Raw genomic sequence first — 61,596 nt, 5'->3', positions numbered from 1 at the left:
GGCTCAGTGAAGGGTCTGGTGAGCAAGAGGGAAGGAGAAGCATGTGCTCCTGGGAGACAGGAGAGGTGCAGACCTTTCAGTAGGGAAATGACGGGCTCGGGTGCCCGTGAATCTGCAGCCCAAGCGCCAAGCAGCCCATCCTAAAATCCCCAAGTATCACCACTTGGGCATTCTTTAGGACTGTTAATGATGGCGTGGAAATGCCTCCCACCTTGTGGCATTCATTTTAGGTGGTGTCTAGGCACAGCTGTAATGGTTGTGTAATGATGGCCTTTTTATATCATTGAGCCAGTGAAATTCAATTTTTATGGCAAGTCAAATGCCACAAATGTCACAAACAGCTTTCACATTTTAAACAACGTGTTTTTAATACTGTTTCTTATTTTTCAACTTGCCTATCCAAGTAAAAACCTATTTCTTGCTAAACTCGCCTACCTTGGAGAATTGTGGTAAGAACAATTGTATCAATATAGCAACCAAATTTACAATCGCTTTCAAACTTTTCTATCTTGTGTTAATATCGGTAATGCTTCTACTCAGTCAGCCACAGCAAAAGGACTCAAGTTATAAAAAGCTACGCGCTGCTGCTCAGCGGTTATCTCCTTGGTAGATGAGATTTGAAGGCAATGAAAAGCCTTGGTGATACATATGATCTTCCAGCTGATCCTGATTAAGGATTTGGCTAAAAAGGCCAAACAGAGGTGGCCCAGCCCCTTGCCAGTAAAGAGGGCCTGTGTGTCCTGGGATTTGGAACCACAATGGGATATTGACAACGTATGTATCAGCAAACAGGAAAGGGCAGGAGTGTATAAAAAAATAAAATCAGTGTTATTTAGAACAAATAGTTGTAGACTCAGTGGGGTATTAACAAATTGGAGGGAGGAGAAAGGCCACCACTAACCTAGCAGAGGTGTATGAAAACCAAAAGTTTTTAGAACTTTAAGTCAGAAACAAGGTACTAGTTGTGGGGACTGAAATGGGACGTTGCGGTTTAATGTAAGGCTAGATTACAAACTTTGACTTGGTTGTTAGAAAATGCCTAAGCTACCTTCTTCTGATGTACTGGAATCATCATCTGCGGATAAGGTTGCTGACGCCTGCTTATTGAACTGGTAAATGTGCAAAAATGTTATTAAGTAAGAAAGAATAGCTGTATAGAGTTCATATAAATTAGGACTCAAGCGTTTGTGGTGTCGGTGGAGATGACGAGGGCCAGGCAGGCGGCTGCAGGGCCTGCTGCCGTCCCTCCCCTCCTTTCCCCTCACGGGAGGCCTTCACCGCTCACCACAAAACCGGGACCCACCGGGTCCGACGCGATACGTTCCCAGAGCCTCCTCCCGATGTTCGCCTCAGGAAGGCGGCGGGGAATATGCCCGGCGAGGCCCCGCTCCTCCCTCAGCGGGACGCAGGCGCGGTGTCCCGGTTGCCATGGCGGCGGCGGCGGCGGGGGGAAGCCGCGGGGGCCGCCGGGAGCGCGGGCCGGGCCGCGCCGCCTGCGCTGTGGTGAGTGAGGGGCGGGCGGCGGCCGTTAACCGCCGGTAACCGCCGCACTCTCCCTCAGGTGCCATGAGCAGCGGCGCCCGCACCCGCCGCAGGAGGAGGAGGGTCGCTCGCCTCAGCTCGCCGTCCTCCGCCAGCTCGGAGGGCGAGGAGCCCCTCAGCCCCTCCGGCAGCTCCCCGCTCTCCCCGAGCGAGGAGGAGGAGGAGCAGGAGCGGGCGGCGGGCTCCCGGAGCCGGCGAGGCCGTAGGTAACCCCTGGGTCTGGGCCCGGGTTGGAGCAGGGAGCTCGGGGCCGCCCCTTGCGTGAGGAGCCGGGCGCCTCTACTCGCCTCCCTCCGCTGGAGGCCTCTATTGGGGACGGAAGATCGTTTCACATAAATACAAACCGGTTTGCATAGATAAGCGCTTTAGGCACCTCGCTCCCTTTTTATGATCTCTTGGGAAGTGGCAGGTTATGGCAGTCTTTTCTACGGGCAGTTGAGTATTTTCATGGGTTTTGTAAAAATTCTATAAACTGTTGAGCAGGGCCTCCGTGTCTTTGCAAGCTGAAAAGGTGCAGCCATTCCTGTCATCCTTTTAAATGTTCTCAAACACTAAAGGGCTGTTTTGCCTATTGTATATAGCTGTATCCAGAGTCAGTTTTCGTGTGTGTGCATTGCTCAGTTCTTGTTTCCTTAATTTCATTCCCTTTTAATTATATGCAAACATAATAGGTCCTCTTTCCCTCGGGATCTCCTCTGCTTGACAGGAGAATAAATAATCCTTATTCCTCCCTTTAAAATAGAAGGGGGAAGAGCAGGGAGTGCCTTTCGCCTTCTGTAATACAACCTTTGCAATGGAAACTACAGATCTGTGCAGTAGCTGATGGTGGATGTAGTTAGCAAGGCTGAATGGAGATAAAAGTGCCAGTGGGGTAAGGGAAGGACAGCTGAGCTCCACGGGGCTCAAACTGCCATGGAGAGCAGGGAAGGGATATGGACCACGCTGGTCCTACAAGCATTTATTGAGAAAGGCGCTGAAAGTCCAGCAAAAGTATTCAAACGTAGTCAGAAATGGAAGCTATGGAGTGAAAAGGGTGTATTAGCCTGTTTAGGGTCCCTCATGTTTCAGGTCTTTCGTTACCTCTTCTTTTATTCCTTCCCAATAAGCAATTTTGTTCACATACCTTGAAGTTCTGTAGCGCTCAGTTCAAACTACTACATGTCTTTGCAGCTTGAGATGCTACTTGAAACGGCTCACAATTTTGGGTCCTGTTGCTGCAGTATTCCCTAGCAGTGGTAAGATGCAACTGAAGACGACCTCTCTTAGGGCCTGAGTTAGAACAATCTCATTAAACTCTGCATGCATTAATTTATGCTTCACTCATGCAGACACTGCATCTGAATAAATGCTGCTGCCGTGTTGTAATAAGTGTCTGCCGAATGTTCATATAGCAGCTTCCGTGTATAACTGCCAAGATCTCAAATGTATAATAATAAAAAACACTTCTTACGCAGCCACTATCCCCGCCGCGTATGCACACACTCTCTCAAAGAGTCTTTTTGTTGTTGTTGTCCTCTTAAAACTACACAGAAAATTAGCCGGAGGCAGACATTTAACGTGGGAAATACAATATTTACAAAAGAGAAGAGCTGAAAACAAGGCCTTGTGAAATGGTGTTAGGCATTTTCATACTTTCATTATGGATCAGTGTTATGTTTGATGGCGTGACTTAAGTGAATATACGATAAATGATAATCACAGTGTTTTCTGTTAATCAGACTTCAGTTCCAATGCCAAGTGTACCTAATTCAACATACTTATTTAAAAACAAATGTGCTTTTGAGAATGTAGTCTTTTAAGAAGCCTGTTATTGTAATTATTCCAAGGAAGGTCATAGCTGTGAACATGCTAGCATTTCAGAAAATGGTCTCATGAAATTCAAGGTCTGTGTGTCTCAAAATACATCATCAGTGTGCCAGGGAGAGTGTGACCAGTGGCTGGGATGCACGCTCAGAAGGGCTGCGTTCCTGTCTGCGCTCGGTGCAGTCTGAGAGTTTTAGACACAGTACTTGCAGAAGAGGGGAAATGTTTCTCCTAACAGCTCTCCGTATTCAGCTTGTGTTTCCTCTGTTTAAACTTCATTTTTTGTTATTTTTCACTTCTATACAGTGTTTTTAATTTATCACTGCGAATTATTTTTTTGAGAAGTTAACAGCTTGAACTTCATAATTACCGATAGAAGAAAACACACAGTAAATATTATTTTCCTTAATTCGTTCCTTCCACGAGTACTTTTTCTCAGGTTGGTCTAATATGTCAGCATTATTCTAGTATAAAGTGCCATAATGCAAATCACGCAGAGCAAAAGAATGTATTGAGGAAGTATCCCTCCCAAAATGTCAAGTCTGGACAAAGTTGTGTTGGTTTCCTCAATTTGAACGCATAATGCTTTTATCCTTATCTTTAATAAACTTTCAGAGAGTTATTTTCTAACAAAATGTGCTATTATGCATTCTTAAGTTGCATCCCTTATTATACGTACCTGTTTAAAAACTGACTTAAATTTTTGCTCTGTGTTAGTGCTGTAGCATAGAAGCCCTCGGGTGCAGCAGGATGTGTTGGACAACGCTGGGCTTGGGCGTGCTTGGCCTGTGCTGCTTTTGTCCACGTGTTCTCTGTGTCAGGGTGTCCTCTCGGTTCTGTTGTATTACGTCTCTCCTGCAGCATGGTATAAAGAGGGCTGGGGGCTGATTCTGTGTGGGGAAAACAACCCTTTTCCAGTTTAGTTTCAGCGTGAATCGATTCCCCTGGACATGTCATGACTTGACCAGCAAACGGTCATGTTCGCGTACACACATGTGGGTAACAACAATGGAGAAGAGTAGGACAAAACTCCTGAGCACTGACATTGTCTCCAAATGCTTTGTATCACAGAAATACATTCTAAAGGTTACTGGGACATAAAATGTTTTGTAACAGTATTCCTGTTCCCTGTGAACATGTAATACTTTTATATGGATGCTTAAAAGATTATTTCTTTTAAGAATTCTTTTAAAGAATTTTTTTCTTTGTTTGGATGCCTCTTCTATAGCTTGGTTTCAGCAAACGGAATTACTGTAGTGAAGTGTGTATTTCCAGAGCCCATACACCCATATAAAATAGTAAAGTGAAGTCTAGTTTCACTGTTTTATTGTTAAGAAAAAATTCTGTATAGGATAGAAGAAATTTTGTAAAGAAATCTATTGGCATGTTTTCAATTTTCGTTGACTTAGAGCCTAATATATTGTCTTACTTATGAGGTAGTACATGTATAGAATCTTATAAAAGATATTTCTGGCCTGGGGCTAGGATTGCTGCATTATTCATGAGTAAAGAAGTTATGAGTGAGTTATGCAAGGTATCCTATTAAAAGTTTAATACAACCTTTTATAATATCATCAAGTATTGTATGCAAGCCATATTCCTTAAGTATGTTTCCTGTGAAAGCTTTTTAGGGTGGAAAACTTTACCTATTGGCGTGAATGGGTTTAGTGTGTTGAGGTTCCTTGATATCATGAATCCAGTTCTGTAGGACTTGAAAGAAGAAAAAAAGTATTCTTGATAATCCTTTGCTCATGCTAAAGGCCACTTGATACATGGAGCCTCTCTGTGACCAAGGACAGGATGTTAACGTTAAATCTCTGATTTCCCTTGGTTTCCATATGTGAGAAAGAAGGTGACACTTTGATGTTTCTGATATTAGTTTTTGTTTAGTTCGTAGAAGGTAATGCCTGAATCTGTTCCACAGTTTGGAACCAGGGAGGAAGCGGGGGGTGGGGAATCACTAACAAGCTATTATTTAATAAGTAGAACGTAGAGGGGATGTTCAGAGGTGCACTATAAATGCCATGACATTTATCCAGAGATTACTCATCAAGTAGAAAAATAATGTCGTCATTGTCACAGCATACCCTAAATGTCATTTTTCTAGGTGGTAGCACTGCTTAATTTTTCAATCAAATATATTACAGATAATATTCTTTTACATTTCTCATTTTTAATTCAGGAAGGCTGAAGACTCTGAAATAGCAGGGGGAAAAAAAGAGTCACCTTTGAAAGATAATCTTTCACCATGGGAAGAATGGTTCATTGGCAAAGAGAAGGAGCTACGTGCCCGCTTACAAGCTAGAGCTGCAGAGGTGAATACATCCCATTAGCTTGACGTTAAGTCTAATAGAAGATAGCAAGCGCCAAAATACAGTATTTTTTTTTCTTTTGATTGCAGAAACACAAGCAGTTTTGTCCATTATTTTTTGGTGTATTGGGCCTCCACAGTGTTTGTGTTTGACAGTGCTGAAATGATTCATGCTACATGCATCCTCTTTTGCTAAATGTTATGTTTCATTGAAATGGTGCTGTATAATATTTTGCTTATCCAACTGTCATCCATCAAACCATAATGGTTTGAGTTTAAAGGGTTAAAACATATTTATATAATTGGTACCTTGATTTTCATCATGGGTACATAGCCTGCACGTAGGTAGTAAACACGACAGGGCGTGTGCTGGGTGCAAGTATGCCAAGCTGCCTGGTTAGATATGAGGGACAGTGTTGTTACCGTCTCAGTGTGTAATTATACAACAGTCTGGAGTCCTTTCCCAGGATAGGTTTTCCTGTCCCAGCATTTTTTTCCCTCCTTCCATCTTTTGCTCCCTTGTAAATGAACAGTTCTCGAATGCTGGGGCAGAATTAAGTGAGAGCGCTGTATCTGTCCTTGATTAATATGTTTGTAGTTGAAGTTGATTAAATGATACTGTTGTTTAAAATCAAATTGGAGGTATTGGGTAGTGGCTAGAAAAATGGCATCAAAGTTAGATCATTTCTCACTTTAGCTGCTGATTTAATATTTGACCATGAGCAATGTCCTAACCTTTCTGTGATTCACTTTATCTGTAAAGTGAATATAACATATGGCTGGTTTATGCGGGCTACCTCATGCTGTTTATAAAACATGCACCACTGGAAGGTTCTGGAACAGTCTTCTAGAGGTCAGCATAACACCAAAATAGTTTGTTAAACTTGAGGAATATGTTCTGATCCATTAATATTCACCACACATTTCATGACTTCCTCTTTAGATTCCAGTTTGGTAATTGTCTCTCCCTGTTTTGATTTTTAAGTACAAAAAATGAGCCAAAGTAATTTCTGGTGTCGTGTAGAAAATGTGGTTTGTGTCTGGACTTCTCATGTGGTTTTGATGAGGAACCAAAGCAATTTACTGTGTATCACACAATAGCATTTATACAGTACTAAATGTAATCTAGAAGATGTCTCTCAAATATATATTAGGAGCAGTCATAGGACAAGCATTACTTAAAACTGTGTAGAAATCGGTGGAATAGGTAAATAGGTTTTGAAAACATTAGATGTTAAACTGCAACGTAGGCAACTCAAGTAGCTTATATGAGGGGAAAAAACACAATCAACCTTTTTGTAAGATGCCAGAAGAGAACCAAGTATGTGATTGTGATTTAAAAATGGATTACTACATTTGCATATAAGAAGTATTCTAAACTGATATCCTAAGAAACAACTGTAAAGTCCCAGATCTTTTGCTGACAGCAGCACCAAGTCTGCCCTGAATGTGGGAAATGTGGATAAACATTTGGAGTGGACAGCGGATGGGGGTCTTCTAAGGTACTTACAGTGCCATCACCTTTTACAGAAACCAGGATCCTTGCAATACAGATGTCTCAGAACTCAAAGGAGGTGTTAGTTGCTGTAACTTTGCCTCAATACAGCAACAACTATATTTTCAAACTGTGTTGTGTTTTCTTTGAACTCTCTGTAGGCTCCTATTTTTTTGTGATGCCTTACTAAATTCAGTGTAGGGACCAAAAAATCAGTTTGGTGGAAGTAATTCCGTCTATGTTTGAAGGTATGAGTTTTCATTGAAAAATAGCACTCTGTGCTAATATTACTGTTAGAGAAGCTAGGCATCTCAAATTGTGGTCTTAGTCATGTTTTTTCTTTATCGATTAATTTGCTTGGAGAGATATAAGTGATTGCATGTATACTGTATGTCCTATAAAGGTAAAATACTTCAGAATGTCTTCTCTCATCTTCAAAAGAAAGCTCTTGTTTCAAAGTTCGCTAAAATCTGGAATAATTTTGGCTTTAAATAAACTTTCGCTTAAGCCCTAAGGTTCTTTTAGTTCTGGTACTAAACATCACAGGTGGGTAATATTTCATTTAGCTTTTGATGCCTTCCTGAATGCAGCAGAGTACACCATGTAAATTTTAAGAATTGTAGAAAAATACTGCTGCAAATTAAGATTCTACTGACTGAAAGGGCTTTTAAATAAGCTGAGGAGTGATTTGTTATGTTGAATTGTTTCCAAAGCCTAATTAAAATACATATTTCCAGTTCATATGCTAAAAATTATACATTTGCATTGATTATATTTCATAATATTTCTGTGTTCACTGTCATCTCTCTTTTTGAAAATCTTAATGAAGGAAAAATTTCAAAATCTAATGCTTACATTGCTTTAACTTCAGCACTATTTCCATTATTGAGTGTACTGATGTAGATGGTCACCACAGATTTAAGATGTATACTTTTTCTTTAATTAGGAAATGAATAAACAGCTTGAGAAGATGAAGCAGAAGCAAGAATGTGAAAGGAGGAAAAGGATAGCTGAAGAGAAGCACAAGGAATGGGTCCAAAAAAAAAGAGAAGAGGTAAATATTGCTTTGGTTGCAAATATTTAGCACATACCATGCTTAAGTAAACCTATGTAAAATTTACTTAGACTGTTTGGACAACCATGTTTTTAGTTTGTTGAATGAATGGTTTTTTCAGTTGAAAATTATGAAACCATGCCAGCACAGTTAAATATTTTTCCAAGACTGATTTCTTTTTTTTTTTTCCATAAGATATAGAGAGATTTGCTTTCTGAGTAGCCAGACAACTGACAATTGGCCTACATCTTGTGCAGTAGCCTTCTGCTAATTATAGCTGGGGTTCTGGTCTTCAGTATACCCTACTCTTTCTGACTTCCTAGGTTCAGTGCCCAAACATTTTGGGTAGAGTGTACATCTTAACTGTCTGCAGTGTCTTGTACCCCAAGTAGAGCCAGAAGAAGGAATTAGTTAAGTACCATTGTGGACAGGCAAATAGTATGGTAGAATTTAGAGGGATAATTGAGGTGTGAGGCCAGATTCAGGAAATTCTCAGTAGACCACAGTTAGCAGTTGGGAATTCCTTCATCCAAAAAGCCATTTCTGAGTGGGATCAAAAAATTTTTGAAGTTTTTGAGAGGGAAGCCTAAGTCAAGGGTCAGAAGCAGACAGAATCCTGATCTCAATGGGGCGCTGTACAGCTCTGTGTCACACGAAGCAAGCATGTGTACTGGGTGCAAAAATGGGAATGTTTAGGAGGCTTGGGCTTGTTCAGCCCCTGGTAGTTTGTGGGCATACGCGTTCATTGTTTTACAGTCTGTAGTTGCTTACCGTCCTGTACTTCTGATTCTGATTGAAATCAGATGAAAACTGATTAAAAATGTCACAATGGCACTAGCTGGGCTAGGTATCCAGACCTCATACATTTGTCTTCACCATTTCAGAATTCCTTCTTCAGATTCAGTCTAGAACCACTAGAATAACCTGTGTTTGGATCTAACCTAATTACTCTCAGTCTCAATGCTGACTGGAAGATTGGCATAAACCCGCCTCAAAACCAGTCCTGCTCTAGGCATTTATTATGGTGTAGAAAGGGTCCTCCCTTATTAAAGTACACAGCAAAAAGCAGAAGATTTATTGTTCAGCACAAACAATGCCATTTTCCTCTTCTAAAATGCAAATTAAATTATAGGTGTCTGTAACTATTCATTGGCATGAAAGAGTTTGGGCTGCCTGTTAAAATTGTTCACAGTTCAAAACAGTGAAAGTTCTCATTCTCTCTCCTCCTCCCTCTGTCCTCCCTGCCCCCCCTGCCTTCAGCTTCTGTAAACTTCTGTCTGTTTGGGTCTTCCAAAGATCTTTGTCTTTGTGGATTTACTGATTAACAACTTCTTTTCTGTTGTCAATGGGAATGGGAGGTCTCTTTTATGGTAATCACAGCAGCCCAGAGGACAGGGGAAAAAACATATTTGTGTCTGGACTTTATCATATTTTGGAAGGATAAGGTCATCCTTAGGCCATGTCCCAAGCTTTTACCAAAAGTAATCTGATTTTCCTTTAAATCAGATGATTCATTGGCTAGTCTTTTCTGTAAACCACACTCAAATCAAGAACAAACTGAACTTAAAAGCCTAGCTGTCTTTAGGATATTAACATTTGTGCTGCATAGACCTTGCCACTTCAAGTTTGTACAAGATTATCTGTGGATCTGGACGCAGACTGAAGGATAAATATGTCAATTCAGTAACTAAGTAAGAAGGTGTTTAAAACTGAGTGAAGATTTCAGATGAAGTTTAGGGTTAGATTTGTGAGCACTGACATTTGCTATGACGTCTCATATTTGTGAAAACCCACTTCATTTCCTCCTAGAAGCATCAAAAGGTGCTCCTTGAGGCAAAACTCAGAGTACTCTTCACTGAAATATGTATTAAGTGCTTACCTTTTTCACATCCGGTTACTGATTCTGAGCCCCTGTGTGTAGGCTGCAGAAAATGCTTTACTTGAGAGGAGGCAGTACTTTCAGGGATGTTACCTCTGTGATCTCCACAAGTCTGTATCCTTTCCCATTGCTCAATACTGGACTGATGAAGGGCGTTAAGGGATGGTTGAGCGTACATGAAACTTCTTCCTTCATCTTGAGCATCCAGCACCAGGAGACACTGCTGGAAAAATCTTCATACCGTGAATGTGAGGTACATGTATATCAGAAGTAGAATGGTTGTATATGTATATAGAAGAATTCTGCTGCTGTTCTGTATGCCAAGCCAGTTTTCTAGCATTTTGTTGCATAGCAATGTCAGTTGTGATGCTGTGACTGTTAAATAAAGTCCTTAAGGGTCAGGTTAGGAAGAAAAGCTTGAACACTATTTTTGTTCATGGCAGTTTCATTTTTTTATTGTTTAATATATATGTAAAACTACATGCTGTGAAGTTTTTTTTTATGCTTCCAATCATTTTGCATAAACTATTTTTGAAAATAAAGGAATCATAACCATTTAATATTCTTCTGTGTAAATAGCTTTTGTGATTTTAAAGGTTGTAAATGAACTAGAAGTAATATATTGAAATACAAGCTATCAAAGAACATCCTAAGCTGTGAAATATGCTTATGCAAATATGGCAAAATTTTGCAGCTCATTAGGAATTAAAAGCTTTATAAAACCAACTGTCAGGCACTATCCTGGTTCTACTAATGTCTTTACAATTTTCAGTAAGATACAAGATCTCTGCTGGACAAAATTAGTCTTACTTTCTCTCTCTCCTAATGTTGAGTCATTTGTGGGCAAACAGTAACTTGTCTATTTGATTTGTTTTGTTTTAGTTGTAACAGAGCTCTATTTTTAACAAGTCACAGGAATATCAATCAAAATATTTTAACTCTAAAATATCTCCAAACATGCTTTTGATTCCAGAAGAAAATCAATTGAACCCAATGTGATTTTTCTGTTTGTACATATAAATATTTATATTGTATATTGTTGTGGGTTAGCCCCGGTAGTCAGCTGAGCCCCGTGCAGCCACTCACCCGCTCCCCCGCAGTGGGATGGGGGAGAGAATTGGAAGGTTAAAAGTGAGAAAACTTGTGAGCTGAGATAAAGACAGTTCAATAGGTAAAGTAAAAGCTGCCTGCACAAGCAAAGCAAAATAAGGAATTAATTCACTACTTCCCACCGGCAGACAGGTGTTTAGCCTTTTCCAGGAAAGCAATTTCCCATAACGGTTACTTGGGAAGACAGACTCCCCAACTCCTAATGTCTCCCCGCTCCCTCTTTCTTCCCCCAGCTTTTATTGCTGCGCAGTGCGTCGTATGGCAGGGGTTATCCCTTTGGTCAGTGGGGGCCAGCTCTCCCGGCTGTGTCCCCTCCCAGCTTCTTGTGCAGCCCTCACCCACTTGGTGTCAGGGCAGAGTGAGAAGCAGAAAAGGCCTTGAAGCTCTGTGAGCGCTGCTCGGCAATAACTAAACCACTGTTGTGTTATCAACGCTATTTTGGTTACAAATGCAAAGGAGAGCACCGCAGGAGCTGCTATGAAGAAAATTAACTCCATCCCAACCAAAAAGCAGTACATATATGTAATACGTATATTTGCAACAATAACTGAAATCTCAAAAACAGAATGCTTGAATGGAAGAATAACTGTAATTCTGAAGCTCATGTTGTTAACATCCTTTTCTTATAAAGCATATAATACTTTATGCTATATTAATTAATATATGCTATATTAATGTGATATCTAGCAAAGCTGTAAGCATACTTTACATTGGAAAAACTATTCTAATACCAATGTTAATTTGACTGGAGCATTTCAAATACTTTCTGCATTGTTGAATAGAGAATAAGGCATTACTTTTTATTTTTTCCTAAAAGTATGAGCAAAGCATGCGTCAGTCATAGGACTTTGCTCAACTTTTTTTTGTTGTTCGTTTTTTCTTTCAGTAAGCCCCTGTTACTTACCAAAAAATATAATTTTAATGGAAAACAGGTACAGGATGGGGAAATTCGGTTTTGATGCTTTTTCATTGAAAATTTTGTTCCTATTTACTTTGTTATTGGCTGATACCTTTTATAAGAAGCAAAAAGCAGTAAGAAATATGAAAGCCTAGAACCAACACACTGTAAGATAATGAATGACGTTGTTCTTGGAGCAGACTTCCCTTTCTTGGTGTGCCGCATGGGGCTTTCGAGAGAGATGGGGAGGGACTCTTAACGAGGGAGTGCAGCGATAGGGTGAGGGGTAATGGTTTTAAACTGAAAGAGGGGAGATTTAGATTAGATATCAGGAAGAAATTCTTTCCTGTGAGGGTGGTGAGCCCCTGGCCCAGGTTGCCCAGAGAAGCTGTGGCTGCCCCATTCCTGGAGGTGTTCAAGGCCAGGCTGGATGGGGCCTTGAGTGACCTGGTCTGGTGGGAGGTGTCCCTGCCCAGGGCAGGGGGGTTGGAACTGGGTGATCTTCAAGGTCCCTTCCAGCCCAAACCATTCTATGATTCCTCCAGAAGAAAGACTTAGACTCCAACTCTCACTCCAAAGACTTTGTTTAATGCATATTTTATCCCACCATTGCTAATATAGAACACAGATTGTTTGGCAGCTTGAGCACGACTTTCAAGTTAAAAAGTCATGCTCACTCATGCTCTCTTTCTTTCATCCAACAAATTGTTAATTATTTTGTGAGGAGTGGTACTGCTTCAGCAGAAGGGGTGGAGAATCCTGTCATCCCAGCCTGCAGTCTGGTAGATGGAGTCTTCTCCCCACAGTGGGACATTTTAGTTTGAATCCCCTCAGGCAGAGAGGTAATGAAATCCGGATCTTCCCTGTCCTAGGTTAATGTTCTAACAGCTGAACTATTGTTCTGAGTCAAAGCTGTGGTTGCAGCTATGTTTTGTGTAGAGCCTGATGTGCTATGGTTTTTGCTGACAGTTTAGACTTGAAAGAGATGCTGAGATGTTCACCTTTTTCAAGACCAAACCCTTTCAAGAAATGTATTTATGAGGGAAGCTTAAATATCTAGCACAAATACCTTCCAACTTTGAGAACCAACATCATTTAAGGATTAAAATTTTACATTTAGATGCCCAAGTCTGTCTTTACATATCTACAACACAGTGTTGACGTGTCTTTACGCAAAACTCTTCTGTGAGGTCATGCACGGACAGTGCCCTGGGTATAATTTTTGGTTGTACCTGAATCTCAATTGTGTCCAGAGTTACCTTTAGATTTCTGTAAGTAGAATGAACTGATTTCTCATGGTTAGTGTTAGAATGAGTTTTAGATAGACTTGTGGAGGAGGAGTTCAAGGTGGCAGATGATTTAAAATATGAGTGCTCGTGTATTTCAGCAGCATTTGGGAGTCTGCGTTCTTCTGAAGAGCCCAAGAGTGTTCAGGGACCAAGTACACTAAGATTTTCTGCTTTGTCACATATATTGAGTATCTACACGAAAAGAACACAATTGGGGAGGAAGATCCATGTATGTAACTATTTTACAATTCTTCAGTTCCTAGACTGCAGCGGGGTCTGCGTTGACTTTGTGTGAGCTTGAGCAGTAAATCCTCGTAAACCTGCCTGTCAGTAAACAACTGCATCTCAATGTTGATTCACTGACCTTTTTTCTAGCCTCTTCTTCTTTTCACATGCCAATTCTGCAGAGATTAAAGAAGTAGCTCTGTGGGCTAGGCCTTGGTGACTGAGCTGTGTAATAGGGCTAAATTGAAAAGATAATAACAATTGGCCAAAAACCCCAGATTTCTGAGGCTGTTAAATGCAATTGATGTTCAGGATTATTAGGAGGATAAGTGAGGAAATCTGGATGTATGTTCTGATGTTGGCAATGTGGACTTTTGCTATATTTCTCCATCAGTCAGCGTAAAACAATGCTAGAATATGGTAGCTAAGATGTTAGAGCGAACAGCTGTGAAATAGAACCATCAGTTATCTGTGAAAAGAAAAATGTCACATTGTGCAGACCAGAAAATGGTGATTGCTGGGAGAAGTATCTTAAAGATATAAACCACAACAGTAATTTCTGGAAATATTTCTATTTGGTGACACTCTACATAGAAAATGCAGAACAGAAAGCAGCTCTGCATTTTACCCTTTCCAGCTTCTCATTTAATAATTGATATGAAAATGCAGAAATACATATTTTGTTAATTTTCTTCCAGGTGGATATTATATCTCTGTTTCGATGGGAATTGGGCTGTGTTCTGCCTGGAAAATTATTTAATATTTCTACCTTCTGTCAGGAAGAAAGCGGGATCCTTCTTCAAATTTTGAATTCCTTTGACGATTCTTCTTGTAGACGTAGGTCTGATTTTTCTTGAAAAGTTTGTAGTTCTGCTGCTGAGACATTGGTTGGGTAGTGACTCAGTGAGACACATGCTGCCTACTGAGTCACCATCGCTGCTCTGTGGGACGGCTGGAGTTGTTTTGGGTGGGGGATTTCCAAGTACTGACCTAGCCCAGGCTTCATTAGGTTCCGAGGCTTGATAGGATCACAGCCCAGAGCAGTGATCCCGCAGGGCAGATTTGTATCCTTTCTCCTTAATAATGTGCTTGGGTGGGGTGGCGGGAGAACAAGCCTTTCTTGCAATGAGTAATTGGATGTTTTACAATCAATACCTTAATTTATGTAATACCTGTAATCATATTTTAAAGTGTATGTAAATTTACTAGTGGTTTAGTGAATAGATCATGTCTGTTTTGAACACAAGATCAAAGAGAATTCTTAAAACCCAATCTGACAACACCAAGCATAAACAAATTATATCATTTCCCTCCCCCCATATGTACATGGAAGGAGAGTGAAAGGAGAATTGCAGAGCATGTACATTAATATGCACGTTCCTAGCATTTTTGATAGACTTGTATAAGGGAGAGTAATGAGGATGGGGGGAAGCTGGGAAGGCCAGGGTGACAGGAGCTTGACATGAAACGGGTTATGAAAGCAGCTGGGAATGTGGTGTACACTAACTTTATGAACGAAAAGCTGTTCTGTGCGTGAGAGAAAGAGGAAGCGTTTCTGATTTGTCTGCAGAATAATTTCTAGGCAGCTGCAAAGTCTGTAATTCTGCAGGGACTCTCCCCATCTTAAGGATGTCTCACTGGAAGTAAAACTTAGTAATAGTTGTGGCTTTCCTGGTAGTGTGCATGGCATGTTATTGTTTACATAGGACCTAATTTAACTTTGGGTTGGTCTGAATAGTAGCTAAACTCATCTGAAGTATTGTGATTAAAGATACATAATTTAAGAAGCTTCCCTGCCATTTAATTGCAGTCTTTAAAAAGATTTTTAGTCTTATTTTCTGCTTCTAATTGTTGTCCCTTATTGAACAATTCCACTAGGTGTGGAAGGGGCCCATTTTTTCATTTTTGTCCTATATTTATTTTCTTGATTTTCTGTATGGTAAGATCCTTAGCTAAAGACTGTAGCTTTGAAAGATCCCTAGTTTTGTAACTTACTTTCATGTACAATACAGATAAGCCAGCAAACAACAAAACATTTGAAATCTTTGTAAGGCTTCTTCACTAATGGTTTCAACTCACTGTTTTAGCATATATCTCTCTTCTACGTTAATGCTTTTTATGTGTACCAGACTACCATTGTCTGGAAACAGGAGCTGTCGAGAGATGCAGGTGGGGAATATTTGGTAATGACGGGACCGAGGAACCCCGAATAAAAGAGTTTAAGATGAATTTGAGACAAGGAAGGAGAAGAAGCTTAGACAATTGGTTATTTGTTTTTCAGGCAGGTGGTACTTAGGATCTGCATAATTTGCCAAAAAATAGATTCTTTTTCCTTTTTAACATATTTAAGCATGGAAGGGTTTGTTTCATGTTAAGAAAGATCTTGTTTCCATTCTTCACTAGAATAAAAACATTTCAGAATATCAACTCTTTTTTTTTCCAGAATTAAATTCTTTTGTTGTTGTAAATAATAATTTTGTCACATGAACAGACCTTACAAACAGTGTTGTGAAATCATATTGATAAGACTTCCATTATTTTGTAGTTCTATGGAGTTTTACATTGCAGAATACACGTTGAAATTGGAGTGTATTCCTATCTGACCACTTTCCCTACACTGCAGAACGGATTCAGCTGATGTTTGCTAGAATGTATTAGAAGTGAAATTAAAAAAAAAACCAAACAACAAAAACAAACCAAGGAGAAAATATAGATAATAGTTAATTATTTTGTGAAATTTTGAGCAGTTTGTACACAAATAACTTTTTATCTTCATATTAGAGTAATGGACAAGAGTATAACAAAACAGCGGTACTGAAAGAGTATCATCATGGTTTAGGTGAAGAAACATCCACCTCAAGAGATTATGGTAAATACAGTTAATTAGGCATAGCTTGTAAAAGGGGGGGAAAAAACCCACAGCTAATGCATAATTTAGCTGACGATGTTAAAATCGTAGTAATGCTTCTAGTGTTGGCAAACACAGAACGGGGCACGCTAGCTCAAGCAATTCTGTAAACTGGCTGCGTCTGATAAGAAGTCTGCAGTTTAGTATTATGACATGCTCAGAAAAAAATGAGTGCCTGGAGTAAGCTAAGGTTATGCTTAGAATGTTTTCTTTACTGAGACAATTTCATGTGGTCTGGATGAGGGTTCATTTAGTATCCGGTACTGCGTCTTACCAAAAAAACGGCAAATATTTTAACCTGAAAGTAATGCATTTTCTCTTCACTGGCCCTGGTTTTGCACCTTGTCATCTCATCCAATAAATGACAGAAATGAATTAGTGTTTTGCAAGGCAATATAAGCTAAAGTTTTTATTCTGTATCATGCTACTATATTGGATTACTGGTAAATTTTGGTATGGAGGGCAAGGATTGAACTAGTTTAGACCAGACTGAGAGAATTGTGCTGGTCCCCAGCTCCAGTATTATGGCTTCTGCTTCTTTAGGCATAACTGGATTTTCCAAAAGTGCAATAAATCTGGAAAAAAGGCAGGGGAGGGGCCCGTGGCAGGGAGCAGGGCGGAGCTTTATCTTTCTGACTTTTTTTGTGCTTATAAGAGGTAAAACAGGAAGGGAAGCGTATTCCTACTGTTCTTGTGTGTTTTTCCTCTTTTCCATAAAGAAGACAGACCCAGTTTATTATACTTTGCAGTTGTAGTTGTAGGCCTTCAGCATCCATACTGCCAACTGTAGTAATTCTGAGTCAGCATAAATTCCTGCTAAACTACACATCTCCTTTGTTCAAGAGGAGCATGCAGGGGAGCATACAAGAAAAAGATTTCTTAGAAGAAAAACAGCATTTTTATTCAGCAGTTCTTTTCTATGAAGTGAAAACTGTTTGATCTCAAGTCTTCTGCCTCTCCTCCAAGTCACGTGCACAGCTTGTCTGATAAAGATTTTTGCCTCTCTGGGTGTATGCAGGTCCTTCACAGCTAAGCAGAAGTAGTCCTGAATCAGCAGAATGCCAGACGTTTCATAAAGGTTACAGGGAAGCAAAGTGAAGAGCTATTGTTAGTCTTCAAATGAAAATACCTCCCTCTCTCCAGATCAAGGAAAGGCCATCAATATGTGCTTGTTAGCTTATAGTCCCCAAAATATTGTTGTGTACTGTTAGATACACACACACCCCAAAAAGACGTAGAAGTGAATGACACCTCTGTGTAGTGTATCTTCCAAATTACATAGGTTAGCAATTTCAATTCGCACTCAATTACCACTTTTTGTCTACCCTAGAATGTGTTTTCCTGTCTTCCCTTTCATCGTTTGAAGAGAAGTATGTAGATTGATTCACAGAAGAATTCCATATGCGAATAAACTAAAGAATATAAAAAACATAGAGAATATAACAAAACATGAAGTGGATTCTCACGTGAACTTCTTGTTTTCCTATCAAATTATGCTTAAATGTGTTGAACAATCTGCATATCTCAGTGACTCTTCGAAGGGGAGAGTTTTCTTGACTTCCATGTGGAACTGGAGCTTGCTCTGTATTCACTGAAAAGTAAAACTAGCACACCGTTGTCAAGAATTGCAACATACATCTATTTCCCAGAAATATTGAGAAGTATCTGAAAGTTTTTTAAAAAATTACTGAAGAAATAAAACAGAGTAGTAAACATAATAGCATAAGGAGTGATGAAAGTAAATTTTTATCATGTTTTCTGACAAGTTTATGTGTTTAAAACTATTTTGTCTGGAACCTAGCAATGAACGGGATCTGTTTGCAAAGAGCTTGCAATGTGATATTTTTTTTCAGGGTTATGATAATTGTATTTGTAATTATGTAATAAAGTTAACTATCCCTTGAAAGAATTGCCCATTGAAATATACTGAAAAGTTTCTATTGTGTTTCTCTGATCTGTTTCATGTAGGAAAGAAGGGAAAGGGAACGAAAGCTGAGTAAAGAAATGGCAGAAAAAGCCACACGGGAACTAGAAAAAATGCAGTTACAAGAAAAGGCCGAAGTAAAGTATAAAGAATGGTTAAAGAAGAAGAGAGCTGAAGAGGCAGAAAAGAAGAAGAAAGAGAAGGTATTAATCAACTAATTGTTTATTTGGATGGGGTTACCTAACCTGTAACTTATATTAAATACATTGGTCGATTAAATTGATTAGAATTTATCAAATGGCAATGTTGTACATGAAAAGAAACTTTCAGAAGTTGTAATGTCAGTGCATTGAAGACATTGAGGTATGGTCAGCAAAGGAAGATGCATATTCATGCATTTTTGTTAACAGCCTTTGCAAACCCACTGCAATTGCGATGTGATAAGGGAAAGAGAAATACAAACCACACAGTGTACCTTTGTGACTCAGTCTGTTGCAGGGTGACCCAGACAGAAAACAGGGGAGCATTATGCACATTTTTCTCCCAGCACCACTATTATATTACTATTATACTTGCACATATTTGTAATTAAAAACATTTTTATTAAAATCTGTCTGTACCAATCTGATGCTAGGAGTTCTAATTTTAATGTTATTTCATCTTAATTAATCACCTCTGTATTTTTATAGTAAGCTTCAAAAGACCTCTTACATATTGTAAGCTTCCTAAAGTATGGGCTTTGAGGTCCTCTGCTTCACTAGAACAAATGCTCTAATAAGGCTACGCTTGCAGGAATCATCCAGAATTCCTTTGAAATAGCACATATTGGCAATGATGATGCCTGAAAACTATGCAATGTGTGACCAGATGTCTTACCTGTGAAGCTGATGGTTGTATTTTAATTTAATAAACATTACAGTATAATTTTTCACTATAATATGTAGTATTATAGGAGTACTACACTACTGCTGTAGCTAAGTGTGGGGGAGGATTGTGGTGAGAAGAATTTATCTATATTCCCCCTGTAATTACAGCAGTTGTTCTTAAAGTAAAGAACACATTTGTAAGAATTTCATAAGTACGTATAATAATTTTTCTGGATTAACTTTAAAATACCATAAGCTGTACCAGATCAATTTGCAGGCCTTAATGACCTTAATTTTGCAGTCTTTCAAAATTTCCCATATAATTAAAACATGCTTAAATATTCTGTACTGGTGGGTTTTTGTTCCTGCTTAACAGACTGATTCCATGTCTCTGCTGAGCCTCTAAGGTCCACAAGAACCTTGAAACCAAGAAAATAAAAGTCATCAGACAGATTTAAACCACATGCATTCTTTAGTTTCTGAGAGCTTTTTCTCAGAGAAACACTGGATTAGTGCGAAGGTTGATTTTTTTTTTTAATTTTTTTTTCAGACTTAAAAAAAAATGCAACTTTTCTATTGTAATGTATTTGTATTTAAAAACATATTTGAAATGCATTCATCAGTCCGGGAATCTGCAAAAGACTTATTTACCATTTTGTACATATTGTACAGGGCTTTGTCTATAGCTATCTTTTTTATTTTTAGGAAAAAGAAAAAGAAAGGGAAGCTGAGCTACAGGAGAAGAAAGCAAGATCGGAGAAGATTTTTAAGGAATGGCTACATAATGCTAGAAATAAACCACGCCCTGTTTTGAATGGTTATGGCTTCCCACGTGGGAAGTCTGCAGGTTTGTACTTCTACCACACATATGTAGTGACTTGGGTTCGTGGTTCCTTCCCTCTAATCCTTTAATGTAAAACGTAACCTGTTTAAGATTTTCATCCAGTATCTAATTTTGGCACATGGGAACGAATATCTCCTTTGGTATAAGTCAGAGAAGCTTTTACTCTGAGACCCTTTGTGCGTGTTTTGTAGCCCTTCGTGTTTTTTGGGAGGAAAATTGTATTATTTGAGAGAATAATGTAGCATACCAAATTATAATTGATTTTGATCTCATTTTCCTTACCAGGCATGGGAATCACTGGAGCAAGTTAGTGATTCCTGTGAAGCAAATCAGTTACATTAGCATGCTTGTAAAGTTAGTATTTGTGTCGCAGAAGGTGTGTGCCACCTTATGGCACCTGAATCCCCTTTAGAAAAGAGGTGGTTTTTTGAGATGTGAAGATTAAGAAGAGGCTGACAGAAGTCCTGCCTGAAAAAGGAGACATGGGAATCAACCTGAGCTAAGGTTTCCTTTTCATGTAGCTTTACAACTGCATTACACCTTACTGGCTTCTGTAATCCTATTCCCTTTTGGTTTTAAAGGGAAGTGTTAAAGAGAATGCTGTTGACAGTGTGGTGTTTTGGGAGTCTTATTTTATTTTTGTATTTTTTTGTCATCTCACATGGTACAAAAACAGAAGAGCAGTAAGAAAAAGTATTGCATTTTATGTTCGAGTGCTTAATTAAATTTTCTTTAAAAACATATGTATATACTTTTGCCTTTATTTTTTCATAGAATTAAAATCATTGCTATTATTTGAATTCACAACAGAAAATATTTTAGGACCTAAATTCTGAAGGTTTAAGAAAATGTGGAAAGCACGGGAACGCCCTTTGCTCTTTAGCTTACAACTGTTTATAGATGGTGATCCATTTTGCTTTTTGTGTTTTGTTTTGGACCTTCGTTACTTCCCCACAGCTGCAATCACTTGTTTAAGTGGTTTTTGAAAAATATTTCTCTACTTAGTTGTGTTCATGCATTAGAATGTATTGCAGACTTTGTGTTACTCAACCGCATGATGTATGCACTGAAATTTCACTACAGGCAAATGACTGATAGGGTAACGTGTTCCTTCTGTTGCATTTTAGATTTTCTTATATTGCTTTATGGGCCCTAGGTTATTAATTGCAGGTTATTAATATGTGGATAGTTAGTGTATTTTTCTTCTCAATAAAATGAAGAATAACAGTTAAGCAAAGACTGAAAAATATGTGAGCTTTGCATATGTGGTGACAGGAAGATTTATTTATAAATGCTTTGAAATAATGCAGAGTAGCCGATTCATTGACATTTACACCTTTGAAGTATACAAAGGATAGAGCATTCTGAATGTTACACAGCATTTGACCTGATTGGTATTTTAAATAGAGATTAAGAATATGCCAGTTATTGGTAAAAAAAAAAAATGGAAGTTTTATTACTTTGAATCATTTAAATTATGTGATGTGCCTATGCTGTCTTCCTCTGAAGACGGTGTTGTGTCTCTGTTAGTTCAGATGATTATTATAAATGTTTGCATTGTAGAGCTTGTGTAAATATTCCTTTTTAGTTATGTGTATTTTCTAAATGTTTTAGGGTATGCTGATGGAAATTCATATCCAGCTCCAGCATATTGTAACCCCATTCCTTGGAAACCTGTACTTGTGCCTCCTCCAAAGGAAGACAATGTTCTTACCGTGAAGAAGAGTAAGAGACCTGTATCTTGTCAGTCACATGCATCTTTGCCTATGGTAATTTATAAGCCCAAGAGCAACCCTTGTGTTGGATCCTGGTGCAGAAAGTAGCTATAATACAGAAACCAAAACTATTCTTATGATCTTCAGTGAACTGGGCCATAAATATGAAGTTATACGTAGTTACCTGTCCAAAACAAGCTGCCTTGTTTTTTTAGAATTTTTTTGAATAGGTTTTGTATTTACAGCCAACCGACCAATCAGCTTTTTTATATGGCTTTTTATATGTTGCATTTTGGTTTAAAAAAAGAAAAAAGGTCATATTTAGCCAACTGTAACGGTACTGTACCTTGATACCAATAAAACACACAGGACTGTTTCTTCCTTTCCTCCTCTTTTGTTGTTGAAGGAGTTCTTTTGTGTATGCGATTATTCTTTTGGGCAGGAGTGTTGCTGGGTTATTTTAAAAATGCTAATTAAACAGACTTTACAACAATTCTTGGCTTAGCGTGGAAGGAATTCAAGACCTGCATGCAGTTGCAGGGCTATGTCATTGGAGTCATGGAGATGTAGTGGGATATCTTACATCACTGGAGTGCTTCAATGGGTGGATGCAGGCCCTTTAGGAAGCACAGGCTGGGATGGTGAGAAGGGGAGAGCAGGAAGAACACATGAAGTTTTGGGTGAGGACTGGAGATTAGCCAGCTGAGACCTAATGAGCTAAGATTAAAAAGGGGGACCAAGGCGGGCAATGTTGTGATGGGCATCAACTACAGACCACCTGATCGGGAAGAAGCGCGCAACATTCTTCAGGCAGTTGGAAGAAGCCTTATGCTTGCGGGCCCTGGTCTCACAGGGAGACTTGAACCACCCTGAAATATGCTGGAAGGGCAACACAGCAGAGTGCGAGCAGGCAAGGGAGTTTCTGGAGAGCATCGGTAACTCCTTGACACAGCTGGTAGAGGAGCTGACAAGGGGGAAGGCTTGTTGCTGGACCTGATACGTACAAACAAAGGAGAACTGGTCAGAAACATGAAGGCTGGGGGCAGCTTTGCCTGCAGTGACCATGGGGCAGTGAAATTCAGGATCCTGAGTGGAGGGAACAAATAGGAGGATGACAATCCTGAACTTCAGGAGAGCAGATTTTGTCCTGTTCAGGAACTCGCTTGGAAAAATCCCATGGAATATGGTCATGGAGAGGAGAGGGTTCTGGGACGGGTGGTGATTTTCAAGGATGGTCCATCCCATTGAGCAGGAAGTCAAGCAGGAGCGACAGAAAGCCTGCATAGATGAACAAGGAACCCCTGACTGAAATACAAAAAGGAAACATACAAGAGGGGGCAGCGGGAACAAGTGACCCTGGTGGCATATAGAAACACTGTCCAAGTGTGCAGGGATGGGATGAGAAAAGCCATAGCCTATCTGGAGCTGAAACTAGCGAGAGATGTGAAGGGGCAACAAGAAGGGCTTCTGTAGGTGTATCATCAGCAAAAGGGAAGTTAGGACAAATGTGGGCCCACTGCCACATGGGGCAGGGGCTTGGTGACAATGGACACAGAAAAGGCCAACATACTCAATGCTTTCTTCACTTTTTTTTTTTTTTTTTTCTTTTTTCCCCCTGGCAATCTACTGATTGACCTCAGCAATCACAGATCCCAGAGTCCAGTGGGAAAATCTGGAGCAAGGAAGACAACCTTGGTGGAGGAGGATCTCACCTCAGTCACCTAGAAAGGTGATGGATGTGGCAAAACTGGCCATCAGCCTCCTGGGATACATGAGAAAGAGCTTTGGCCACCACATCTTTCCCCAGCACCAGTTGAGACCGCATCTGCAATGCTGTGCCCAGTCATGGGCATCCCAGTAAAACAGTGACATGGACGTACTGAAGCAAGCTCAGTGAAGGGCCACAAAAATGATTAAGGGATTGGAGCATCTGACAGAGGAAGAGAAGCTGAGAGAGCTGGGACACTTAAGCGTGGAGGAGAGAAAGCTCAGGAGAGATCTTAGGAACCTCTGTAAATACCTGATGGGCGGAGAGAGAAAGGCAGAGCAAACCCTCCTCAGTAGTGCCCAGTGACAGGAGAAGAGGCAAGGGGCACAAACTAGAATACAGGAAATTCCATTTAAACATGAGACAGAATTTTTTAAAGTGAGAGTGATCAAACCCTGGAACAGGTTGCCCAGAGATGTGGAGTCTCCATCCTTGGAGATACTCAAAAACCAACTGGCCACAGCCCTGAGCAACCTGCTCTAGTTGGCCCTGGTTTGAACCAGGGAGTTAGGACTAGACGATATCCAGAAGTCCCTTCCGACCTCAACAATTCTGTGATTAATAGTGAAAAGGAGAAAGCAGAAAGAGATAAGACCTTTTTTTCCTGTTAAAATAGTTGTAGCACTTTAAGAAATATATTGTTATCCTTTAAAAATTACAGAATATTTAAAAGTACATTATGTACTATAAAATTTAATTGGTAAAAAGCCCACTAAGGCACATTCTGGCATCTAAGCATTCTAATATATTGATTTCTGCTTCTGATCTTAATAATCAATTTACATTTCTTCACAGCAAATCGTGAAAAATACTAAACTATCAGTGTCAAGTTTATACTTAAAACATTACTTCTACCCTAACTTTGAGTGAATCAGTTTATACAATCTGCCTTTGGCGGTTCTTTCTAGATAATGCCAAATGCTAAAAAGACTGCAACGTCTTACAGGAGTTAATGGATTATTTGGTTTGTGTTTGTCAGTAATTTATGATATGAATTAGTGTGAAGTCTCACAGACTTTCACAAAGTTCTTCACATTCACCTAGCGTTAAAGCAGCGCAAAGGGCATTATGCAATCGTGTTTCATTTTTCATTTTATGCTTTAAAATCATGAACATAAAACTATTCTTCATCAGAACGAAAAGAAAGAAAACATGCTTTAAAGAGCAATGTATGAATCTTCTGTGAGTCAATTCTGTCATTTTATTGTAGTAGTGGCTAAAAATAACTGAAATTAGGACTGCTGTGTACTACAGATGTAAATGCAAGTGGAAGCCCGTTTTAATACTTGAAAGTGCGTCACTTAAGCTGACAAAATAGACACAAGCTAGTACGAGTGTACGAGTATGTTCCTTGGTTTATCGCATACGGTGGGTGCACAGGCTGATCTGATGCATTTCACTTCTGTCGCTAAGATAGCTGGGCTCCACAGTCTCCGGGAGGGGTCTGTTCTTGTTACTTCTCCAACAGTGTGTAACTCAAGGGCCAGACATTTATGAATATGTAATTTATAACGTGGGTTATTGTTACATTAGTTAATGAATGTCTGTTGAGAGTACCTGACTTTCTGCAGTCTAATATTTGGCCATACATAGTAAAAGCCGTTAATTTTTAATGCTGGATTTATTTAATAGTTTATTTTCTTATTTATTCTAATATGTAAATAAAGACACTTAAGGCAGCTCTCATGAAAGACAATAAAAACTCCCAGCAAGGCCACTACCGTGACTTACTAGAATGTTCTCTTAATGCTGTTTCTAGGTTATTTCCATATTCTAAAGTCTGTAAGGCTTTTGGTTATTGCGGGTTGGTTTTTTTTTAAAGGCAGAAAATAATTTTAACGATTCATGCACTATTCTCTTCTGTCTGTTTATTTTGATATTAACTTTACACATTTAGGAGAAGTCTGGACTCCGTAAAATACGTGGAGTGTTGAACTGTGTTTCTGTTAAGTAGGAGAACATGGGCTTCCGAGAAGGAGTCTGCACATTAACCTCAGGATGTAGAACTTTGTGCCTGGCTTTTTCTATAAGGACCTCCGCGACGGATTGGTATGAAACTAGTGGATTAATGGATTAGATGTTAATCTCTCCAGCTGACCTTGCCATGTGGAGATGTCTTACGAGAGTCAGAAGTCTGACAATTATGCAAGCTACCAGAAGCTCATTAGTGTTTAGATGAAGGGACAGCATTTTACTGTAATGTAAATGATTACTTTTGGAATAGTTTACAGAGGTTTCTTGGGACTCTGATTTAGTTGAAGAGCCATATACTGTCATGTTAGTATTTTCTCTAATAGTTTTTCTGAAATAGCATGTGGCCACCAGTAAGGTGTGTTGACCTAATTACCTGAGTGTGTATTTATGACTTGGTATTTGTTTTAGCGTTTATTTGCTTGTAGTGACATAAAATGGCCTATTGTATGAAGACAGGCATTGATAGCATTTATGTTAACAGAATATGAAAGAATCTACGGCTTGATTCTGCTGTAGCACATCATTGGCAAGATTTCTGTTGGCTTGAACAGTGACAAATGGCAATTTAACAGAGGTTCCAATGCTAACCCAAATAGAGTTGTCCTTCAGGATTGAATGCCTGCACCCAAGGGGAAGGGCTAAATAAATCTTAAATGTGTGTTTGGTTCAGAAATGGGAATATAGCAGTAAATGCTGAAGTCTAGTAGTTTTCTTTCAGATGCCTCAGCCAGAGTAATCAAACTGAGTACTTACTGGAATTCTAGTTTAGAGATTTTAGAAAATACTAAGAAATATCTAAAGCCATTATCCTTTTTTTCTCCCAACCAAAGATAGTGTTATTTTTCCTCCACCAAATTTTCTGTGGAAAGCTTTATCCTGTCTTTGGAATCAGAGCAATGTTTCATTTGGAGACAGCCAGCTTTAAGTGGACTTACAACCCCTAAAATAGCAGCTTTAAGATGAGGCCCTTGCTGTAGCTTATCTATAGCATTATAAATGCAGTTCTGTCCTAACTAAATTACGAGTAAGGTTAAAGCAAGATAGCTCGTGAGTGTACATATTGGCTCCAATTCAATCAACATAACGGTTTCGCTGAGCAAAGAAGAGAAATATTGTTTGGATTCTTTCCAACAGGATATCAATCACTCAATGAAATGCTCTGGCCTTGCAGCGTAATTTAAGATCGTGTGCTACAGAAAGCTATAATTTCATGCTGTTGCGGCAAATAATTAATTTACACTATTACTTCTCAGATGGTAGAAAGATAAAATCTTAACACTTTGTTGTAACTTAAGCAGCATTCTGTAGTCTCTTATTAAGTTCTCTCCCGGATTTCTCTGCTTGTGAAATTTCACAGTAGATCAGGTTGCTGAATCTCAAATTACTCACCAGAAACAACCTAAGATCTTGCATCTCGATGTCTATGCTGCTAAAACAGTACGAGACTCAACCTCAGCTTGTTATCATCCCCTTGTTTTTGCAGAACTTCTGGTTGTAAGAATTCGCAGACCACTTCAAAATCCTGGCTGCTGCATCCTTGTAGGATTCGCAGCCTTTCCTCCTCTCCGTCTGTCAGTCACAAACGGAGCGCCACGCTCAGCCTTGCTGTGAAGGATTACGTCTCGTGTGAGCCTTTACTGGTTTTGAAAATTACTGTGTAGGCGCTCCATAAAGTAGCATGACAGCAATGGACAGTGGATCTTCACGCAGGTGTTTCAGAGTTGAAAGTCTACAAGCAGTGAAGTAGATCAAAAGAAGTCATAGAAGAGCATATGATGAGTAAGAAGTCGCTATTATTGCAAGCAGCCTTGCCTTCTTAGGACATTGTCCGGTTAATGCAATATAATGCAGCTTCACTGTTGGAAGTTTTGTTACTGGTTCTGGTGTGCCAAGCCAAGACTTCACCTGAACCCAATAGTTGCATCATATTCTAATAACGTCCTTGCCACTGTCACATCTCAATGTAAAATTAATTTCTTAATTTACCATTTTCAAAACTAGATTGAAGAGCAGCCATTAGTCCCGATATAATTTTCACTGGGAGATTTTTGTGAGTAAATATGGAAGATATCACACGTTATTGCTGCGGTCGAAAGCTGAGTGTTCCAGACTGCTCTCCCCTGGCCAATGTCATGAGCTGTGTTTAAACTCAGTGACGGGATCTGAGCACCCTGATCTAGTAAAGTGTATAAACACTTGATTAGCTTGAAATGTGTTAGGGAGATCATTGATAAAGCAGGGCTAAAGCGGTCGCGCTCTCCTGGATTTGAGGACCTAAAGCCTATTCAGTTAGCATAGCCCGTGTTTCATACATGAGGTTATTTCCATGTTTTCACATGTGGAACTCATTTTGTAATGACCTATTAGACAATTCCCTAAAGCTGTAGTTAAGTGAGAGTAACTTTTTGCAAAATGTGAAGGCCTATTCTTAATATGTGGACTTAAATGTTTCCTCGGTCTAATTTAGTGACTCGATCAGGGATTGCAAATATTTAATTCACAGATTTAATTCACAAATTTGAATTTACAGAAAATTGTCAGGGTGGGGGATTTGAAAAGTGAGATACTTGCAGGTCTTGATACCAAAATCTCTTGAACTATGGTGTTGCCAGGTGCAAGGGTAGATTCAATTATGTTAATGATATTGTTACAAAGGACTCAGACTTTGGTTTCTTTTACTGCAGTCACAACTGAAATGATTTCAGTGTTATTAGCTCTAAACAATGATAAGTGGTTAATGCAGTTAGATAAAGATCATAACAGGTGCTTTTGTGTATAGGTTCTGTGGAAGACGAGTCTCTGACCTTTACAGGTAATTTGTTTAAACAATGCAAGGTTATGTGTTTTGGGATTAAGGCAACAAGTTAATAAGTAATCCAGCAATGCCAAAATGGTAATAGATGCTAGAATGTTTTCTCCGTAACTGCAGTCTGACTAAAACCAAAAAACCCTGCAAGTTTTATTATGTAAAGACACCATATGCAGTTGTACTGCTATGAAATCCATAATGTAAAAGTCCTTTTTGTTAAGATGTTGATCAGGGTAAGAAGAAAGCTCTTCAATTTCCCCTTTACATTGACACATGTGCATCCATCTTTAAATAACAGTTACCGAAAGCTATGTAGAATATTTATCAATACCCGGGAGGAAAGCGAGATGACTGTGGTATGCCTGAGTTCAAAGAGCCCTTCAAAGATGCCGATACAAATCCACGCTTCAGCCTTCGCTAACAAAATTGTGATCAAGTTATAGAGGATGGGTCCCAGGAATTCCTGTGTTGTTCTTGCTAAGCGAGTGCAGTAGTTGAAAGGGCCAACACCGATGGCTTTATTTCCGCCGTTCAGAAGGGATTTCTCTCTCTGTGAGGATGGCTGTTCCAGTTGAGCGAAGCTCACAGCGTGTTGAGTTGGGCAATGACAAGTCTATAAAAGGACGTGAAATTTGCAAAACACAATTTCCATACTAGATAGAACGGCCAGGGATACAGGGAACAAAGATGAAAGGCAGGTGGCAACTGAGGCTGCAGCTGGGGGTGGGCAGAATACGGTACCGATGTTACATTATTTATTTCACGTGATGTAGAAATGTACGCAATGTTGAATGGGAACAAGTGAGTTACGGTGCTCATCCAGCACTTTTTTGTATGCCGCCCTATGCACGGTTTGTCAGAGGTATATCAAAATCCTCCCAAGCCAAGTGTGAGTGACAACAGCTTGAAGTACCTTCATCAGTAGAATCGAGACAGTGTGATATTTATTAAGCGAAGTGCCAAAACTGCTGCGGGGATATAGGGTGGAACATGAAGGCTTTTGGCTGGCACTTGTTTACAGTGTTCCAGGCTATTGCGACTGACACAAACCATACGAAACTTCCTCGTTTCCTTGTGTGTACTTCAACCTCAAATGGCTTTCCAGAACTTAGTACTGTTTCGTATCCAAATTCTTGTACTCCTCAGGAAGGAAAATGGGAGGGTAAGTCTGTTTAACTGTTCCAAGATTCTTGGCGTAGGGGAAGCGAGTAATATGACCCAAATGAATTTAGCAAGGAAAGTATTCTCTTACGGGTTTAATCTGCTAGTAATACAAAATGTTACAGGAACTATAATTTGAAGAAACTCTAGGATCCAGGTGCTGCTGATGGTTTTTTCTTTTTTCTTTTTTTTTTTCCTTGTTTTTTAGGCCAAAGTTGTTATTGAACTATTTGTAAAATCCGTGCTTCGTGGAACTGTTTTCCCTTCCGTATTGGTTAAGCTGAACAGCTTTGAAAATTGGTAAGATTACATAAAATCTCCTGAATGCAGTGGATGTGCTGGTCGTGTTTCATGAGATTCCAACACAAACAAATCTTTGAAAAAAAACTCCCTACTTTTTTGTTATTTCAGGTGGTCTGGGTGTGTTGCTCATACATAAAATTGTTAGGGTTCTTCTAAGACTGCTTCAGAGGTATAATATTTCAGGATTAAAACGCTGAAACAGGAGTAAGGCAACTAAGCTTCAGCATTATGCCTTTTAAAACTATTGAAAAGTGGCATTGCACCTTCCAACTTGCCCGTAAGCCTTTGATACTTTTAAAGCGTAATCTTCTTGTAAAGCAGTTCAGATGTTTGCTAGTCACTTAAAATATTGATCTACTTCATGTCTAGTTCAGTGTTTTGAATGGTGATTTATCGTTAATTTACTGTCCTTGCCAGTAAATTTATAGAATTTGACCTTCCTTAGACATTGCTGTTGAAACTGTTGTGGTTTTTTATAGAAAAACTTACAAGTAATAATGATTGCAGAGCCACTGGCCTAGAAAATAAGATATGTGCGTTTCAGTCTCTGATCCATGAACTTTTACGTGTATATGCAAAGTAAATACTTCCAGCAGAAGGGATTAAACATCTCCAGGTAATATGTTCTCATTTGGCCACTAGGTCACTCATCTGAATACCCATGGGAGAGATGCATGGAAATCACTGGTAAGTGTTGACTATTGGGAAATAAAGTGTTTTGATTTTTTTTCCAGAAGTTTTGTAAAAAAAATCTGTCTTCCTCATTTGATAAAAATTGCATCATGTCAAAAGTTTAATGGTGGGTGAACAATATTTTAAGCTTTTAATCTTGATAGGGACAGTTTTAGCTTGGGTTTGGATGCAGTTTGAATGATATTTTGGGGAAAGGATTGAGGTGGGAAAATGTAGTTCCTCTACTGATGCTAAAACCCTAATTATTTTTACAACTGTGTCCCTTAGCATCTAAGTTACAGTTAAGGTTTTGCTGGACACAGCTGGTTTGCAGGACACATAGGCATGGATGGTGACTTATATTTGCGCACTGCAACTGATGTTTCCTGGTGTGGTCAGGAGAGAGGCTAGCTAGGAAGAGAAATCGGATTAATTAGCATTTGACTTTATTTGTAATACAACTATCGCAATACTGTGCTACGCTTTCCTTTTAATTTTGCAGATGTTCAATCGTAAGTTATGCTTAGGTCCTATATAAAAAGAGTTTGCAATCTAGACTTTCTAGACCAAATCACGGGTAAACAAAAGACACACCTCACAAGTTGATACGATCTACAAAGTGCATCCAGGGGTTTGTTTGTTTTCTTCTTCCTTCTAATGCTATGAAGCATTTTCATTCTGTTTTATCTTGGGACTTTTTCAAGGGTAGAAACGTGTGAAATTATATTTTTATTTGCATAAAGATTTCAAATGCACTTCTCTTGGAGTCTTAATATATGTAATACGTGTATTTTTATATATATGAAAAGCATTTGGCTAAGTTTTAGTGTTGCTTCAATTTCTTAACACAAAAGGGAAGTAAAATGAATAATCATAAGCTTTTGAATCATGATCTCAGAAATAATTCTTGTCTAGCTGCGTATAGTTTGTAGAGTTACACAGTATGCTCTTTAATTAACATTGAGACAATATATAGTGGGTAAAGAATGCTGTCTTGTGATGAAATCAAAGAACTTGATTTAAAACTCCCGAGTTATGTATCTAACTCTGTCGCTGCCTCTTTGTTAGATCTAAGACAAGCCAAGTAACTTCTCTCTGACAAAGTTAGAGCATGTCTGAAAGCTACTAGCTTTCATAAATTAGCACTTTTGATTGCCAGGTAAAAAGACAGGTATGAAACAGGGTGTAGGAGACTCGGTTACACCGAATAGCCGGGTGATAAGGGAGACTTTGAATTGTCTGGCTTTTTTGTAATGGCTAGCAAGTACAGTGTTACGTTCACTGCGCTGATCTTCCACTGCTATAAAAGGCACTGCCTCAAACAGATGCAATTAAATATTATCTAGAAACCAGATCACTACATGTTTTCCGCGACTTCGTTTTAATTTTGTTTCTATCTTTGCTGCCACGTTGTTGTTCTTGATCGTGAGTTAAAAGGCATGCTCTGCTGGGCAGCTGAATGCACTTTGGCAATGTGAACTTTTTAAAAAGCTAAAAGATATAATAAAAGCTTACTGGTAGAGCATAAACCAAGCTCAAAGAATGTCTGGAACTAACAGTGTAAGCCAGAAGTGCTTGCCCTTTTGAAAAAAATGAAAAGAAAAGAAAAGAAAAAAAGGGAAAAAAAGGAAAAAAAAAAAGCTTTGGCAATAAAGGAAATTATAACCAATTGTAATGGTTATAACGCTGCACAAATAAGTACTACGTACAGAGCAACTATTACTTAGTAAAAGTTTTGCTCTCTCTTACCAGTTATAGAACATGGTAACTTTTCTACACTTTAAGTCCACCCTGAATCCCTTTGGTAGTTTTTTAGGGGAAGAAAAAACAAAAACCACAAGGCAAAAAAAGAAACAACCGCTCAACCAATCCCATATGAAACCTTGACTCACTGCAGCCTGAGGCACGGTTTAGAATCCAGCTTTTTGGAAAGACGAGTTCTTCCTGTTGCTGGAGAAGGGAGGGGAGGGATGAAAGTCTGTGTCATGGATTTCAAATGCAACTTGATTCACAACATCGAGGACTGGTCGCAGTGCTGTGCACTTTCAAGAGTGGTTTTAAGGGCTTGTTTTTTCCTTAGGTGATGAACTGTTGATATGCCTCAAACTGGGTGAATTTTGAGAAACTCATCATCAGCTTAAATCCGATTTGCCTTTCCTAAAATTTGTCCCAAATAAGTGGAGACAAAGGAAAAGCAAAAGTCACTTGGGGTCAGTTTCATCTCACCTAACTTTTGGCACCTACATTGTAAACTACTCCCACTATCTTCTTTAAATCAATGAGTAGATATTGGCATGCTCCGGGTACAGCAGCGCTCTTTGAGAAAGGGAAACAGAATCATAGATTCTGTTTCCCTTTCTCAAAGAGCGCTGCTGTACCCGGAGCATGCCAATGCCTTTGAGAAGGGGAAATAAAACTCTAGAAGCGTGTGTTTCTTCCCATTGTATATAACTACTACCTTGGAGAATATCTACCAATGCAGGTCACTGCTGCGCGGTCAGGTTTACCCTACCTGGGCCATTTCTGTTCACGGCTTTTGTAGCGTTAGCTGTGTCTCAAGATAAACAGTGTCGATATTGTCGCTGTCACAGCTTTATTCTGTGCCTTGTATTTGTTATTTTTTCATTAAAATCTTGGATTGAATGATAATCTCACTTTCATTGAAAAAAAACCAAATCCTCAAAATACTGTGAAAACAGAGAAAGCTTAGTGTTGTGATTTGCAGGCTGATGTCCCAATAGTTTACTGAGAATCAACTCATGCTTTTTGCACTTTTTGATGAGCAACACTGCTGTCAATCCAAACTAAATTTCTATTTCTTTGGGTTCCAGTTCCTCCCAGACATGAGTTGCGCCTGCCCATCAGATTTTAGCTGTTACTGTGTCTCATAGCTAACTTCATTTGCACTGTCAGATGGAGAAAACCAAAAAGCAGGTCTTAGAAGTATAGAGACGTAATTTGCCTATACGGTTGTGTAGGTTTCTGGTAGGACAGAAGAGTTGCCACCATTCTGTATATCCTCAGTCCTTATGGAGTTTCCAGCATCGCTTTGGGCAGGACCCAAATGGATCACAAATAAATGAGCAGTATGGGTTGTGCGTCTGGTGCCTAGCAGCATTACGTGTTGCAAGAAAAGCAACGTAACAAAGAAAAGGAGAAAATAATGCTCCTATTTACTCTGTAAAATTGAACATGCCGCAAATTGTTTAGTTTTGTGAAGAAACCCGTGTGAGACTTCTGAAGCTTGTGCGATTGTTGCAATGACGAGGTAGTCAGGTGATGATAAATTCTCATAAATTCTCGGCGTCCAGTTTAGTAATGATATTGCAGTATTGGGAATTGCGATATGTGAAAAACATCAAAGGTTTTATGAAACCTAAATAACCTACTTTTAAAAAGAAATTCTTTTACAGCAACAGTAAGATATCCAGCCTATAACCCTTAATTTTGTGTTTGCTGTCACTAGGCCTGTTACTCACCAGTCCTTCTAGATTGATGCCTAATTAGATACCTAATTATCCATTTCCTACTGCTTTCCAGCAGCTCAGCGAACACCTCTAAAAACCCAGACATGCTGCAAGTAGTGAAATGTTTGGAAATTTCTGAGAAACCCTGGGTGGATTGTGATACAAGAGATTTGTCAAAAGTAATTTGATATATGACCATAACTAATGATGGAATCCCAATCAATGCGAAGGAGGAAACTCTCATAGATAACTGAAGTCGGTCTGAACTCAAGATTTATGGCATTCCATTTTCTTTCCATCCAAAACTTTCTCACAACATAACAAAAAGCAAAGTTCACATACCAAAAAATCTGAAAATACCAGGTCAAACGTAAGCAATTAAACCCAAGCAATTAAAACCTAAGCAGTTTAGTAGGTCAAGGATGTGTGACCCAGCAAAAAGGCCAGCCAATAGATAATACAAGGGCTGTCTCCATCTCCGCAGACCACTGCATAAAATATAGGAGTAAGACTGAGCGGTGTGTTTTCAAGGGGTTCTGAGAAACAGAAATTCCCACTGAGCCTTTCCTGCCCTGCTCACATAGTCTCTAACAGGGATTGTAATAGTGTGATTGGAAAATGGTTTTATTTTTTTTCCTCCCTCAAGTTCTTGAGGAGGAAAAAATAGAAAACCAATCCTGTCCTAGTGCTCCTTTTTGAAATAGTGTGTTTTGCTTTATGGTAGATACAGAGGGGAAATGATCACAGATCCGGTGTATATATAATATATGCTATTTATTGAGTATAAAGGTGTATATGAATTTGCTTACATTAAAGAAAAAAAAAGGAATTGATGAAGAAAATGGTGTGAATAAGGGAATATGACCTGATTTCCAATTTCAAGGAATCTGAACATTTCTCATAATTTCCGACCCTTGCAATTTATAGTGAACATTACAATACATTGATTTTTTTTTTAATTATTTTTTTAACCTCCATTTTTGATTGTGATTATTTGATAATTTCAACTTGAATTTGAAAGACTGTGTTTCTGTTTCTCAGATGTGATTCATGTGTCAGCATTACATCATTCCTACATGTTCTTCCACAGGTGGTTTCCTGGCAGAATGTCAGGGGTTCTGCTCTCTGGACTTATTTGCTTGCTCTTCGTCTTATGAGCCCCCAAGAAGCAGTTCTGATCTGTTTGAAGCCAATGACAGTAGATTGCTTGAACTGTGTTTGCCAGGCCCATAGGGAAAATAATCAACTTGATCCTTTTATTGATTTGGGAATTAAGTCATTCCAGGTTTTTGTCATACTTCTTTATGTCAGTCCAGTTGTGGAAAACTCATGTTTCCTTTAGAAAGAAAGGAGAGTTCAGGCCTTCTATGCCATGTGCTTCATCACAGTTTCTGGATTTTAATTTAAATAAATCTGGTCTATAGTGATAAATATGCTTTGTATCTTTAATGGGTAGGATTTAATGCCAAACCTGCACTATCGGCAAAACCAGTGAACATTGTTTCTCTGAGCTCTTATGGTACCAGGTCTTTACGAAAGCAAGAACCTGATAAAAGACCAGCGCGTTGCAATGCTAAAAGCCCCCAAGATAAGAAAAATTATTGAATAAAGCTTTAAACAACATCCAGAGACACAGATTAAAGGATTTGCCTCGGCCATTTTAGGGGAAGTGGGAAATGGCAGTTGCAGAAGCACCAGCTGAGGTATGCCTTGCCTAGTGGAACTTGCGTTTCTCCTTTTGTTGTGGAGAGTGGAATTCAGTCTGTGACTACAGTTGAGTGTCAGAGATCCCACGCAGGTGGGTTTTGATGGAGCATCTTTCCACTCATTTCTTTTCCTGGGAACTTTAAGAATTGTAAGTGTACAGTAAAAAATAATACAGTAATGATACTTCTCTAACAATGCTCCTATAGACTTCTTAAATCTAATAACTAAACCCAACACTGTTTAGTTTACATAATGTAAAGTAATTTTGCTTGCAATATACTTTTCACTCGCTAGATGTCTTGGTGATCTGTGATGTTCTGGACATGGTATGATTCTTGGTAAACTGAGTCTTGGAAAAAAAACCTGAGACATAACTGGATTCTTGAAGTTTTTTTGAACCGTCCTTGTTAGCACAAGTCCTATCATTTTGAGAACCTCTTCTGGATTTTAGTATCTAGAATGTGTGTTCCTCGGTGCCTGCTATGTGATGAGGATATGATTACACAATTGTACCATATAGCGCTAATTTTGCTTTTTAAGGAGGAATGGGTACTTTTTGAATCTGAAAATAGTTCTGGATTTTTCTTTCATGTAGTTGAACTCTGGGTCCTAATGGATCTCTAGGTTCTCTTGTCATTGTTGGAAGCTCATTCTCCTCAACTGCTTTGGAAAGCAAATGTTTCATCTTCAGGACGCAGCACATTGCATGCCTTCCAGGCCTGCTCTCGTGGAGTTGACTTCTTAACCCCCCCAATCATATTTTCTTTCTCTCTTATTTCTCCTCCTCCAAGTCTTGATAGCACAGGCGGGTTACAGGAAGGTGAGGGTATATGAGGACTTACCTTTTCTCCTTGTATCACCAGATCAGTATAAGGGAGGGGTGCAACAATTAATGTACAGTCAATAATGAGGTATGAACTAGTTTGACGTGGTCTTAACTACGTATGTTACTAATACAGTTATGATTTCCTTTTGATTTATTCAGGAAGGTGGTATGCTTCTCGGAGACATTACATATCAAGTTTTGTGTTGGTATATGTGCTTTCAAGAAAACTTTTCCGGACTTCTTCAGACAGCAGAGGCAACTCTTCCATATTGCACGAGTTCCCTTTCATCACTTGCCTAAATCTCAAATCTGTGTGTTTTAATCTGAAAAAAAAAGAAAAAAAAGGCAGACAAAGAGTTGATATTTAATTAGGTTGTCAGATGCTTGATTTTCACAAAATACTTCATAAAGTGTTGTGGAAAGAGTAAACTTCTGTGGAAAGCAAGAATTTGACCTTACTGTTCTTTATAATGCTAAATATTTATGACTGACTAAAGTATTTACAGAAGAGCTAATCTGCACATTTTAAAGAGGTTCCAAAAATTAAAAGCAGCTGAGGAGAGCAGTCCAATATCTGGCAAAGGATCTGGCTGTATTTTCCAAAGTATATCTCTCGTGTATGATATACATGTGAAAAACAAGAACTTATATTCTGTGTATTAGGTCTATGTGATGAAGATAAAATGTCAAATTCCATGTCTGAATTTTTAGAGTTATCATTAGATTACAAATATTCAGGCTCCAGCTTTGTAAAAACTTGAACACGTTAGCACAGGCAGTAATCGTTCGTCCTGTTTTTAAAGATGTAAATCCTCATCTTGCGTTGGCATCACTTGGAAGGATGCACAGTGTCTCTAGGGATGAAAACGGTGCTGTGGAGTTAAGTCTCTAAGCTCTGGCACACAGAGTCAGGTGAGAGAGGGCAGGAGACTGTTCTGCCGCTCGGCTTTTTTGGGTTGGCCGATGCTCTGTGGCATCCTCTGCCAGCACAGCTCTATGTTGTAGCCGCCTGGAAGAGCTCAATGGTTACGAAGCTCAGAAAACCCAGCTCTTGAAAATGATCTCTAGGTGTTTGCGCAGCTGGTAGAACAAGCAAGAGGAAGCTCCAAACATGCAGCCCTTTATTGTGCTCCCCAAATTCCTGGGACTCTGTCAGGCATCAGCATTTTTTGTGGCTTGCTATGGGCGTTTCTCACGCTGTTTTCCAGCTGTTGCCATGAACCAGGTACAAAAATCCATAAAAGACCATGCTATTTCTAAAAAGATTAATTGCCTGAAGGATTTTTGTCTTTGACGTCTATGCTGTCAGCACATCTTCATATTCAGCGTCTGTAGGAAGAATTCACATGCATGATTTCTGAGATCCAAGTACCTCAGCAAAAGAGAGATTCATGTAAGAGACTGCAGGATTCGGGTCTGACATTTTGCGGTTTTGGGGAACCCGACGCTCTGCCACGGGCGCTGTCATGGCAGTTCTGTGTTGCCGGTTCCCACTTGGGCCTGTTCTTGACAAGCTCATTAAGACACTACAGGGGAAAAAAAAAAATCTCATTGCAGGTGATTTGGGTCTGAAGAGCCAGACAATTCTACCAATCCACGTAAAACCAGGCGTGCTAGTAGGGCAAGAGAGAGCCTGCTGTGAAAGGGCCGAGATCCTGTTGTACGTATGAGCCAGTACTGCTCCAGGAGAGTTTCTGTAATCACCAAGCTGTCTTTGAATGCAGTTAACAAGGCCAAATGTTAACACAATATCACGTGTTTCTGCTCTGAGGAGTATCTCTTAGGAAAAAGCATAACTGTGCCCAATTTTAATAAGTGTTTCTTGACCAGGCTAAATCCAAGTTGTCCTTCCTTCCCCCGCCCATCTTGTTTAGCCACATCCCATCCTGGATGTGTATGAAGGTGGCATGTTTTGTTTGTTAATAGGGTAGAGTGTACAACTCTGATCTGCATTACTATTAATTTTTAGTTCATAGGACACTGGTATAATCAAAATTATTATGAAGAGGGGCACTATTATTTGTTGTGCTCTCACACTTGTGAAAGTATCAGATGAATAGAGGAAAAAAATTCAAAATCATCCTCTTTCTGTGACTGAAGACGGACAGGTTTTTAAGACAGGAAACTAAGATTATTTTTAGAAAGAGGGCACAGTAAACAGAAGAACTAAAATGTTTTGCTGAAATCGGAAATTACAGCTTTTAAAATCTTGTGTAGACAACGACTGAAAGTTCTGGAGTAAGACCTCTTTGCTCGAGCTACTTTGAAGCAAGCTATGAATTAAAGCTGAACGTTAAGAATTACGGTTAAGCAGAGCTTTTGTGTGTTGTTTTATACTTCATCGGGACTCAAAAGGGAGCAAATGGTACAGCACATGGAGATGAGGATGTTAGTGTCAGCTCAGTTTCCTCTTCCTGTTTGTACAAGCGTTTGGGAATAGCTGGGTGGTTTGATGGGATGGGAGAGGAGGCAAATGAAGAGATGTTTTTGGAAAAATCAGGATCATCCTTCATGTCATAGGACTGGGCAGATGTCAGAGCTGAAGGATTTCTGTCCTCCTCATATTAAATAATTGGACTTTCCATTATAATTACTGACTTTAGGAGAAAGATATTTCCCCTGCAGAGTCATATTTCTGCAAAATAACATTTTGCAACGTTGTACTGGAAGCATTATGAACGCTGCCAGCAGAAGATGCGGTACAAGGTGGTGGAACAGTGTATCGGTGCTGACTGTCGTCATGTGGAGTCAGGCTGCTCTGAGTCCTGCGCCGCTGTCAGCTCTGCGTGTTCATCTTCTCTCTTGAGGTTGTGAACAACAGAGAAGAAAGAACTCAGCGTTCTGGATGGGTGATACCAAAACACAGCGGTATCCCTGTTAACAGTTAGAAGCACACAGTTTACTGACTTGTGTGGATTTTAAATAAATTCCTATAAAGAAGGTATGTCTTTATGGTGTAATCTTGTTTTCTGTGGTCTGTGGGAAGTGGGGGTTTATATTTTTAACCCCTTCTCTACAGTTTGAACGGTCCCTGCTTGTGCTCAGTGATTCTGGTCAGATGAAAGTTTGGATTCTGCCCAGCAATATTTCTGGCAGGAGTTCACCTGAAGGAAGTAGTAGAGCGAAGTGTGATCCTGTGCCAAAATCAACTGTTGTAACAGTTCATCCTCTGGCCACTCTGCCCTATCTGTGTGCAAATGCTTCCATTTTTATTCTTGAATTCATCATGAATTGAGAGACGTTTTGCTGCTGTTCTTTCCTCTGTGGTCTGGCTGCCACATCTCGCCTTCCTTGTTGTCAAAACTGTTTATTTCAGATAATGGCCTCTCAAGCAAAGCATGGAAAACTGCGCACCATTTTGGTATGTTTCACCCACCTCTGGCAGGATCTTTGGTAGCTTCTGCTGCAGGAGACCTGCAGGCGTGGGTACGTGGGTGTGGATGTGCTCGAGACCTAGAAGCAGGGAAAGACAAATCTGTCCTCCGCAGTTCTTGTAATGCTTTTCTTTTTGTCCATATGAAACTTTTTAATGACGTGAATATATGGTTAAAGAGAGAATCTTTCATCAAGAACGGGATGAGGATTTCATTGTACGTGTGTAGCATAAAGGCTGTCGGTGGCACGGCTGGTGTTAGTCGATGTTACTCTTCTGACCGTGCTTATGTGGAGGGGCAAGGGCATTGTCTGTTCTTCATGCAGGGAGGAAAGCATGGCTGTGCACCGAGGAGTCTCTAAAGTGATCCTGTTCATTTACAAAGAAAGTAGAACAATCAGTTTCCCTGCAATTATTCCAGGATAGGAATAATAGGAGAAGGTTTCCTCGCTTTCAGCTGTCACCCTCGTTCAGCTAGCACCAGACCCAGCAGCTTTCTCAAAGTTTTTCCCTTTTATTCACGCTGCCAGGACTTCAGCAGCTGTCTAGATGTCATCTTTCTTTGATGCATCTGTCCTTTCCCCCGTGCTTTTTCCTTTCCTGGTGTCACAGTTGCACATCCTGTTAAAAATATTTCCTGGGAAACACCTCTATTAATTCCTGGGCAAACCTGAATAAGCTTTCTTTGGAGTGTAGGTGACGCGCCTGCGGTTTGGTTTTGTCTTTGGCCATCTTGAACATTTTAGCTGGATAGAGGGTCGTGTTTATAGTCCTAGTTTGTGCAGAGATTTATCTCGGCTCATAACAACAACAGCTACTGAGCATCCTGACTGACTGTATATGTAACTGGGATAGCCATCGCCATTATCCCCACACTGCCATAGCCTTTTTTTTTTACTGTGTATTGATGTATCAGGGCTTCTTTGTGTTCGCAAGGATTACCATTTCTTGTCAGTACGTATCCCGGTATTATGGCCTGCCGATGGATATATATACGAAGGGCTCTGGTCATCATTGTCAGCAGCAACGTAAGCTGCGTTTTAGGCTACTGGGATTACACACGCTCAGTTTCTACAGGGATGATCTGTGTGTAATTGATAACCACTATCACTTAAGGGCTGGGTGCACATCTGAACAGGCACATAACATCCCTATAGGAAACTTCTTGCAGAAGCTGTGTTGCCTGTATACTTTAAATAAAAGTTTTCAAGCTGCTAGTTTCAGGCCAACTGGAATAACTGCGTATTTCAAAGATTTTTAGAACACAAAATCCACTAGAGCACCTTCCTTTTTGAGGTGGAGACACAACAGGAGAAAGAGGGAATGTCTGCAGCCATTGAAACTGCCTGCTGAGCTGATTTTGACCATATAAGCTAATAAAGTTCAACTGTGACCTTGTTTAAGCTTATTCCAAAAGTGAAGTCATTTCTGGCATCCAAAGCGAGTCCTTGAAGCTTTAAAATCATGGCTCTGTAAACTGGGTTCTTCTGCGTTACAAATAAACTATTAGTATGCACCATTTAAGACGTGAATACGGGCTGTTTTGCTTCAACCCATATGCACAGTTCAGGAGGTCAGGCATTACCGCAGTATCTCTCCTGTTATTTTAGGGCTCTCGCGTGTTATGGTTGGCCCTGATCACATGGCGTTTGGTTTCACTTATTTTTCCATGGGTTTGGCTTTTAAGAATAGACACATTTCAAGAAAAATCCAACGAGTTGTAAAGTTCACAAAGGCTGAGGACTGTGATGGCTTTTAGACTGGAGCGGTTGAAAGGAGATAAGCATCTTGTTCTAAGGACTGTGGCTGTTTAATCTAAATATAGTGTATCTAAGTTATGGGTAACGGAGAGAGCAAAACTTGGTGCGGGTTATGGGGTAGGGGAGAGGCAAAAAGAAAACAGAGGCAGTTAGTGTCGGAGTAGCCCTTAACGACTTTCTTACTTAGACCAACTGTTGCTAAATTACTTGAAATTTAGAGGCAAACAGAGCCAAAAGTGGAGAAAGAGCGCTCTTTGTTGAAGTAAAGTCCAGTAATTAGTTTGATAAATAATACCAGGAGTGGAAGAGGGATTCCCTTCTGGTGAAAATGCTGACCCTTTGATCCCCCGCTGCGGCTCATCATTTAAACTGGTGTTTTTCTTGTTTCTGTGGTTTTTACTGTAAGAAGTTTCTCCTAACCTCTGTGTAAAGACCTGTACAGCAAATGTAGGCACCCTTTGTTTAAAGAGTGCCTGGGGGGTAGAGTACAAATTCCAAAGCCTGCATTTCAAAATGTATGTGGCTGTTTAAATGATCAAATACTAGTAGTATTAAAAGGAGTGTGTGTCTCCTCTGTTGTCTCACTCCTGAAAATTTGCCTCGGGGCTTATAGACTGGCCGTCTAAACGATGTGGTAAGATTTTCAAAACCAGGAACTGCTTAATACTTTAGAAAATTTGTTTGCCTCAGACTCGTTCCTAAAAATGCTTTTGGAAATGGAATGAAATGCATTAATGCCAGCATGAAAGAAGTGCGTTTTGTGTAGCTGTGGACTGGTGGAGACTGTAGCTGCCGATGTAGAAATATTAGAAGGCAAGGGAGACCTGAAGGAATGTGTGCGTAGGTCTTTCAGTCATAAAGAACGGTGTTACAGACACATAAATCCAGAGAACACGCAATTGTGTGAGGAACTGTGGATGTGGAGTCCTGAAAGACGGGTGAATGTGGCAGGGGTTGTTCAAGCTGTTCAGACTCTGCCAACAAACCACTCAAGGGAAGCTTGATGCTGCAGTCCTAACGCTCGTGGTTGGTTTCTATCTCCCAGGAACCTGCCCGAAGGTCGGTGAAAGACCGAAACGCTTCATGAGAAGCTACGGAATAAGATGATAGGCAGGGTCTGTCTCTCCACTGTCTCCTGCACCTCCTAGAGTACTGGTTACTCATGCTACAGGAAAGGAGTGGGTTTAACTTTGACTGTTTTGGCATAACGAATTTTGTTTAAATACCCATGACAATACCAAGAGCTGAGATTTGGGCTTGTTGCAAAATTCGCCTCTTTTGTCACTGTTACTCTAATCCACATTAAAACTTGATTCAAGAATGCACTATTTTGGTAATGTAGATTTATCACACTTGCAGGAGTTTGGATGTGTGAAGATCAAGTTTTATGATACTAATAAGCTTTTGAAGACATCTGACACCTTCTGTATTTTTTTCTACACACTTGTCTTAAAATTGCTGGAGTGGTCATACAGTTAAACATAAGATAACTTCTGCTCCAGAGAAGAGCACAATAGAAATAAAGCAATACATCTACAGGAATATCTCTGGCTTCTGACATGGCAGCATCGGACTGAAATGAGAGATTAAAAAGTTGATGTTCTGGTGGAATACAGAGACATAGTCTTACTTTATTTTTACATTAAACCCAACTTTGATGTGTTCTTTACCAGTTCTCAGTTCTAACTGTTGCTTACTGGACTTGTGTCACCCTCAGAGGGAATTATTGAGTGAAAATCAGAAGCGTGTGGTGAATAGTTTAGTGGGGCCACAGGAGTAGTGTTCACCACTATTTAATGAACAGTAGCTGCGCTATGTGAACAGTGCTGGTTAGCTCTACAGCGAGGCGAGGATTAAAACTGGGAACATAAGTATTTCCTTGCTCTCTCAGGAAAGGAAAGTAAGAACCAAGACTCCAAAAAGAAACAAGAATGTCTTTTTCTAATTTTTTTTTAATTTTATTTATTTCTGCGTAGCGTTGCCTAGTTCAACAAGGACTTAGTTGACTGATTTAACCGAGGCCCCATTAACATGGATTTTACTCTGGGTCACCTAGAGTTTAAGAAGTTCAGGAAGAGAGCAGAAGAAATATTTTTCAATGCACTTTCAGCATGCCGCGGCGGGGGCTCTGCAGCAGGCGAGCTGTTGTGTGCCACGGGCCAGATCTCTTGGACGGACCCAGTTAACCTGGGAGGGGAACCTTGTCCTTAGTGGCAGGAAACCTATTATTTATTATCAGTCAAAACTCAAAAGTATGCACAGGTCTCCAGAGAAGAACAGGGATGCAAAAGTAGCGTCACGTTCGTTAAAAGGTATCTGTCCTCTGCTTCTTTCCTGCTTAACGGTGCGAAAGTACTAAGACCCTTTCTCATGTGTTCTCCGGTGTATTTTGTTAACCCACGCAGCTTCCAAATGATTTTTTTTTCCTGTCTCCTCATGGTTCTTCTTCTCCTTAAGAAAACTCCACCAAAAATCAAACACAAAAAGACAAGAGGAGAAAAGAAATATCATCCTATCTTTTCACAGCCTTCTTCAATTTCTGGAAGAATATGTAGCTAGTTTCCTTAAACAGAAGGGAACTTTTAATTGTTTAGAGTATATTTGCAGGGGATGAAGAGTCCGTGGTTAAGGGTCTCCAGAATGAAATATTGAGGAATAAAAGCAACTTAAATTCATAGAAGTCATTGAGTTCTAGACTTCGTTCTTGACCGGGATCTATTCTCAGCTCTGGTCTCCTTCAAGATGGTGGTTGCAGAAATTGCTGTAGAGACAGGGGGTTTGAAATATTTCGATAGTGGGGATTTTAAAGGTCGATTTTGCCATAGGTATTGAATCTCTATCTAAAGATTCAGATTTTTAAATATTTAAGATTGTAGCTATTTAAAGATTTAGTGTGAGATGCTCTATAGACAGAATTATCTTCTGATTTGTGTTCAAAAAAGAAGTGTATTTTCACTTTTCTCCGTACGGGAGAGAAAACATTAGGGCTAAATATAATTGGCCAGGTTATGAATTAGGTCTAAACTTCTGGTATGTTGGGATTCTTGGGTCAAGAAGAGACCAGCAGGCACCAGCGCATTTCACAGCTGTCATCAGGTGTCTCTGAAATATGCTGGGAAAAGCACAAATTCAGTGTTAAAATTTGGAATGATTCGTTTAATTTCTAGAAATTGTGTCATGTGGCTGTTCAGGCGGCGTGACTTTAAGGGTTTGTCTAACATGGGAGCCGGTGCTCAGAGCGAGTGTCTTCCGCGACTCGGGCTTTTTTAGGTGTGGTACGGCAAGGGACGTAGAAATGCTACCACGGAGCATGGCAAGGGACGTAGAAATGCTACCACGGAGCACGGTCCCTGCCGGGCCAGGCCTGAACAGAGTCCCCTGTGCTGGAAACAGTCATGGGAATGGCACTGTTGTTTTATTCTTTTGTCTTGTATGAACCACCGACTGTTGCTGGTCAGAAATTTTCTGACAGAATGAGTCAATTCACTGAAGTTGGAATTGATGCCAAGAAAGATTCAGCTAGCCCAGTCTCCTGCTTAGAGGGTTTTTTTAGGTTTAAAAAAAAAAAAAAAAAAAAGGCTCTTCGACATTCTCATTTGGACGTTTTCTCTTTTTTCTATTCCAGTGTTGAAATGCTGCTTTTGCTGAGATGAAGGAGGTCGAAGCCTGAAGGAAATGTTTCAAAAGCGTGGAAAGCAAAGCCAATGCGTTCTTCTGCATACGCGTAGTCTGTGGACATTCTTTCCCTCCAAATTTTCAACTCCTTTTGTGGTAAGGAAAAATGTTTGAGTTCTTAAACGCTGACAGGTTAGGAAAACTGTTTCCCTTGCTGCTCCCCCCCCTCAGTAACTGTGCAGCCCTTGTTGGAGGGCTTGATAGCGCTGGGAGCCCAGCCAGGACCCAGGCGGTTCGGTGAGGCTCCGGCTGCTCTGAGATGCCTTTGTTTTGCTGTCATCAATGTCCCATTGTTTGCCAGGATAATTGCCCAGTTAATCCTAACTGGTAGGATAATTATATAAAGCTCATGTCCAGTGTAAACAGGAAACAATATACTTGCCTTATCTCTGCCAGGCATGAAGTTCCCTCTACTCCTATCAGCCTTCCAGGATTGGCCCTTAATTGTTTACTGCCAGGCAATATGGGGTGACAAATTAACATCAGGGACATGGGATCAAAGCCTAATCTCCCTTATTATTCAGGTGAAATCCCTGGTTTTAGGGCTTAATTTTACTGGATCTAAGGATTACTCCTAGTTAGATGATGTCCTATAGTTGTCCAGCTGGTTTTTCTAACTTTGAAACAAATAGTTCCAAAAGTTCATGCTTTAACAAGCCTTTTCTCTGTTCTAATAGTAATTCAGCTACTGTGAAAAGGTAAAGCGTAATTTTTTTATACCCACAATAAAGAGGACAACTACTGAGTGGTAATACAGCTCCCTGTATAAAAATCTGACTATTACTATAGCAAATTCTTGAACGCTTGGTTTAATAATGATTTTAAACCGATCGCCTGATTACAATTATGAGAAGCAATTCTAAAAGACAAGTGTCTCATAGTAACCGGAAAACCATGTTTAGTTTTTCTCCTATTTTAACGCTTGAGCTTTAGGAACAGGTTTTGCTTTGCATCCTCACGTTGAATATTGGTGCCTTACAGCGTGAGTGGGGCTGTCTGTACTGGTGAGCATACCAACACGTGGCTCATCATAATAACTGTTCCAACAGTCACCGGGTGCAAACTGGTCAAAATCGTGGTGAAAAATCGGACTGGGAAGGCCAAAAAAATCTCACTTTTGATTTCGAAGTCACGAGTGTGAGAAACGCTCCTTATCCAATATCAGCGGCTCAGGCAGCGAACGATACGAAGCACAATTTATTTGAACGTTCTTGCAAGAACGAGTGACCTAGAAAGTAGGCACACTTTTGGTTCTTGAAACACACCTTTTTATTTCCTAATCCCTGGCTGAATTTTCCCTCCCCTCTTTCCCATTGGTTAGGTACTCCAGGGTTTACAGTCCTAAAATCCTTACAGCACCTAAAATCCTAAAATCCACCTAAAAGTCTTGCCTCTGTTTACTTCTCCTTATGCTACACCTAAAGGGATTATCTGACTAGTTTATTTCTTTCCTTTTTGGTAAAATTGCTTCATGTCATTAGCCCTGGTTAAATGTTTGACTACCCTTCTAGTCACTAATCCGGTAAGAATCAGTTTGTCCTTTTGTCTGTGTGATAAGAGATGTTCTACAAGCCTTTGCTGGCGCCTCGTTGTCTCAGTCGTTCCCTTATTGTGTCACCTCTGATGGAAACGGCTTTTCTCCTCTGCAAAAACAATAACTGCCTTTCTTACAACGAGTAGCACGGAACCGCATGAGTGCCTATTGTACGGTCACATATTGGCCTAAATCTTTTGAGCTAAGGGGATGCAGTGGTTGCACCTTTCCTGCTGCCAGTCGCTTTGGTCCATAAAATCTCTTGCATTTCCTAGGCTTGCTAACCTCCAGGTAACTATGCTGGAAGTACTAGTGGTAAATCAGGCTCTGAATAGTCAGTGTCACCGCCGGGCTCTCTCGCCTTGAGCAGCAGACCCCTGCACACTCTGATTTAGGGGCTTGTAGCGTGGACAAGGTTGACAATGCTTTCTTTACTCCGGTTCTCCCACTGCAGGGTTTGTGGTGGGTGGAGTTAGGCCAGTGATGGAAGTGGCAGGAACATTCCCTACAATAGCCCGAGGGCGTTATTTTAATTTGCCTGCGTTTCCCACTTATGGTAATGGTAAAGGCATGTCAAAAAACAGCTGAAGAAAAGGCTTTTTGAAGGCGTATGTGAAGCTTACTGAACGACCTGGTATGTTAGGAAAGGCGTTTGCAAGTAGTATAGAAATGTATCCTTCTGTCCCCAGACACCCTTTCCTTTCCCTTCCAGACAACATCTTGCAGGGCCACAGAGAGAAGTCCACTATTTTGACATTTATTAGTTTTGACTTTTGTTAACTATGTTATCCGCTGGTCCATCTGAACTTCTAGCTGGAAGCTCTGTATGGTGCTCCATACAGTGCAGCTTGTTTGTTCCTTAACCTTTCTGCCACCTTTTAACCATCAAAATTTTGATTTCATGAGTCACCTTACAAAATTCCAAGAGCACGTCCAGGAAAATCAGTGAATCCACGTTCCTCTCATCCATCTTTTTGAGGATTTTACTTTAAATGACAAACAGCTTTTGAAATTTGTGGTACTGGGCAGGCCAACCAATCAGATCAACACCTTTTGTCATTTGGCTCATTCCCAATCACTGTTGAGAAAACAAGGGTGTGGACTGCTACCTGTATGGTAACTTTCTGGAATAAGATGGATTTTGGAAGAAAGGAAGGTTTTTGGGTTTTTTTTTTAACTGGCAGCACAACACCAGTGAAACACCGCCTGTCAGGCAGGTTTCTGGTGGTCTCTGGCCTCGTTATCTTTATCTGGTTGGCTTCTCCATGACCAGGTCGTTCAGAAGAATGACCTTCCCTGAACTGCAGAAGCTGCATCTCCAAGGATGTCCAGGAGACAAGACCTTAGAAGCCCATGGCCTGGGCTGGGCAAAGGGTCACAGCTGACACAGTAAAGGGGAGGTCTAGAAACTTCTAATGACCACCAAGCTGCTCTGAAATGCCATTTTATTAAAGTATCTGGGTTCCTAGGCCAGCAGGCAACAAAGCTGCGTGTGCAATAACCATTTTGTTTCAGAAAACAAATGCAATTGCACCATACGTTTTTACTTCATCAGATTTCTAGAAAATTCTAAAAAGTGGTGTAAATTGAGAATTTCAGAGACACGCAGCAATAACTAAGTGGGGAAAAATAGTGGAAGATGCACTTTAACTTAAATTTCTAAAGTAGGATTTGCTGTGCTAGTTTACGGTTAATACTAGGATTTGTCCTATTAGTGAGCCAACGTACTTTTTCTTGTTCCAATATGTGAATAAATTAAATTAAATGTTCTGTTACCATAAATTCTGAGAAGGATACACAGTAAATTAAGGCTATCAGCTTCACGGTATCTGCCGCTATCAGTTTCCTTGCTTTTCCCTTTCTGTTCTTTGTCTTTCCAGTTACTGTGCTCGTTCTGTGAACTGGGGACTTGCTCTGTGCAAGCTCAACATCAGTCGAAAGACATCAGCTCTGATAACGCTATATCTGCAAACCTTCCCCCAAAGGAATGCCACTGTCATGGCCTTCTGGGAAGAACAAATAATTTCTGAAGACCTTATTTAGGGCTCCTCGATGAAAACAAAGATATTAGCAGTGACCAGGGAACCAGTGGAGATGTTGAACAATGTCCCGAGGTATGTCCAGCTCTTCCTGGCGGTAGGGGTAGGTCTGAATTTGCATCCCCTGGCACTGTGTTCACACCTCCACAGCGCGACGATACAGCAGGAGAGCAAGCTCTGCTGCTTTGCCTCGTGGATGGCTTTCAAAACTTGGCTTGGAAAGATGCCTCCTAGAACATGCCTGGTAGAGCCTTATAAATAGAGCTAGTGTCTGACTGCAGTCGCCGGTGGAACAACTGCTCTGTCCTGATCTGCAGGCGTAGTTGGAATTTTCGACTGCTGATGGAGTTGCTTTCTCGATGCGACCGTTTAAGGCTTGTTTTCCATGCTGATGTTCTCGGGTTCAAGCCCTCAGCTAGAAGTCAGACAACAAATGTCTGAGAGGAAGGAAGGACCTGTTGCGCTAGTGCTGTAATTGCATGCAGAAGGTTCAAATTCTGGCTTTGCTACGGGTTTCCTACGTGACCCTGCACAAACATCCCGGTGCATCAGTTGCCATAGCAAAACAGAGATATTGTTTCCTTCCTTCCACTGCCTGTCTCACATGCAAGCTTTTGAGGACAATCCTTTTTACTTGCGATTTGACAGAAGAGCACTTGATACAGTGCGGTCCTGACTTTTGGCTGGGGCCACTAGCTGCCTCCATGTTACCAATAATAAATAAAAACAAAGCAGCCGTGTTCTGCGGCAGCGACAGCCCTGGACTGCTGTCCAGGCAAGCCTGATCAGAAGCATATGCACTGTCTAAAAAGTATTTTATCTCTTATTACCAATTCCCTGGTCCATCCAGCCTTCCAGTTACTCTCCTGTAAAGAAACAGCCGGTGCCAAAAGGCAACGGGTGAAGTTGTAGCTTCGTCCCTTCACTTCTTGCAAGGGACGTGGAGAAGTAGCAGCTGCTCCTTGTGTTCTGGCGTCATGTCGATGCCTAAGTCCCCCTAGTGAGAGTGGTCCCCAAGGGGTGGGAATGGAGGAAGTGGGACCGGCAGCCAGGCCAGCGTCTCTTCCTTCAGCGTGTGCTAACAGACGGGACGGGAGGTCCGTCCTGACCCACGTCTCCGGTGGAGGATGCATGGAATCAACCACGTGCTGGGGGTCATCGGCGAGGGTGGGAGCTAGGAATGGGATCATGTCTTTGGGTGTAGCCGTGCGTGCGTTTCCCATGAGGTAGGTGTCAGAGCCTGTGATGTTTTACACTGCTACAGAAAAACAGCCTTTAAAATATGATCACATATTTATCCAGAAAAGAGCTTTAAAAACAGGGCGTTATGGGCAAGACTTTCCAGCCACCAGCCTCTGAGGGTGGAAAATGGCAACTGACCCATTAGTCCACATGAGTAGCTCTGGCCTGGAAGTGGATGAAAACACCCTGTGCTCCGAGGAAACTGTGTAGGAAGAACTTAGCTGAAGAAACCCGTTAGCAATGTCTATAGTGGGCAAGGGAGCTCTTGTTAAACTGCTCACTTCTACGGAAGATTACAGGGGTCTCTGGGGCTTTTGTGGTGCGTAATGCAAAGCTTTGAGAGATTTATAGTAGTTGGGGAGTCGAAAGGGAGTAGTCACGTTGGTGTGGTGATGCCTTAGCAAATACGCTTCGTTGTAAACAAGCCTTAGGACAGCTACAGCTAGTATCGGAGCGGTGTCTCCTAATGGCATGGTGGGATGCTAACAGAACAGTAATTCACAGGGAGGAGTGCCCTCTACAAAATTACAATGTCTCCCTTTTAAGTATGTTTCTGGAGGTTTTGATCAGCCAAACATTGGCACAACGTTGTTTATCTTAACTGAGGAGACCACAGCTTGAAGTGATTGTAGGCCATTAGAGTTATAGCAAAGGGGAATATTTTAGGCACATTTGGGGACTTTAGGAAATATATTGACTAAGGAGGCAACACTTAGGTTCCAAGGATTAGGATTAGGTTCCAAGAAGGGCATATAAAAAACCCTTTTTGGTTAAAACGAATTTCAATTCCGCAGTAAGGTGAGAGAAAAATGCTTGCTAAGGTCATTCCTGGGAGATACTTCTGCTTCCTTTCCGACCTGCCCATTTCCGCCTGCCTGTCAGCTCATTACATCAGTCACATTCCCTCTCAATGTTCATCCGTTTTCCTCCATTTTCAGTCCTTGTCCTCCTTTTTCTTTCTGGTCGCTCTGTGTCTCGTCCCTTCCTGTCTCACTCTCTATATCCACCATCACGTTGTTTATTTTTGGTTCTCCCTCCTCAAATGCAGGGGAATTCTTTCCACTTTGGTCATTTTGAATCTACCTATGAATGAGTGTGCTCTCATAAAGGAGGAGCGTTCTGAAGTGTTTGGTGTGCTGTCGCTGTTCCTGTTAATTAGGATTTCTGCAAAGGTTGGTGAAGGTCAGTTCAGCGCCTGAACATTTGTGGCTTGGGTATAAAAGGTTTGCAGTTGGTAAAGCTCATATGACTCTCAAAATCGGATTGTTAAAGGTCTTTGCAGGATCCCTGTGGACTCTATGCCAGACGTATACTTGCAGCGGTCAAATCCTTTTGCTCTTAGAGCCGCGGTTGTCAAAAGTGCCAAAGAGCAAGTGCTCAAGGCCAGATTTCTGAAGGTCTTTCAGCTGTCTGACCGCCTCCGAAGCGTGAGTTTGCCCTTGGCGCGAGCTGAGTTTGGTTACCTGGTTTTTCCAAGCTCTGTTGAGAACCTCTGCTTGCAGAAACCAAGCTTCACGCTGCGTTAGCGTGCGGGCCAGAAACTGTAGGAAAGCAGATAAGAACGTAGTCGCATGAGAGCAAAGCAGGAAGGCAGCGTGTGCAACTTGGTTCTTAGCTGATTTTGACAACCAGCCAACCATGCAGGTTGTCTGGGGCCATTCCTTCATCTTTCACAAGCAGAAACTAAGTTTGTGTTTAAATGTTGGATAAATACTTGCAGGAGAGTATGTGCGTTTGTCTTGAAAAGTACTAACCAGCTTCCTGAGGAAGAGCTCTTACTCCCAAACACGCACCAAGGACAACTTTCCTTATTCCCGAAGAGAGACATTTAACAATAACTTAATATTTACAAGCGGGGAATCACTCTGAAGTGAGAAAAACTAAATTTGTTGCCCGTCCATGGGAGGATACTTTTCAGTTCTGGTAGTGTTTTGCTAGAAGATGAAATATACGACTTTTTTATAAGGCAAGTTGTCAGTTAACACGGGATCAGTGGTAATTTTATTAGCCTCAGAACCATCCAGTGTTATTTGGAAGAATCTGCTTCATTTTCTGTCCGCACATCTGCGTAGCAGCTGCAGGCACATACTTCCCAGGGGCTCAGTCTAATTTGTAGAATTACAGGGGTTGTGCCTGGCTATAGAAAAGGTCTATTAGTGTTGCTCATGTTGAAAATTTAGGCTTGATGCCTTCCACATGTTTTTTTGTTTTGTTTTGTTCGTCTTTTTCTGGGTCCGTCGTTAACCCTTTGGAGAAGTTGCTCTTAAAGCAAGGTAACTATTGTATTGTCTAATTCCTGATTGACCCTTTTCAGGAGGCCACAGTTTCATACCGTGTCCTCTCTGAGATTCTAAAAACAGGGTCAGATGAGCTGTGAACTCAGTTTAATTTTATTTTTTTTTTCTCCCTCCCTCTTTCTCTCTCTTTTAATTGCATACAGAAATCAATTTCTCCATTCCTGGAAAGCAGCCACTCTCTCAGAAATAGCAGCTGACAGAAGAAGTGTGCATGAAGCACACAGAGAAGAACAGATGAGCCAAATTAAACCCTGAAGATACTTTAGGATGGCAGAGTGACGTTGACCGGATTTGAATTTGGTCAAAGCACCAAGCAAGAGGCTTCACTACAATATTTTCCAGGCTGCTGCGGCGGCGAGGCACAAGGCTGTGTTCTTCCACCGCAGCAAATCCATAGCGGCAGGGTCAGTCCCGCAGGCAGCTCCACACAGATGGACTCCTCGCCTCTCTATTTTAGTCCAGCTGAAATCTACCATATGTTTATGTTCTGCAAGTGAAAAGCATCGGGGGGAAAAAAAAAAGAAAAAAAAAAAGAACAACCCCAAAACATTTTTCCATTTCTGAACCTTTGGACAATATATCTGTTGTCTGGGGTCCGACTGACCGCGGCTTCTTGCCAGACTGGAACCTCATAGGGAAAAGTGCCACCTACTGAATAACCGCACCACGTCCTGCCCTCCTCCTCTGCTCTCTGAACGCTGCCGTAGCTCGGCTCATCCACTCCAGCAGCAGCTTGGGGTCAGACCCGTTCTGCGCTTGGAGGAGCCCTCAAGCTGAACGTTCAAGCGGGAAAAACGTCGCCCTTTTGTGCGAGCTGGGAGGTGTTGCTCGGTCGTCTTGTGGGAAGCGAAACAAAGTGCTTTTAAAACTATTTTGCCGAAGTTCTGGATTTCCTACTGGAAAAGAAATCGTAGCTGAGAAGAAAGCACTCACTTTTTTGTCAGGTTAGCTTTAAAAACATCACTTTGCAAACCTAAGCCAATCCTTTTCCTTTAAGATCTGCTTCTTATTAGACTGTGTTGATCTGGGTTGTTATGATACCTTCCCAGTGCTTTATTTCACTCCCGCTGCAGGGCCTGGGTTCACTGGCAGAGCCACCTCTTCCGTGCTGGATTATGGCCACACAACACACAGTTTGCATCACAGAAATCCTGTCACAGGGATTGGAAAGCGCAGTCCATGGAGAAGTTTGGCACAAAGCACAGAAACGGGACGCAGGCGGACTTCGTGAGATGCTGAGAAAGCTCAGTGGAAAACAGTCCGAAGAAAAGATTTTAACATTTCCCAGTATTCCATGTGGTAAACGTCATTGCAGGGAAAAATCTCAGTGTTTTAATTATTCCTCCTTTATTTTAAAAGGTAAAAGACTATATCTTCTTTACCCATGAGATCAGATTTATAGCTTCCGAAGGCTGTCTTTGTGGACAGGTTTTTGGGTGGAACATTGTAAGGAGGCTGTTTAAAGAGACAATATATTGTCCATAAGTGTTATGCAGTTGAAAGGGAAAGGTGTTAAGACATTTTCTATACGATCAGCAGCTACGCTTCATTGAACTTAGTATTATATCCAGACCTTCTGTGACCATTCCCCATATAGAATAACTTCCTGTAAGGAATATAGAGAAGTTTTGTATTTTGTAGTTAAAAGGGGCTTCGTGGTCTCTATATCTATCTAACCCTACTCTTTCTCCGTATCTTCATATCCTCTGTATTACTTTCTCTTCCATTCTTGAACCACACAGACATATATAAAAGAATTAATAATTTTCTTTTTTATTTCATTGATCTTACGGTAACCATTTGAAGAGATAACCACTCAATCACAGCAGTTTGTTTCTGGAAGGGTCGTCTAAACTTCTAATGAAGGAAGGAGCAAAATAGTTTATTCGTTTTTATCACAAAGTTCATTATTTCCAGTCAGCTTTCCACTCAGTGTGCAATAGCTAGTGAATCGTTCAAGAGCTTATTAAGGAGATGATTTACCTAATTTTTTTATGGGAACAGAGTTTATAATTTGATAATCTAAGCAATTTGATAATGAGTTTCAAGCACAAAGGCAATTTGAAGAACATACTGTTCATTAACTGTGTGTGGACTAATGATACCTGACATTTATCTGAAATTTGTTGCACAAGATCCAAGTGCACTTTAGCCACCATTACCATACTGATCCTGCTGAAATAATTGATTAAACTCCCATAATCTTCAGTGGAGCCAAGAATTCATCCTCACTTGACGTTTTTTAAGCCCTCTCGCTCTTTCTCTCCTTAACATATGCCCTCTCCTTTCTCCCTCTCGGCCTAAATTCCCCAATCCATGTTCATGGGCTTAATGAATGTTCATTCACCATTAAAATGCAGCTATTCCTGTTCGGCAGCTTGCAGCAGTGTCACATAAACAAATGAAGAGAAACATAGGAAAGGGGTATCAAATATTGTAGGTGGCCTTAAAATTTTGTTTTTAACATTTAAAATATCATTAAGCCATATTTTGACATTTAAAATGGCACCGCCTTGTCTTTGCATGGGCTCTTTCTTCAAACCCATAGTTTTGTTTCCGACAAACTGAGCTAATTCTGTGAGAACTGCTCAAGCGCTTGAAAGCAGATGTTGGCAGGTGCAGCTCGAAGCTGCCCACATCATAAGCAGACACACACAAGGGATTCAAGACTTTCGCCTGCAGTTAAGGGTAATTTTGTCATTGATTTAGATAACGAAAATATCAGGCCCAGTGAAATAAACGATAAATGACTAATCACGTTTTCCTGTTCATTGTTTACCTTTCATTCATCATCTGTTCTTTAACTATGAGCTCATTATTTTATATTCCTTCAGCTGAATTTGTGCAAAAGAAATACATTCTCACATGCTGCGTAACCATCTGTTTGCTCTGGCAAGTTAGATGGTTTTGCCTTTCAGGAGGCTGCCATGATATTATGCAAACATGTCTGCTCATTTGCTACACCATCTTGGTTACCACTCCAGCCACGATCTCCCTTCCAGCTTTCACATCTGTATTCCTAACTGTGTCATGTCCAGACTTCAGCCAACTCCGTAGCTATTTGGAGAACTTCAAAACGAAAGGAAAAGATTAATGGTCATTTAATAACCTGTGAGCAAAACTCTCCGCTTTGGTTGTCTTCATTGTTTAACGTTAGTTGATGTATGTGCAAGAGAAAAAATGAAGTAATGGGAACAGACTCGACTAAGGCAGGAGATGTTTGGAAGTCAGATGTATTTTTTGGTTTAGCGAGAGCCTGAAAAAGTAGCAGATCTGTGGGAAACATGAAAATATGTGCATTAAAGCAAAGGGAGTCTGCATTGGTCAGCTTTACTAAAATACATTGGTAGACTGTGCAGTACTACTTCTGTGGTCTGAAAAACAAATAAACGTTTGGTCACATCCTCAGTGCACGCATAGGTCCTTGAAGTCAATGAGGGTACGCCAGTATATTTTAGCTAAAATCTGTCCCTGCATACAAATAAAAATGGTGATGATAGGCCATTTTTTATGACCACACAGGTCAAATTCCGGTTTCTGCAAAGCCGTGCTGTCGCTAGTAAGTACCTACTGCCATTCAGCAGAACGAATAAAGGAATAGAGGTTGCATATATTATTATGCGAAGGATATTTTTTTCCTTCTATTATATTGATAGTCATATTTCTTGGCTTTTACTTTCCTTTTTTTTTTCTTCCCCCCCCTTTTCTTTTTCTGCTAACGGCAAACTGGATAAATGGATGGATTCTGCTAACCTGGGATTCCTACAAGACTCAGCTGCTGGAACGGACTCCCCCAAGCCCCGCGCGCCGGCGGAGCTCGAGTGCTGCTCCTAGAGACCTCCCCGGGGATGGGCGCCTCTAAAATTGCTGGTTAGGAAAAGTAACCTCGCTCTTAGGTGTACGAGAAATACAGAAATAGGAGAAAAGGTTGCTGTTTGGTTTTGTGCCAAGGTACCTCTAAGTGCTGTGGTGCTTCAAGACGTTTTTAAGGAAGTATCTTTTTCCAGCTGATTTTGCGAAAGAGAAAGTTCGAAGGAGCTTAAGGCTTGTCGGGGCAAATTTTGATATTGGCCACACAGCACGGTGTAAATCAGGAATAACTAAGCTGAGGAAAATAAGGGTATAATAGGACGTACCTCGCGTTTTGTTTTTGCAGTATCATATTTGCTAGTATAAACCACAAACTTAAAGATAAATTTTACAGTAGCCTTATTTCCATTAAGAAGTATTGGAACCCGAAATTTCCGGATTTTATTTTAAATTTTTGAGTACTTCACTGCCAGGCAATCCATGAAATTTCTCAAAGTGAAAAAGCGCTGAGGGAATTCTAACAAGCCCCACTGGACGGCTGCACCAGTGTGCCGGGGACGGGGGAAGGAGCGTTTGCATTCAAGGTAAACATTTATGACATCAGGAAACATTAGTTGAAAATTTAGTCAAATTATTTAAGCTGCGTGACCTCACGAACTAAAAGTTGTAGGAGAAATGAGAATTTTAGAACTAAATAGAAGAAGATAGCGTTCTGGGGAAATAACGTACACATTTGGTTTGTTTTAATATTGGATGGAGAGACTTTTTTTTTTTTTTTTTTTTTGTCACTGCTGAGTCCAGATCTGGAATGCTGTTGTCACATCAGTGGGCTTCAGAAAAATGCTAGTAATTTGAAGGAAATACAGGCAGAAGCAATACGTTTTATTTAGAGGCAGGGAAAACTCCTCCTTTTTTTAATAGAAAGTCCGGATAAATAGTTTGGCTAAAACACAGTTAATACTCTCCAGGTATCCATGCCCCTGAATATATACCAGGGAGAGTGACTGTTTATTTTTGTCTTGTTGGGAATTATGTCCCTTTACGCTCTCCCAGACAGAGGACAATTTTTGCAAGCTATCACGAAACCGATATTAAAAGTTTCCTTCTTACGGTGGTCTTTCTCTTCAGGGAGTTCGCTGTGGTCAGTCTTGTGCTCCTTGCAGTTGTACCGAGACAGCTGTTAGGCAAGCGTTGCCCTCCGCTGGGAGAGGGACAGATGACTTCAGCAAACTCCCTCCAGATCTCCGCTCCCTGTGTCCTAAAGCAGTTCCTCTCTTACGAGGCATTTTGGGCAGCCGAGGGCTCTTCACACCCCTCAGAGGGCATCTCCAAGCTGTCCCTGGGAGGTTTTGTCCTCGTCGGGTCTAAAAGGGGACACGGGTCTGTTCCTAAAAACAAAGCAGGCTCTCAACTGCTGCGCGCAACGTGTTGCCAAATTGCTTTGCCACCAGCACAAATCTGCTGGAATCGGTGTGCAAATGTCCATGGCAAATCTCCAGACTTACTGAAACTTTCCTTCTCATGTAATTCACAGCAATTCTTGAAAGCTTCCCAACTTTTTTCTATGTTGCTATTTTTATTTTGAATGGGAAAGGGGGAAAGAGCCCATGAACAGTACCAGATGTAGACACCTTTTATGTAAATTTATACTCTGCTCGTCTAATAGCACACAGAGATGAATTCATGATATACGTTGGCATCCATGTATGGTCCACATTCACAAGCACGTTGTGAAATTGATTCCAAACCGAACGTTGGTATTTCATCTGGGAGAAAATGCCTTGGTTGGCTGCCTATGTACAGACTGCACATTTAGAATAATGATGGTAATGCCTCGTCTGCCGTGCTCACTTCCAAAAACCAAAATCGGTTCCAATTTTTCCTAAGCCTATTTTGGGAAACAGCAGTTCTTGGCTCTTCAAGAATTCGTGCTAGCAAGGAACTTAATTGGCTCATTAGGAAGACTAATTTGGCAAATCAAATCATAATGTTTTATCCAAGCTTTACAGTTTAATTTAATTTTGAGTAATTTTCAAGACGCTTGGGAAGCCAGCTGCAATCAAGGATGTTGTGAATGGCAGCTCCAGAGGAGGTGGGCAGCTGGTGCACCCCAAGCAGGGTTTGGGGATGGTTCCTCCCCAGCGTGTGTGGAATGGCAAGTGGGGTCCAGAGCTTAAACCCCGGCCCTCTCCGCCAGCTGGTGGATAAATCCTCCTCTAGAGAAAGACCCCTCAGCGGCAAAAAGCGTAGTGGAACTCCTTTGTGAGGTCTGTATACCAGGGCTCTCCAAACAGTACAGTGACACCTGAAACAAAGGAAGGCTTGATAGTTCCTCTGTTGACAAAAACTCTCTCCTTTCCCTTTACAGCTCACCCTGAGTTGAGACTGGGTGTTTTGTAATGCAAATTGCAGGTATTTACTGAACTGTAACCACAGCATGTTTTGAGGACTCTACAGTGAACCCAGTTGTTTCAGGCATTTACGACGATCAGTTTCTAAACCACTTAAAATCACTTGATTGAGACCTCGGTATTCCTAACGGGCAGTGGAGTTGCGTTTGATGAATATGACTGGTTTGAGTGGTTTCCGAATATGCCATTTAACTTATATATCACGGTGTTCATCACTTCTCATCGCTTCCTTAAATTGTAACTACCTTTGTACCTGCTACATTTACACACGCGCATAATCACCGTGGGAGCGATTCTCTGGAGGGGATATCGTTGTGTAAGCCAACAGCTTGCGGGTTTCTATCTGTTCAAAATTCTTAGGAGTCTAAAGCACTTTTTAGCTAAAAGATATGTAGAAAATCTTGGCTCTCAGTAACTATGTCTCGTTCTCTCTCCCTCCATTTTCTAAGCGGGATATTTCTACATTGCCAGTTGTGTTGGCCCACGGGTGCTCCAGTGATCTATATGATCTGGAAAATCTATTTCTAGGTAAATCTATTATAGTTTATTTAATGTTGGAGTTTTAGTAACAGGCAAGCTAATGAAAGAAAGGTGGGCACACAGATCAAAAGAAGTAATGATTATTTTTTTTTTTTGAGGAAGAAGTTCCTAAACCAGAACTGGCAGCTTTGGAGCTTGGAAGACTCTTGGTGTCCTCTATGGGCACACATACCAGCTCCAGAAGGCTATACTGTGAACAATTGTTTCCCTCTCCTTATGGAGATGGGAGGAGGAAGATATACTCCACCTCAACTTTCCAGGACCTAGGAACACGTGGTGTAGGTGTGTGTCATTTTTGCACTCCTAGTTTCTCACTTGATGGTGACAGTGGTATGCTACTATGGGCTCAAGGCTTTTGCTGTATTTGCAAAACATGAGAAGCGATTCCCAAGCATAGGCTAATTTCCTAATTAGAAGTCATACGCCCACATGCACGTGGCTTTTCAGCTAGTTCCTCCTCAGTCATGCTGTTCTTAAGAGCTTTTCTTTGCTTACTATGTGATATCTCCCATGTGAGCAAGCTCAGTCAGCTGTGGTACAATATGGTATCACAATGACCCTCTCATATTGTCAAAACCAAACGTAGGCATGGGCAATTACATTGCCACTGATTGAACAAAGGAGCTAGACACACAAAACCACATCATTCAGGTTTATGAGGGGCAGAGCCAGACAAGGGGAACGTAGCAGGCTCCGTTTAGTACCTGGCCATTGTAATGCATCTAGCACAGGCTGTACAACATGACATATTTGCACTAATCAGCGTAGGATTTTGTGGGAGTATAGGTCTACATGCACTCAAGGCATTTGGCATCCTTCTATAAGCCAGATAACGTCTCTGACAGGGAGGGCATCAGGCTACAGGGAAAAAAAGAGGCTATTTGAGATGCAGGGAGGGAGATGGAGCGCGGGCACTACAGCGCTCCGGGCAGGTTTCATCAATCAGAAGAGTTTACACCAACACGCAGAAGGAGACGTTCACACGTGAAGTTCTGCAGTCTGTGTATTAGAAAGAACAACACAGTAAGATCTCACTGAGGCAAATGGCAAGTGTTTTCCCTGAATGTGGCAAGTTCATGGCTTGATATTTGTTCCTACCTAAGGTCGATATTTAATCAGATGAATGGAGCATTTGTATAAATGCAGCTTCTTGAGCATCCCAAATGCTACGTCTATTTGTAAAGTACTGGCAAAGGATATCTAAAGTACTTACAATTATTCAGTGATACCAGACCCTGCAATAACAAGTTGTTTGCATCTACAATCACCATGTGGAGTTGAACCATCTACAATCACCATGTGGAGTTGAACTAAAGACTAAGCAAGGCTTTCCGTGCCTGTAAAGATTTATGACTGTACTTCTTTCTTATTTTAAGAGAATTTTATACAGTTGATGATGTGTGCGCTGTGTGTTTTGGGAAACGAAAGCAATTACTGCTTTAACAAACATTCAGCAGAATGTGATTAGTTCAGCCCGCCTGCAGGTGATTTTTTTAATCCATAATGCAAGCAGTTACAAAGATGGTCTAATCACCTGCAGGAAAAGCAAAACAAACAAAAACACAGGAGGAAAAGCCTATTTCTGGTTAAGCCCGTGGAACTGAGACTGGCCAAAGCAAGCTGTGTGATGTAACAGGAATGGAAAGGCCTGATGCTAAGGTTGGCCTCGGGAAAGTTACTGGAGTTTGCAAGGTAAGTTGGATCCAGTATGCTCTTTGTTAACAACTGGTTCCAGGATTCTCAGAGGTAAGAAACTAAGCTAATTACAGGTGGGATTAGATGCCGTGCTATCTGTTTTAACCTTGACTTGATGGTAGTCAGGATTTCATCCTTTTAACAATATCCAGCTCCCAGAAGTGTAGCTGTTTCGACCTTACCAGGTCTTCTCTTCCGTTGTATTTTCCGTAGAATTGCAACTTTGAAACTTCTTATGTAAATCTATAAAGCAATGGCTTTTACAGCACCCTCTGAAATAGGTAGCTGTATGGCCTCATACAAATTGAGAAAACTTGCAATTTACCTGTTCTGTAACATTTCCTGGCCTCTTTTCCCAAGTAACAGGCAATAGGACAAAAGGAAACGGCCTCAAGTTGCGCCAGGGGAGATTTAGACTGGATATTAGGAAAAATCTTCACACAGAAAGGGTTATCAAGCATTGGAACAGGCTGCCCAGGGAAGCGGTTGAGGCACCATCCCTGGAGGTATTTAAAAGATGGGCAGACATAATGGTTAGAGGTGTGGTTTAGTGGTGGGTTTTGTCAGAGTTGTGTTGATGGTTGGACTAGATGATCTGAAAGGTCCCTTCCAAACTAGGCGATTCTGTGATTCTAAAGAAGAAACACCATAAATGTTGTCTCTGGGAAGG

General features: G+C 40.6%; 1 protein-coding gene across 2 annotated transcripts; it reads left to right on the top strand.

Moving 5' to 3' along the window:
- Positions 1-1,472: 1,472 nt before the first annotated feature.
- On the top strand, positions 1,473-25,704 carry CCDC34 (coiled-coil domain containing 34). Of its 2 annotated transcripts, XM_054200657.1 has the most exons (8): positions 1,473-1,748; positions 5,528-5,660; positions 8,098-8,205; positions 18,483-18,641; positions 20,010-20,151; positions 21,763-21,917; positions 23,504-23,592; positions 25,586-25,683. In XM_054200657.1, exons 1-8 carry the CDS (start codon positions 1,567-1,569, stop codon positions 25,620-25,622), a joined length of 1,005 nt encoding a protein of 334 aa, XP_054056632.1. In that variant the 5' UTR covers positions 1,473-1,566; the 3' UTR covers positions 25,623-25,683. The 2 variants fall into 2 exon arrangements, with proteins under 2 accessions (XP_054056632.1, XP_054056631.1); XM_054200656.1 differs by having other exon boundaries at positions 21,763-21,873; positions 23,513-25,704.
- The last annotated feature ends 35,892 nt before the right edge of the window (positions 25,705-61,596 follow it).

The sequence above is a fragment of the Rissa tridactyla genome, chromosome 4 (genome assembly GCF_028500815.1).
Source record: "Rissa tridactyla isolate bRisTri1 chromosome 4, bRisTri1.patW.cur.20221130, whole genome shotgun sequence".
In the NCBI taxonomy this organism is placed as follows: domain Eukaryota; kingdom Metazoa; phylum Chordata; class Aves; order Charadriiformes; family Laridae; genus Rissa; species Rissa tridactyla.
This window is presented reverse-complemented; position numbering and strand designations above follow the sequence as displayed.

What these genes read in the sequence shown, in the direction of transcription:
- CCDC34 (XM_054200656.1), top strand. Translation starts at nt 1,567, where the DNA reads ATGAGCAGCGGCGCCCGCACCCGCCGCAGGAGGAGGAGGGTCGCTCGC. An exon ending in TACAAGCTAGAGCTGCAGAG is followed by an intron (nt 5,661 to 8,097) that starts GTGAATACATCC and finishes TTCTTTAATTAG; the next exon opens with GAAATGAATAAACAGCTTGA. An exon ending in TGTTCTTACCGTGAAGAAGA is followed by an intron (nt 21,874 to 23,512) that starts GTAAGAGACCTG and finishes CAGCAATCACAG; the next exon opens with ATCCCAGAGTCCAGTGGGAA.